The 72,089-nt window shown below is 40.7% G+C and overlaps 4 long non-coding RNA genes across 8 annotated transcripts in view; 2 read left to right on the top strand and 2 right to left on the bottom strand.

Moving 5' to 3' along the window:
• Positions 1-2,164: 2,164 nt before the first annotated feature.
• On the top strand, positions 2,165-7,246 carry LOC130681461 (uncharacterized). Its single transcript, XR_008994632.1, has 3 exons — positions 2,165-2,341; positions 2,643-2,859; positions 5,606-7,246. It is a non-coding gene; the product is annotated as an uncharacterized LOC130681461 (long non-coding RNA).
• A 15,828-nt stretch (positions 7,247-23,074) lies between these two features.
• On the bottom strand, positions 23,075-27,356 carry LOC118908729 (uncharacterized). Its single transcript, XR_008994670.1, has 3 exons — positions 27,117-27,356; positions 26,152-26,248; positions 23,075-23,679 (listed from the first exon to the last, which is right to left on the bottom strand). It is a non-coding gene; the product is annotated as an uncharacterized LOC118908729 (long non-coding RNA).
• Positions 27,357-34,932: 7,576 nt separating this feature from the next.
• On the top strand, positions 34,933-50,959 carry LOC118908803 (uncharacterized). Of its 5 annotated transcripts, none has more exons than XR_008994639.1 (5): positions 34,933-36,760; positions 37,629-37,724; positions 40,894-41,040; positions 50,050-50,143; positions 50,525-50,959. It is a non-coding gene; the product is annotated as an uncharacterized LOC118908803 (long non-coding RNA). The 5 variants fall into 5 exon arrangements; XR_008994636.1 differs by having other exon boundaries at positions 34,935-35,803; positions 36,635-36,760; positions 50,050-50,959; XR_008994637.1 differs by having other exon boundaries at positions 34,935-37,337; positions 50,050-50,959.
• Positions 50,960-71,982: 21,023 nt separating this feature from the next.
• The window catches only part of LOC118908800 (uncharacterized), a 6,441-nt gene continuing 6,334 nt past the window's right edge, over positions 71,983-72,089 (bottom strand). The window contains exon 4 of the long non-coding RNA XR_008994614.1: positions 71,983-72,089. This exon is cut by the window's right edge and continues 1,137 nt beyond it. This is a non-coding gene — a long non-coding RNA (uncharacterized LOC118908800).

Below are 72,089 nucleotides of genomic sequence, written 5' to 3'. Positions count from 1 at the left end.
GGTCATAATTGTAGCTATCTCCCAAGATCACTGTGAGGTTGAAAGAGATGGTGTTTGTAAACCGAAGCACAGTAAGTCCTCGATAAACATTTCCTATTGTTACCCAAACAGGATTTAAGACAAGTCCCCTGGAGCCCTCTTCCCTGTATAATCCTGGCCTAACACCTCTTTGGTTGACACTAGGAGGAATCCATCTCAGGTGATCCTTTGTGTTTGGAGAGTTCTTTCAGTTGACTGGCACTCTCTCTAAGTTGGCACATTCTGTCAGTTTTCCTTAGTAAGTTGACTGAATTCTCATTGCCTGATGGTCAGTGCTGGGAGAAACAGTTCTTAAATCCACTTAAATCAGAAACCATATTTTATAGCAAATAACGGGAGAAACAAGTTTAATTGGAACTTAATACCAAAGACATGAACTAAAAGTTCAACCAAATTATTCATCTAGGTAATAATGACAACCATGTGCAGAATTTCAGATCAAAGCATGACCCAGCTGTCATTTTTGATGGTAGGGATTTGCCAAAATTGTTCCAAAATGATAGAGTGATGTGATTTTTTTTTTAAATCACAGGGTTGACTTTTTTTTTTTTTTTTTTTTTACAACACGCTAGTTCACTTTGTAGACACTTTGGTTTTGTTTACCTTGCATTGTTAGGTATTTACAGCATTGTCACCTTTTAAAATCAGAAAGAGTCAATATTATTTAAAATCAGTCGGTCAGTATTATTCATACTCGGAAGGGTCTCTGCTTGGGGAAACATATAAGTGATCAGTTCATTCATCAGTCTTCCATATTGCAAAGACTTTTACTTCTCTATGCAACTTTGTAACTGGTAGTCCTTGGGTATAAATATTCAGATAGAAGGGTCCTTAGTTTGAGGGTTTTTTTAATACTCAAATTTGCTACTTCTTTTAAAATAACATTGTGTTTCTCAGAAACCTCATCTTAGCCTCCTTCTTCAAAAGAATTCATTTCTATTTTCTGAGGATAGCTCTGAAATTAACCTTGGGAATTGTGTTTCGATTTCCTTATTTTCCAAAAGGAGAAACTGAGGCCTGGAAAGGGGGAGTGACTTTCCTGACATGATCAGAAGCCAGAGTTTCATTTCACAAAGACCGACTCTCTTAATCAGGTCTTTGAAGCCCAAGGTGATCGATGTTTGTGTCTCCCGTGTCTGCAAAATGCCCAGCCCTGAAAGGCATGAAATGTTATCGGAATTAACATCCCTTTTTTTCTTATGCAACTTTGTGAATGTAAAGAGCTGAAAAATAAAATATAATCTTCACGATCCATCCACTTTGTTATGAAGCCCAAGGGGGCTGGCAGGGAGAGGGGGTGGAGGAGAATGGGGATAACCAAGAGCACCTGTACGTGGGGCTGCAACAGAGAAGGGCTGGGTGGGGTCCGAGGCTGGAGAAAGCAGAGCGCCTGCCTGCCAGTCGGTCACTGAGTGGGGCCTAGCCCTCCAGCCCAGACCTAGGGCTGGCTGGAAGGTCCGCGGGACTCCGCTGGCTCCCAAGGCCAACTGCTCTGCTGCCGGGCTCGCCCTCCACACCTGCACCCTATAGGAGGGGCTGAGGAAGCAACGGAAAGGAAAAGGGGTCTCTTTAACCACACAGGGGAATGAATGGTCAACGCTGTCCCCCACAGGGTGCACCTCCAGCCACTGGATGGCCCACGTTGACCACCACATTTCTGAAGGAGCCTTGGGACCCCCAAACCTAGAACCTGAAAAGCAATGTACATCTTCAAACCTCATCTCCAGGCTGTGCCAATTCTGAATCACCAACAGAGTAGAGCCCGAACCTCCCCCTAACTTGTTCCAAGTGCCATGAAAAAGGGGTGCTTTTTTCCCATAGTTTTTTAAAGAAAACTATTACTGCAGGCAAACCAAAGAAGAGAAATCTTCAAAATCATTTCACTTGATGTATGCCAAAGTCTCCCTGGAATTATTATTACCTTGCTGGAGGAGCCTAATTCACCCGGCTTTCCTGGGACACGGTCTGCTAAGAATCCCCATCAAGGAGCATGCAGTAGCCTCTCTAAACAGATGAGAACGTTAACATTTCTTGCGTCAACTTGTCCACAGGATCTTGGCAACTCTCTCCTTCAGTAACTCATCCCCTCTGACAACAATAAAAGGCAGTCATGTTTTCCCTCTGACAACAATAAAAGGCAGTCATGTTTTCCAGGCTTCATCCGTGACAAGGGAGAAGAGGTGGCATCTCCTGGAGAGACCTGCTGAATCAGTGGCTACGGAGATGTGTGGGCTGAATGGACTTGACAAGAAAAGATAAAAGGGATGCCGGCATGCCTTCTGGGAGATGAAAGCAGGAGAAAGTAAGAAAGAACATGAGTACATGACAGTGAAAATCAATCTAGAGCCAAGAGTTGGACAGGTTCTGGCATAGGAAGAGATGATTTAGGAGAACTATTCAGTGTGTTAATGGCCCAAGTATTTGACTTTAGAAACAGCAAGAGTTATTTTTCCGTAGGGCAGTTGTTCACAGCTTTCCCTGTGAGACCAGCTGGTTTGGAGAATCCCAACATAGTTGTAAAGCATAGCAGGGAGGAACTAAGGGCTTCACAGGTAAAGGAGTTCAAAGCTCTTCTAAACAATTTTCTTGAATCTATTCTGCAGCTTGGGACAAAAGGAAGAAGCAAGAAGAACTTCAGGTGGGTACAGAGGTGCCTGACCATCTGTGGACCGTAACAGACAAGATGGAAAGCTGGAGTGTGAGCAGAGGACAAAGGACAAGTGTGCTGTGCAAGACGGCGCTTTTCTTCTGGTCCCATCCAGACGCAAAGATGCCTGCTGAGGGGAGAGGAAAGTCCATAAAGGGTGAAAAGTGTTTTAGGTAATGTGTCCCTTTTGAAGCTTGATATTTTATATGTGGTAACAAGATTAGAACTCAGTTCTGGAAAAACTGACAGGGTTTTTCTGAACATCTGCTGGAACCAGGAGAACCATAGCCTCACCTGGGGCTTCTGGGCATTTGGAAGCTTTTGGGAGTTCAGGTTTGTTGGACTGTTTTGTTCCAAAAGTTAAAGACCTGTTTAGTCCCATCCTGTGTGTCCTTCAGATGAGTGAAGGATACAGGGCACGTGGGGATATTATGTCTTTTCCCAGCATATATATCTTACTAATATTTTTATTCCAAGAGGCAACACATTGTTTTAATTCAGGTTAGCAGGCACAATCTTAAAACAGTAAAACTTTTTAAATTAAAATTTTTACTTTGAAATAATTGTAGTTTCCAATGCAGTTGTATGAAACAATACAGAGACATTCCATGTACCCTTTACCCAGTTTCCCCTATGGTAGCATATTGCAAAGTGATAATACAATATTACTACCAAGATAGGGACACTGATACAACTCAGAGATCTTACTCGGATTCCCCCAGTTTTACTTGAACTACTTTGTATGTGTGTGTATTTAGTTCTATACAGTTTTAACATATGTATAGGTTCAAGCATCCATCACCTCAGACAAGATACGGATGTTTCCAACACCAGAAATATGCCTCAGTTGCCCTGTTGAAGTCACACTCACATCTCTCCTGCCCTCTCCCTTCTCCTTAACCTCTTATAAGCACAACTCTTCCCCATTTCCATAATTTTGTCATTTTGAGGATATTATAGAAATGGAATCATGTAGGATATAAACTTAGGGGGATGGCTTTTCCACACACAATAATTCCCAGATAATCCAAGTTGTTGCTGTATCAGTAGTTCTTTGCTTTTAATTTCTGGGTAATATTCCATATGCCACAGGTACACAGCAGTTCATTTAACGATTCACTCTAAAAGGATACAATTTTTAGGAGTGAAATGCTCTGAATTTAAAAACTCAAATGTGTTTTTGAAATTCCCCTTATACAAAACTTAAAAAAAAATCGAGCATAAAAGAAAATTTTTGCTTTTCAGGGCTGTGTGTGGTGTGTGTGTGTGTGTGCTTTCTCAAATTGCATAGTTTGGAAGAAGTTTTTCTGAATCATGGCAAGAGAGTTACTGTTACTGATCACAACATAAAACTAATACCAATGATCACTTGAGAAAGAGATTTTCTTCATGCCAGATGAGAATTGTGCAGTATTCATGAATACTTAAAATGAGCATTTATTTTTTGCCTTTTCTTTTATTTTATGGATGCTCTGGATTTTTGATGTTTATTTCCTGTCAGTAAATAGAATATCCATCCCCACTCTTTAGTTATCCTGTGCCATGTGTCCAGTCATCCTTCCAATGGAATTTTAAATTATTATGCTTAACAAATATCCTAAAAGAATGTAACTTTTTAAATAAATGAAACACCTCTTTTTTATAGGTGATGTAGATTTTTCAGCTTGCTTGCAGATGGAGTAAATGAGCTATTAAATAATTTATTGTTTTAAGAGGTGTAACACCCACTCTTTTAAAAAAATAATTTTAAATTATCAATAGTCATTTAAATAATACATTGCACCTCAAGTTTTTTCTTTTTTCATTAATTTGAAAGCACGCAATTATCTATTTTGGGCAAATTACAAACATATTCTTTTCCTATAAATAATAGATCTAGAAGAAAGCCACAGAAAACTGGAAATAATATTAAAAATTCCAGGTGGTTTTATATCCTAATATTTATATAACCCTTTGGTAACCTTATTATGCTTATGAGATATTTTAAATTTTTTCATTAAGCTTTCAAATTTAACTCTGAGAATTTTCATAGCATGTAATATACATCCCTGTTGTCTGTCTATCTTCCACAACTGAAATCACTAAGAAGTCGATCACTTCTCTGTTACTAAAGAAGGGCTGACTTCTCTGTCTTTTTAAACGGAAAGTTCAGGGAGTTAAGTTTTTAGAGGCTGTGTCCACTCTTTTCCAGGAGACGATTAGGGCTTCCTGTTGAGAAAAGAAGGGCAATGGCAAACCTTATCCAAAGCAGCCTTTGGGAAACACTGCTTTTCAACACATGTCTGAACTCTCAGGCCGGAAGATCAAGAGCACTAGAGAAAAAGACAAAATCAATGCACAACATAAACACACAACAATCAAACACACAAACAACTGGGGGCTTCCCTCTTATGTTTCTGTGAGGGTTTCATTTGAATTTGCAAATCTAAGCAGCCAGATTTTTTGAGTAGAGTTTGATTAAATATTGGGTTGTGGCTAATTTCTTAATCTATGTGTGAAACATCTGTTCATCTGTCACACAGAATGTAATTCTTCTGTTTTTGGAATACACACCTGGACCTCAGTATGTCTCACCTGCATGGGGTTGGGAGCAATCACACAAACCCGGGTGTCACACTCTGCTTTAAAAAAAACATAAAGCATAGAGCATATAGTCAATAATTCCGTTACATCATTCTATGTTGACAGATAGTAACTATGCTAGTTGGAGTAAACATTTAATAGTGAAGATACCTGTCAAATCACTACATTGTATACTTGAAACCAGTGTATAATATCGTATATCAACTATACTTCAATAAAAAACATAAAACAAAACAAAACAAAAAAAACCTATAAACCTAAGAAAAAGTCCTAAGTGCCAAGACTACATTAAATTCAGTGATAAAAACAAGTGTTTCAATGTCTTTCTTTTTCTAGGAAAAAACAAAAAGGTTGCCTATTCACAGATGTGAAAAGAAATAGTCCAAACTGGGCTACCCATGGGGCACAGGACTGGAGAAAAGGACACTGACTTTCTCATTTTCTGCTCATTTAGATCATTTACACCTTTATACAACAAACAAAGAGGCATATTCTTCTTTTTATAAGAAAATCCTTTTCTTCACTTGCTTATTTTCAATTTCTGTACCTACCTATTTCGGAGAAAACTTCAAGATAAAACATCAAAGCATTAAAACCACAGGACGCAGATAACCCAAAGGAAACAGGAAGAGATGCTCCGTGCTGATTGTAGTCAAAGAAGCGACGACTTTGGCTTGATCCTTGGCAATTCCATGGTAACAGAGAAAAAGCGTTCTTGTCCGGGCTCTGGGGCTACAAAGTGTTGTTGTTTTTAAAGAAGAGAGCTTACAAATGTATCCACTTCTGTCAAAGACTTTCCTAGAACTAAACTCAGTCAGGAATTGATCCTGCAGGTCTTCATAAAAGTTGAAGTAAGTGGCCCAGAGAAGAACAATTTCAAGTATCATTTTATGAGAGAAATTCTGTTCAACTAGATCATTCTCAGAATCACCCTCTCTAGAAATCTTTAAATGGTAAGTGAATAAAGGCGTTTTTGAGATTCTGTTCTCCTTATGATAAGAACACATTAAAAAGGCATTACTCTAAATGAAATCATTCCAAGTTCTTGTTGTTTGACATGGTGGCATTTACGTACTTTAAACCAAGAGTGAGATACTGGTTTGCTTTCCATCATGTATCTAGTACAACAGACCCACAATCAATATTCCAGATGTGATCCATTTTTTTCACGAAGGCATGGAAAAGAGCAAGGGTTGGAGATAACAAAAATTAAAAGAGTGAAAAAACTCCCCATAATTACTATTTGGAAAGAAGAAAGAAGGTGAAAAGAATAAAAAGCCCACAATCCCTGTTATTTGGTGTCTCTTTACCATTGTTTCCCTATATTTATGTTTAAGCCGTTACTTTCATATGGTACACGCAATCTTGTTTTCCTTTTCCCAGTGTACGTCGTATCAGTAGTATGTTTCCGCATTGCTGAAGGATCCTTTTATACATCACAAATGCCTTCTTACATTTCCCATACTATGTAACTGTTGCCTTAAAATCGTAGAATCATGAGCCATTTTAATGGCTTTCAATGCATATTGGTAGATACTGACAAGCTTACTTTCAAAATGGATAATTTTCAAGACTAAGTATACTGATTTCAGATTTCTAAGTGCTTGTTTTGGAATATGCCTCAGTTTGGTTTAAACCGAATTTCTTTGGTTACTAGAGGGTTGAACAAAAATGTAATGTTTAGCAAAACGTTTCTATATTTTCAACTAGAAATATTTATTTTCCTAGTCCTAGAAAATATATAAAAATAAAGTGCTGCTCATTTCAACTGCTGGAGTTTAGTGTTGCTGTTATCTATTTCCCTAAGATCATTATATAATAAAGATACTAATTCTTGCTACACTGGTTGGTCACATGCTACAAATGTTTTCCCCCATTTATTTGTTTGTTTTAAAACATGGCCAAGTTTCGATCTCAAGGCAGCTTCCTCTCATCACAAAACACTCTCTACTTCCCAGCTGGTGAATGCTCAGAAAATGCAAGCCGATTTTTATGTTAGTTTAGGCAGAACATAATTAGGAAGACATATTGCCTCAACCTCTAACATAGCACACAGAAATCACATTCCACTTATAAATCAATGCCGACTCTAAACAGCTTTTGGGTTTCCTAAAGAGATACAGTATAAGGTGACTCAGTCTTGTTTTCTGTAAAATGGGTAAAGTTGTATTATAGTCTCAGGAGAAAATAGCTAATGGGAAAACATTTATAAAATGTTGAAAAATTTCACATGCAATGTAATGACATCAATAATCCTACCCAGACAATAAGCATAAGAATTAAAATAATTAAGGTAATAAATAAAATGGCTTTATCTCTGCCACCTCTTCCCGGCTGGCATGCATACCTGTGGAAACTGAACCCATAGCATCTAAAAGCTAAAGGACTCACAGCCTCCATCTGCCCAATCTCATTATTTTGATTTTATTTTAATATAGCTAGGGCAATAGATAGACACACATAAGGGTGAATTTGATTTTTCCTACAGAATTTCCTCATTTTTCAGATTAAAAATATTAATTGTAGGAATGACATAAAATTTAAATAAGGAAAATAAAAACCAGCCATAGTACTATCACTTAGAAATAACATCTATTAATTTTATTTTGTCCTTCTTTCTTTAGAAGCATATATTAAAATTTATGTCCTAAATATATGGCATGGTAAATCTATGAAATTAGGTTTCGCAAAAAGAAAAATGGCAAAGCCACGCATCTCTGTGTTTGGTGAAGGCTTTTTCTCACTTGTAATAACTTTCTATAGGTGTATAACTTTAAAAGGCATGACTTGCTTGCAAAATATTGTCGAAAAATTGGATGGTCCTTCGGTGGTGTTTAAGTCCTCTTAAAAACAAAACAAAACGAAATAAATAAGATGAAATCACAGAGAGTAAAGGTGAAAAGAAATCCTCTAAGAAGTAAAAAAGAAGAAGCTACCACATCCCAAAATAAGTTTTCTCTCTGCAAGCCCTTTGAGCTGTCGCCTGTGTCTGCACACAGCTGCCCAGGGAGCAGAGCACCTCTGCTGACATGGTCAAAGCTGAGCTTGTGGTGAAGAATCCTCAAGGAGGCAGGACTTTCTTTTGTGAGCATGTTGCACACCTCATCCACGAGAACACATTCACTTCTGGTTACGTAGGCAAGTTTTAGTCGCTCTAATTCCTTCACATGTACTGTCAGCATCAGAGGTTCGGGGTACATCTGGGGCTGCAGAAGGGTCAGATTTGTCTCCTGCCTTTCATGAGATCCCACTTGATCCAGCCACACAGGAAACTGGTAGCGGTCACTTGGGTGAATCCCATAACGCAGTGACATCACCTCCCCTTCTCCCTAGGGCCAGATTCTGTTTACTCTTCAACAGTCACCTTTTGATAGAGTTTATCTGAGAAAAACATATCATGAAAATTATTACAAAGGGACATAGTAAAGAAAAATATTAGTCACATTAGAGGCATTGATTTATAATACATTACTTATTATGTTTACTTTTTTCCTCCATCATAGATGTTTAAAAATCTCGTTTTAGTCTCTTATCAAAGTTGAATATATAATTCAACTTTAGATTTGCATTAAAAATAGCTAACATATTTCTGAGCACTGCCTATATATATACTTTGCGTATATGAACTACCTCATTTAATTATTTTATCTTAAAAAATTTGTGATCTAATTTTTAATTCTTCTAATTAATAATAATTTTAAAAGGTTAAATAACACTGCTTACCATATCCTAGGTTCATACAGTGTGTAGGTAACTGAACTCAGAATTGAACCCTGTTTCTACCATCTGACAGCTGCTCCCAGGTAGGGAGTTGGGTAGAAGAAATTTTTACCAAAGAAAAAAAAGACACTTTTATTTCTTCAAAACCAAGTGAAATAAAAGGAAAAACAAAATCAAGTGACAGAGGTCTTGTTTTGTCATGTAGGAAACAACAGCATGTTTTCATGTTATCATTTTGGACTTAACAGATTTCTCTACCAGCAAAGTAATTACATACCTGTGAAAAAATCATGTTTCCCATTTTGGGCCATATCACTTAGTTGTCATTTTGGCAGCATTTATTGAAGTCAGGAGGGAAAGTTTACTGAATAATCATAGTTAGCTCGGCTGGTCTGTACTTCTTCATGACACCCTGGATTTCATGTAGTAATAAATGATTTTTAAAAAATGGAACCAAGTGTATGGAAACTAACTATTAATTTGGTATGGCATGGTTTAGCTAATGTAACTTCTTATTCCATTAATATTGTGTCATTAGCTGCCAGGGAAAAGTACAAGAATTATGATGGCTGGCTTGTAAATTACTTCTGAAGAAAAAAGAGTAAAAGAATGAGAGAAGAAAGATACAGAGGGAGAAAGAATCCTTTCTAGTTTTCTAGTCTTCCCCTGTTCACGAAAGCCCTTAAGAATACATATATATATATAAAATGGACAGAAAGGAAAAGTCAGTTTATACTTTGCAAATAATAAAGAGATATAACAGTAAGCAATTCGGGTTTTAAAAAATGACAAAAAACATTTTTTCCAATGAAGGTAAAGGATTTCTTTTTAACACACCTCTCCATGACTATAGGCTATTTTAACTCTTTTCGAGCACCTAAATTTAGAAAAATTCCATATAGGCTTGATTTGTCTCTGTTACACAGACTTCGTTGCTATGACAGCCACATGATACAATTATTTATTGCCATGACAATCTGCTGTAGGTTTTAAAAATACGTTATCTATTTTTATTAGTGTTGTCAATTGTGCCGGGAAGGGATGCCGCCACTTCACATAATCGAGAGAGCCCGTAAGACAGGGAACAAGTGGAAATCATTTTGCTAGAGAGGCAGAGCCCAGAACAAGCCAAATTCCTTGGAATCCTCAGTGACACGCACATCCTCCACTAACAACAGCGTCTTGGCTGGCTGGCTACAGCAAGCATTTTGGCTGGGATAGGGGCTCCATTTATGCTTTCCACGTGGCCTCCTCTCTGCCACGCTAGGTCGACATCAGAGAGGACTAGAAGTGCAGACAGCCTTCTAGTATGCATAAGGAATCTGCATCTTTTGTACCTTTTCAGCAGGAGAGAGCTGTGTGTTTAGTGACCAGGCTTATAGGCATCTTCCTGCTCTGAGAAGGTGGCTGGGATGGTTTGTGGGTGGATGAGTGAGGTGGTACCCAGCCCTAACTGTGCCAAAATGGTGCTTAATGGTTCCCAGTTCTTAGCCCATTTCTCCCTTTCCTCGGCTCTCTCTTATTCTCACCCCCCTGCCAGTCTTGTATAAAAATAATACAAATAATACTAATTTTGGTGCTCACTGAGTGTTTTATCCAAGAAAGGAGTGTAGCATTGATTGCATTTGAACCCGTAATTGGATCAGCAGCAGTCAACCAGCTCGTTAAGTCATCCTGGAAAGTGAGTTTGGTTCCTGGTGCTAAAATTTTAAGTTTTTCTTATAAATTGGTAAGAAAAAGTCAATCACTTCTATGCAGTTGGAATATTGATTAAACATTTAATAAGCATTGTGTGTTACACAAAGCCCTTTAGCACCCTTACGTCACTTGTTATTCATAATAATCCACGTGAGAGCCACTCCTATTTTTCCTGCACCACAAATGAGAACAAAATGATTAAACCCTCACTGAGCTGCCTTGAGAGGAAGCTTGTCTCAAGTCATCCTGCTGGTACATGGAGGGGTCGGCCTGAGGCCTCGTGCTCTATGGCAGCTTGAGCAGGAGAGGGCATTCCCACCCCTACTTGAGACCTGGTCACAAGCAGAAAGTGCTCCTGACATAAGTATGGTAACGGACTGGAGCTGTAGCCCTGGAAGTACTCTGGAGTCCTCCCAAGGTCTGTCTGGGAGGAGGTGAGGACACCCCCACTCCGTGCACACCCCCACAATGAAATGCCAGAGGCAGTTACAATGTCTGGGCTGCAGGTTGTCATTGCAAAGTGGTTTGTTTTTGTTTTGAGCTCAGCGAGTGTTGTAACCAAAGACCAACATGGTTATTCCTGCTGTATAACAAATAATCTGTCCATCACCAACCAGCTGGTTCTGTGGTTTTGGAATTTGTCTTTTGCTGCTGTTTGTAAAAACTAGCCTTATTCATACAATTAATGAAAAAAGATAACTCTTTGCCCTAGCAGACATGGAGAGGTAATCCTTCTCCCCAACACAACACACACACACACAGATTACCATAGTTTAAAAATTCAAACTCACTAGCAATCAAAGAGGCAAGTTAAAATAACGGAGTAATTTTGCTTGTCCACAAGTGTGTTGTTCTTAAATTAAACATTGTAAATTGTTTGTAACATTGTAATTAAATTAAATGTTGTAAATTAAACATTGGGGGTTTAAATTATTTGAAGCCTTCTAGAAAGCATTTTTAAGTTATTTATCAAAAGCTTTTAAAAATATGAGTACTTTTTATTCCAGTAATTCTACTTTTAGGATGTCTCCTGAGTGTATGAAAAGATTTGCTCAAAATTGTTTACAAATATCAGCAAGTCCTGAATTAAGTAAGTTGTGGCACAATCAGCAGATTGTCTATATTAAAAATTATGTTTTAAGTGTACTTAATGATATGATAGAAAATACCATTCATGATGCCCATGAGAAAAGTAGGGTGCAAATCAGATTGATGACAACCACGAAATGATAATCATCATATACGCTTAGAAAACAGACTGAAGGAACCTCCACACAAATATTCACAGTAGGCTACTTATAGGAGGTAGAGTTATGGTAATTTTTATGTCATGAGTTGTATTTTTTTCCCTAAATTTTCTTCAATGACCTAATTTACTTTTGTAGACACCAAGCTGACGGTGACAAACCCGTAGGGCAGATTGCAGAGATCACTGGGAATTAGGAAGCACCATCAGCTCTGTCTCTACTTGTCTCATTTCAGATAAAAATACAATAACTGTGAAACATCTGTATTTCGGGAATTACAGGGATGGGAAAAATAGGTGTGGTTGAATGTCTGCCAATGACCCCAGTCCTGGATGAGTTTTATGAGTACAAACGGGAAAACAAAGTCAGAGCTGAACACAAATATCCTGGGTCAAATTATTGTTATTGTATTTATTTTTAATTTGAAAAAAGAGCATTTTCAAAACCCTTTCTGGTTGACGTTGGGTAAGGAGGTTGATCAGGACCTTCCTCGTTTCATGCACTCAGGCATACATTGCACCCCAACTATTATTTACTCTGCATCAGTACTGAAATGTACATTTCCTTTTTGGCATTTTCAACAAAAGGATGCTTTTTCCTCAGGCAAATAATTCTAAGGTCTAGCTCACAAGTTGTCAATAGACAGCTAAAGATGGAATGGGACTGGAAGAGATCAAACCTTCTCCTCATGTACAATTATTCAAGAATAAACTGGCAGTGGATTCAATGAGTTGAAATGAGGATTATAATTTCTGGAAAAGTATTTCCAAGAAATTTCAATTCCAAGTTTTAAGAAACTGAACTAGAGTACAGGCAAAATTGTCATATCTTTGTTCTAGAGAAGAAAAAAATCATTTAAATAAAAATTATAATAATAAATGTACAGAATTATGTTTTTTCCAAGATGTTTCCTGTCTATACCCTGAGCTGAGGCCAGTTACATATATAAAAATGTCAAAACCTGGGTAAAACACTGTATGATGATGGTAATGGTGATGATGATAATGAATGCCTAATATTTGCAATAAACGTCACAGTTGTGAAAGCACTTTCAAGCACAGCATCTCTCTCCTTTCTCCACTGAGCCACAAAAACCCCCTAACAAGTGTCCCTTTCCCCATTTTAGTGTGTGGTCGTTTTATTAACAAACTTCTGGCACTATCCATGCTCCTGAGAACCCCTCAGTTTTCTGAACAAATTCCTCTGATGCATCTAATTTTCATACATGAAGATAATATTCCAGGAATATTTATGGCAAAAATTATGAAAGCATAAAGAGCTAGTACACGAGGAAGAAAATACATATTTTTTGAGAATAAACACATGTACTGTTTCTTTTAAAGTAACAAAGCAGATATGAAATAGTTTTGTGATGAACTATCTTTTGAAAAACGAATGCGTAGAAACAGCTAATACCTAGAAAACATGTCAAGACAATAATTTACCAGCTTCACATTTAGGCCACCTGTTGAAATTGAAAAACTGGTGCATAAATAATCAGAGACTGACTGGTGGAGCAACAGATTACCTAATATTGATAAAGAGGGAGGCATGTTTATACATTCATTCATTCATTCATTCATGGTACAATTTATTGAACATTTACTACATGCCAGGCAGTGTGCCAACCGCAGGGAAACGGGAATATAATTGGGAACATTACCAGAAGTGATCCTGGTCCTCGTGGAACTTACGGTCTGTGGGGAGGTAGATGTCAATCAGATAATGATGAATGCACGAACCACGGGAACTACGAACCACGGTCAGAACTGTCAAGCAAAAGTATGAAGGGCTTTTAGTAACAGGATAATTAATAGGAATTAATAGGATAGCATATAAATATAAATATATATATAAATAATAGGCATTAATAAGATAATTCCATCTAGTCTTGGGGTTCAGATGAGGCATTCCCAGGAGATCCTGATCTTGTAGGGCCTGATAAAAAGTACAAAATTGTAAATGTAAAATTAGGCATAAAAAGAATATTTATTATTAAGAATGAGAAAAGAAATCTTGGCAAATTGTAAATTTTTTTAAGAGCCACGAACACCACAACATAAAATCTCTCCTCCTCAAAAATACCTCCCATATTTGTACTAATTAACTTCCTAACGTACCTCTGTAACATCTTTTGTCTGCGTACCCTTTAGTCACAATTTCACACGGGAACAATTTTGTGATCTATTTTCTACATAGACAATAGAAAGATAACTTAGTTGTTACTCTAGCATTGGTTAATAAACATTTTTTATTATTGAGAGTTCTGAAATTCTTCCTTCAGTTTTACAGCTCATTTTTGAGAATGTTGTGTACAGTGTAAGGAACAGGGTAGGGAAAGATCCATCAAGTTATATGTACGATCTGTCAGATCTGGGAGAATTTTCCACAGACTAGCTTCTAGCGCATTTCAGAACGTCTGTGCATTTCAGAACTTGTTTCTCTTGTACGTCCCACAGACTTTTGGTGCCAGATACTATAGGACACATTAATATCATATATGACCTCTGGTCCTCCTACTTCCAGGCTCTGTCTACCCTGCAGTCAGCAGAGTGCGGGGTTGGAAGTGTCCCTGGAGGCCCTTCCCGTACCAGAACACCCAGCACTAACTCCTCTATGTGTGGAAATGACTGAAAATCAAAGAGACGTGTGTATCTCACTAAATCCAAATTAAATGTCTTTCCTACTCAGCTTCTCTCTGCGCCCATTCCAAAGCTAGCGTGGGGCAAAGAGTGAGGGAGGTGGAGTCAGAGTGGAGAGAGGTGGGGGTCGTAAGCAACTGTGGTGTAGCTCGTTTTGTAAATTTTATGAAAATACATGACCACGTAACTACATCATAGAGCACCCCTCCCCCACTTCCTGGCAAGAAGCCTGTGCAGGTGAATCTAAAGCTTCTGGGTACCTCCTTTGGATTCCCTGAGGAAACGATTTGGGGCCGAGATACATTGGGTAGGGCCTGCCACCGGGATGAATCTTGCCGTCTGGGTTGGAGGCGTGTTGGGGGAGGCAGGACCCCATGTGCTTAAGGCAGATCCTGGAATTCTTCAAGCGCACTCAGCCACATCCCTCCCGGAGATCCCTCAGGGTTTTCAGGCTCTGTCCTCAGTAGTTTGAAGAGATCTGTTTGATAAATCCCCTCTTTGCCGAAGAATATGCCTGAGGAAGTATTCGTAGCCCTTCTCTTCCTCCTCCCTCCTTCCTTAATATTGGTCAATATTCAAATTTCCTGATTATCTTTTTTTCCCCAAGAAGCTTGTTTCCCAAAGAGCTTATACGAACCAGGACCCAAACAATATCGACACATTTCATTAAGCGCATTTGTCCCCTCAGATTCTTTTAATCTGTAAGTTCCTCTTCACCCTGTTGTTTTGAATGGCTATTTATTTATTGAGAAAACAGATTTGTCTGTGGAGTTTCTCATATTCTGGATCTGGCCAACCGCATTCATGTTGTTTTAGCATATTCTTCTGTTTTCTGTTTTTTCGGTAAACCAGAGGTTAGATCTAAAGGCTTAATCAGATTTGAGCTCAATATTTCGGCAAGAACACTGAAGAGGTAGAGCTGTGTATTTCTTGTGTCACTTCGAGAGGATCTTTATGTCCTGTTATGTCTTCTGATATTAAGAAAGAGCAGTGGGGCCAGGTGTTACCGTCCCAATCCATCATTATAAAGTTCACTATAGGATTTCTCCTAGTGGATTTGGTAGCCATCCATTCACTGCCCAGACACATTATTTCATTATGGGATGAAAGCAGTGAAAGTTGCATTGTTCCTTCTGCATTTATTAGGCAGAATACATCTGTAATGATAATTTCTTTAATAGTTGTGAAATAAATTTTATAAAAGACAGTATAAATGCATGATTATTTGCCTTTATTTATCATGTTTTAGAGTCATGAGGTTGGTGTCCAGCAAAATTCAATGTTGATCAATGATTTTTTAAAATATTCTTGTGAATTCATTGATTTTTATCTTACTTGGTGTGTTTCCATTCATTGCAGCTTTATTTTTATAATGGTTCAAGTTTTCCCAACATTAGCCTATGGGAGCTTCTTTAAAATGATTTCTGAGATATTTTAACATGACCCTAGTAGACTTTGATAGCTTCTCTGCTTTCTGGTACAAGTTTCAGGCTCTTCCTGTGCCTTTCCTGCCCCAGACCTGGAATTGGCCAATTCTCCAAAGATTTGTTTCCTATTAGTGGGCCAGGGTAGTTAGAGACCAAAATATGACTGCTGGGTGATACTCATTTTCTTTTTAAGCATTCCTGGCTATTAAAAAAGCAATCCCAGATTCTAAATTTGTCTGATTGTTTTCTGATACTGTCATTGAACTTGTCTCTCTATGCCCTGTGTTTTCTATGATCTGGAAGTTAAGCCTAGAGGCTTGATATATTTAGGCTAGTTTTGTTGTTGTTATTTGGCAAGAATTTCTTATGCATTGGCTTTCTTCAAATTGTATCATACCAGAGGTCAAGTAATACCTGGGTGTTCCACTGTTAGTGAAGTTAAGCTTGATCATTCACTTAAGATGGTCCCCTCCAGAGCTCTCATGATAAAGATATCTTTTTTCCTTTGAAATTAGTAAGTAACCTACAGAATAATGCTTTGACATTATGGAAATATCCCAATCATGTAGGCAATATCATGTAAAAATTTCCCTACAACTGTTTCCCTAATGGCTTTATCAGGCGTTGAAGACCCTTGCCTGAATTAGTTCTTACACTAGGGTTTGCACAATGGTGATTTTCTAATTTTACATCTTTACATATATTAGTTGACATTTTTGTTTAAAGAAGACCTTCCTCTTTTTTTCATATTTATTGGTTTCTATTATTCATTAAATAATATGTATTCATTCAAAATGATATAATCAACTATGGTTGTCATTATTTTGATGCAAAAATTGTCCTAATTTTGGCCAGAAGCTCATTCACATTTCCCTTTGTCATTTTGCTATTAGTCTTTGAGTATTGCAATAATCCTAGATATCAGCCTCTTCTCTTAGGAGCCCAGGTTCCTTTTAGTGAGAAATGGTATTTAGAAACCACAATCTGGGCACTAGGGGTGCTCTTGTTACTTCCTTGTCATTGCTCCCAGGCTTTTTCAGTGGACAAGAGTAGTAAACACAGTTTTTCTCATAAATAGTAGAAGTGTACTTGATTTATTTTCCCCTTTTTTAGTTTTTTGCATTGTCTAAAATCCTAAAATGAAATATGTACTTGATTTCTTATGATAATAAAATATACATCACATGAAACTTACAATTTTACCATTTTATATTTAACTATTCAGTGGCATTAAGTACATTCACATTGTTGTGCAACCATCACCAATATATAGTCAAAATGATGTGCTTTAAAGTCTTTTGAATTTTTATCTTTAGATTATTATGCCACCAATACAATATACAACTATGCAAGTCATTTCCACTCATTTTCAGTTTTGTGAGGCTGATTTTCACCATTTTGGTTTAACTTTGTTTTTTAAAATTATGTAAAATAAACTGCATGACTCCAATGTCATAACTGTATGCCAAGATACATTCACAGTCATACTTCAACCATTTTTACTCCCTTTCTCCGTAGCAAACCATTTTAATTTTTACTTTACCCACCTATTGTTTCTTCTCGAAACTGCATAAAATTAGATATAGTTATCCCTTCACCCCTTTATTACACAGAAGATAATATTCTTTAAACATTTTTCTCTGAATTGCTTTCCTCACTTAATAATATATCCTAAAGATTACCCTATATGTTTATATAGCCATCTCCCTCATTCCTCTTGTCTTATTCAACTAGTTCCCATTGATGGTATCAGTGTTGTTTCTGGAGCAGTTTTAAGTCTGTCTTAAATCTAACAGGACAACCTGGGAGAATAGCATGACACCAATAGTCAGAGCAAGAGGAGAAAATGGGGAAGTGGGAGTCAGCAGGGGAGTAGTTTCCAAAGAATATGCAATGCCTAACCTCTCCAGTAGAGGCTCCCAATGCTGGGGATCTTCAAAGAGCCCATGAAAATGCCTATGAGAGAGTCAGCTTCAAATAACTTCCAGAATCAGAGAACTCAATACTTTGAGCCATTAAGATTTTCTTACCTCCTCACTTTTCCTTCCAACTTCTTTAGCCAATGTTTATGGGCTGGGGGTGGGGGACAGATGGGTAGAGAGGGAGTAGAGGAGGACTATGACCCTTCTTCTCTCTTCCAGCCCTTCCCCTATGGTTGGATATCCAAATTGGGATACTTAATAGGCTTTATTATATTATAAAAATATTTATATTCAAAAACTATTTTGAAATATAATTATCACTTTTAAAATAAAATATGTATCTGTGTACATTAAAGAAAAATATAAAAATTTATATGGATTATGTGAGCATTTAAAACATAGCAGAAAACTTATCTTGGTGCATATTCCTGTGATTATAACAGTTTCTTAGCCTTGTTCGAATAGCATATTTTTTCCAATATGGACTTTTTTTTCATAAAATGTACTAAAGCCATCCTCAAAGATACAATTTATCATTCATTTATTACAAATAATAAATTTGAAATTGACAACATCTTCAATAGTACTTTCTCTGTCAACCATAATAATTTTAGTGATAAAATACCCTCTCTAAAGTACCCTCACTAAAGTAACCTGGTAACCTCAGAGAAAATTCTGTTAAATGGAGTACTCTATTTTTTCAGGATTGAACTGTGCAAAATATTTTCACAAGTATTGTTATTTTGCATTTGTTCAGAGAAACTTTCTTTGACATATATTTGAACAAGATAAAATAATCAAATAAATTATCTCTATTTATGATTCTTTTTAATGTTTTACCAATTTAAGTGCTGTAAAATTTTAGGTCTTTACAATTATATTCCATTCTGTTGCCAAGCATAATACTAAATCTACTAAAAAATAGGAGCCCCTCCGCAAATCATGTAAATCATTTAATTTAATATATTCAGTTGCTCCTTGTTTTTTAAAAATTGAAATGAAATTTATCATTTTAAAATGTACCATTCAATGACCTTTACATTAAAATATGCAACCATCACCTCTATCCAGTTCTAAAACATTTTTATCTCCTTAAAAGGAAACCATGTACCTATTAAGTAGTCATTCCCCTTTCCCACTTTGCCTAGCCCCTGACAACCATTTATCTACTTTCTGTCTCTGTGGATTTACCTGTTATGGATATTTCATATGAATGGAACTATATAATATGTGACCTTTGTTTCTGGCTTCTTTCACTTAGGATAATATCTTCAAGGTTCATTCACCTTACAGCATATATCAGTACTTCATACCTTTCTTATGGCTGAATAATATTCCATTGTATGGATACACTATATTTTTTTAATCCATTCATCTGGGGATGGATATTTGGGTTGTGTCTACCTTTTGGCTATTGTGAATAGTGCTGCTCTGAACATTTCTGTGCAAGTGTTTGAACACCTGTTTTCAATTATTTTGTATATTTACAAAATAGGAATTTTGCAAATGCCTATTTTGGAGTGGAATTTCTAGGTCATCTGGTAATTCTATATTTAATTATTTTGAGGAGTGGCCAAGCTGTTTTCCATAGCCATGGCACCATTTTACCACCAGCAATGTTATTTTCTGATTACTGATATTTTCCATTTATTCATTTATCACTATTACAGTCATCTTAGTGAATGTGAAGTGGCATCTCATTGTTCCTCCTGCTTTTGAAGAGAAAAAAAGGGTAATACCTTCTTGCTTCAAACATTGTTTTCAATCATTGTAATTCACTAAAAAGTTTCAAAAGCTGATTTTTGCTGTTGTTGCTCCATTCCTGGAATACTTGGTTGGGTATTTCCCACTGATTGTTGGAATTATTTGTTTGGAACAAAGTGTAACCAAAATACAATCAACATTTAGATGACTCATCTTTGGGGAAGTTTAATTACATTACAGGATACTTTGGTTGATTATCAAGTATTTGTTTAAAGGCTCTAAAAATTTGTTTATGACTAACTTCAAAAAAAGAAAAAAAAAAGCCTAAATACATATTATCATGAGTGAATATGTTTTGTACTCAAAATCATCATCTCAGTTGCAAAAATTTTGTAGCTCAATTTTCAATAGATAATTAGATAAATAGATAAGTAACCAAGACTTCTATTTTAAAATAAAATGTTTCAGCTTGTTTTGATGCAATTATAAATTATTACCTGTGCACCAAAATCAATTCTAAATACATTTCTGCTCCATAAAGTGCTTAATTTAGGGACAACAATCTGTTAACCACAATTGTATGCTTTACCTAAATTTGTAATCCTATAGTAAATGTAAAAACAAATAATTTTGTTTTCAGTGTTGAAATTCTTATTTACATTTCTCCAAGTATCCATATAATGTCAAATGTTTCACCATTGACAAAGTGAACCTCCAAAAACCGGACTTTGATCCAATAATTGGGAAAAAAATTAAACTATTATTAGAGCTAACTGGTTTTCTTTTTAAAGTATATGATACCACTGACATAAATCAGGCATCACTTGACTATGAAAAAATTCTTCTGCTGCACAGGAGCTGATATGTTAGCAGCCATGGTTTCATTTTTCAAATGTGCCCAAGAAAATGTGGAATCACAAATATGCAAAATTAATTTGCAAGAAACACATTTGATCTAAATGGAAAGTCATGCTCCACAGAGTGATACATAAAATCCTCCCTGCAGTTGCAGTAATTAAATGTAATAGAAGGCGGTGCTTTTTCAGCAGATTGGTGTCTTTAGGTTTTCATGTGGTCAGTAGTATGGCTGTTAGTACACCCAGTACTAACACTTCATTAAACACACACCTGCACTGAGGTCATTGCTGCTGAAAACGTTTAGTACAAGTGAAAAACTTTACCAATCAATAATAGCTGTAGATTTATACCATAAAATAAGTAACACCACCACCATAGCAAAAACTTTCAGATTACTCTCTAAATGTTCTTTAGCAAGATCATAGTTTCTATTTTCTGCGTGTATTTCTTCTCTCAAATATGCCCATACCTATTATTTCCCATATTATGCTGACCCTGCCCAGGAAGCCTGGCAGCTCTGTGACTCACACAGACCGTGGTATCACTGGCTGGGATACCAAGTGACCAGTAGGCCCAGCATCACTGACTATTCTCCCATTACTTTTGAGAATAGAAAAAGAGAGCTGTGCCCAGATGCTTGCGTGTGAGCACACTGTTCTATTAACCACCACCCTGCATGCTATCCCTGAAAGAAAGGGGTTAGTTATGTTGAGTCTGAAAAAGGTTAGGAAAAAAGAGTTTCACTCAACTTTAAATTTTCACATTATTGAAGTGAGACTTCTATTCATGGTGCATGAGGCTTGGATGCTTCTAGTGGAGGCCTTGGGAGAACTGAAAAGTACCAAATGGAGATCTACCAACACCATACCAGCTAATTTAATGCTATTACTAATAATATTTTATTAAAAGCGGGAAATTGGGGACAGGATGCCAGGACAATAGGCATACACTAGGATTGTTCTGGGCAACCCCTGACGTGTGGTCCCTCTGTCCTTAGTGGCCCACAGGGGAGAAGCCCAGGCTTCAAATGACCATGGAATTGTTGACTCATGTCTTGGGGTGGATGCTTCTAATCTGTAATGAAGCATGGTCACAGGTTCATGATCCTAGGTTTGTCTATTGCTTAAGGGTGAGCAGAAAGGTATGGGGCCAACCAATGGGAATGTGAAGAATTCCTGAGAGAAAACCGAGCAGAACGCAAACTCTTTTGCCCCTGTGATGGAATTCCAATATGAGACAAACGAGTCAAAAGGAACTTCCTTCCAAAGAGATTTCTAAAACCAACCACCACCATGGGACACAGGAGAGAACATGGGATCAGAATGAGTATGATTGATTAAATTTAGTTTAAATGGAACCTCTCACACATATGCCCCTTTCCCCATTTTTCATTTTGCCCGTTTGAAGTATGGGCTGATGTCCATTTCATTTCTACATTTTTAAATTGCTTTACTCCTCCTGTGCTCAAACTTTAAGAAATTGTCATTCCTTAAATTGGTGTGGGATTGTAATGATGTAGGACTTATTTTTTAAAGAGTCTTATTTTTTAACAGCATGCAAAGAGCGAGTCATCACATGACTACTGTTCTTTAAAGTAGGGCATTTAAAACCTTGGAAGGCTACACAACTATGCCAGTGATGATGAGAAAAACACAAATAATAATAGCTAACGTGTATGAAGGAATTATCACATGCCAACCTGTGTACTGGGTGCCTTCTTGGATTATTTTATTTAACCCTCACCACAAACCTGAGAGGGAGGTATTACCTTATAGATGAGGAAATGCAGACCTGGAAAGGACATGACAAGTAAACTTTCAAACACATAGATAGTAGGGCTGTGCTAAATTCTTCTTGATGGTTAAGGTACCCAGCTGGGATTCGGAGCCCAGTCTGTTTGGTTTTAAAACCTGGGCTGGTTGCACTGCCCCATCTTGCCTCCCAACCAGGCTCCGCGAGAAAAACAGAGAGATAGGAAACAGAGACCAACACTGAGTAGACTGGGCTAAAATGTTAAACTGAATGCTGAAGGGCCAAAACATAGGGGATAGATAAAGCAACATCAGAATACAGCACATGGCTCCTTGGAAATGTGTGCAGTGGCTGCCCATCCCCGTTGTGGAATATTCTGGCAAGAACCTGGGTTTGTGTTTCATCTCAGAGGTGGCTGCCTGTCTGCGGTTACACCACGGCCCATTGACCTGGGCTCTGAGCAGTCCTTTTTGATTCCAGGATGAAAAGAGCCATTTGAATGGAACTTCCATTCACTCTTGGGTCTGCCTGCCCATCAAGTCTGAGGGCAGATCTGCAGAGTCCTCTGTGCCCAGGGGAGACATCACCAGCAACAGTGCCCTGCATGCAGAACACCTCTGTTCTCCACTGCTGTCTCTCTCTTGTCTTTTTGCAGGGCTATGTTTACACAGCAATTTCCTATCCTCTCACCTAAGGTTGCTTAGAAATACCATAGCTTCTACCAAGTCTTCATACTTTCACCCTTGAATAAAAAATGGTTAACAGGCTCTGTTTAAACATCTCAATATTTATTTGTATTTTTAGCTTTAAAACTACCAAAATGCCTTTTGGTTTTTTTTAAAAATAGAACTTTAACAATTGTTTGTTTCCAGAGGATCAGCATTTCTCTGAGGGGCACAATAAAAGCCTCTTAAAATTATGATGTACATTTAAAATTATACAATGTCTAAATTAGCAAATAAATATAGGATCAAAAACAGTTGGTTGAAGGTAAAATTTGATGACTTGTAAACCAGTCACATAAATTACATTGATTTATTTCTACACAGGAAGTGAATTGCACCCTTCAAAATAGAAACCTTTTTAAGAACAGGAAGGTTTCAAGGAAATGTATTTCCTGACCTGGACAAGAGTGTTGGTGATACAGCAACAAGAAGAAACCTTTGAGCAAGGCACCAGGATAATCCATTTGAATTTAAATAGGTAATGAGCAAATAGAAAATATTAGAACCAGCTGTCACCTTGAGTCCCTGAAAAGGCAAAGGTCCCTGGCATGAGGTCTTGCACGTATGTGCTGCATGCGCAAGTGCGTAAGGACTGGGGTGTGTGCCAGGAGCGGAACTTCTGAAGGACCATCTCAGGCCGATCCTCTCTTGACATGCCTCGCACTTGAGAGAGGTTTACTCCTTGCAAGGACAGCTGGGGTGAGTCAGTTTTAATCTGTTGGGAAAGAGTTGTGTCGATCAATCGTCACCCTGATAGCTGATGTGTTCTGAGTATTTTCTATGCGCATTTCACAATAACATATTTCATAAGCACTATTTCCTCCAGTCCTCACACATTCCTATTAAGAAGAGTGTTGTTATCAACCTCTTTCCTCGGGTAGGAAAACGGGGCTGAGAGACCTTAAGTGACTCAACAAAGTGACACCGATAGAAGAGGACTGAACTGGAAATTTCAAGAAAGATTTTGTGAGACTTAGGCCTCAGCAGTCCTGCTTCTGGGCTCTGGGTTTCAAAGAGTAGTGCTAACAACTCACTGAAACCTCAGCCCAGCCGCATACGGGTTCGATAGTCCTATCAGCCCCACTGAACAGATAAGGTTGTGGAGGCACTGAGAGCATAGAGAACAGGGCCAGCCTGGCACAGCTGCTATGTCTGGGATTGGACCACCATTGCTCTGGTGCCCCAAACCTTGCCCTCACTACTACACCATACTGCTTCCAAGTGACTAACTGCCTTTCCTTTGCACCATCTTGGGCCAGCGTTGGGAACATCAGGGCATAGCATGGTGACACAGACTTCCATTCTTATAAGGGGCACTCTGCCATCAGCAACAGGGTGCCTCAAACTGCTCCCCAGCTGCCTGTGCTGGCCAGGTGAGCTGGGGCAAGGGCGTGCGTGGTGGCCGTCCGGTCTCTCTGCTATAGGACAGATGAGGAGGGCGTGCTAGCACCCGAATTAGGTACACACGTGGCAAATGAAGGACTGAGCCATTACGAAAGAAGGAAAGAAACGGGGAACACAGTGTTTGAGACGCTCATTTGGAGATACAAAATATCTTCCCATTTTACAAAATGTATTTTGCTAAATATATTAAGAACTTGGAGTTTTAAGTGACAGAGACACAACTCAAAATAGGTTAAACATCAAAAGGGACTTTTACTTAACTAAAAGCCCAGGAGTGTCACTGACTCCAAGCTCAGCCTCATCCCAGGGCACAAACGATGACACTGGGGCGTCTGCCTCCCTGCCTCCTTTCTCCTTCCCTGCGCTATTCTCCTTTCTCTTCTCCTGTGGACAGGCTCCCTCCTGCAGTCTGGCAAGATGGCCCAGCTTAACACCTCCGATAGAAGGCGCACCTCCTTTCAAATTCATAGACATCCATTCCACAAAATAACTTTTTGACCCTTCTTTGGGTCATGTGTTCATCCTAGACCAATCACTGTGTCCAGAGGAAGTGGTCCTATGATTGGCCAAGCCTGGGTCATATTCCCACTCCTGACCAATCACTATTCTGCCCTGGGTCACATGCCCATCTTTTTGGACAGAGCAGCGAGTACCATGATCTGCAGAACTGCTGGCCCATATAGACAGGGGAGGATGTTCCTCAAAGAAAGGGTGCTGGGCAGACACTTAGGGATTCCAATTTTAGGAATGTATTAGGGAAATGACTTCCGTTGCAGCTCTCCATGCAGGGGGAAAGTCAGTGCATAAAAGTAGCAAAAACTTCAGGAAGAGTTTGTAAATACTTTCAAGGAGCTCATATGAAAATCTATGCCTAAGCCTTAGACTCTAAGGTTAAGACCTTTCAAGAGTGTTAGGAACTTTAATACAAATCCTAAAGGAGAAATTGTAAAAACTTCTTCTGCTGGTCTTTGCAGGTGAAATGAAGAACAAACTAGAGGGAAACATCAGAAGTCTCCCTCACCGGGTTTACGGCCCTGGGGGCTGTGGGGGGTATTGATCCGCATAGGTGCCTACGTCCTGCCCATTCCGCAGGCTTCTCCCCCAGGTCCCGGCCCCAGAGTGAGCCCCAGGCTCCCAGCCAGGCCCACCTGTGCCTCTGGGGCCCCATTAAGGACTTCGGCTTCCAGGGTTTTCCTCTGCCTCTCACAACACTAAATCCACATCTTTTCATCCCCTTTTTCCAAAAAAGGCAGCAGATTCTCTTCCCCCACAAAGCAAATAGAAAACAGTACATTCTAGGAAGGCCCTCCCTGACCAGTGTTTGTGCCCATGTCATTACTAAGTGTTCCCGCTCCCAACGGCTGCTCCCCTCTCCTTAATGACTGCTCTATTTCAGGGGCCGGCCCTCCATCAGGCCTTCCGGGCGTTCTACTCTAAACAGGCCTCTTCTCACGCGGAGGCCAGCCTCCTTGCCAGCCATGTAAACACTCCCCACTCCCGGGGGAGGCTTTGACGTGCCCAGCCCGGCCTGGGCATTTATGCTCATCGCAGCCAGAGACGGGGGCTGCCTCCTGCCCAGGGCTTAGAGAGGAGTGCCGTCCAAACGGGAAGAGTGCCCCAGGCAGGGCTGTAATGAGGCATTTACGGTGCGGAGACGGGCCCCGGGCAAAACTGGGCAAAAGGTGTGGCCCGAGACATTTCTGAGGCATTAATGTATGTTTCCTTCTCTGTGTTTTCCCTCCTCCACCACACTTCCAAGCAAGCCCATCAAACCTTTTGTTACCTCAGGGACTTTTGCTTCACGAAGAGCTCAAAGCTTGTGCGTCTGAGGGAAGAGGATCCTTTCTTGGAAGCGCTCCCAGCTCACTGGACAGGTTTTGCTGGAGACCAAAGCAAGAGGGGGAGGGAAGGGGGGATGACTGTGAAGGTGAGGAAAGGCTTTGGGGATCTCAGGGAAAGTGGACCTCGTCTGCCAAGGCTTCCAGACTCTGCAGTGGTACTGAGAGGCACCGAGCACGGGGGTCACAGCTTGCACAAGGCCACATTGATAACGATGCTCTCGGGGTGAACAGGAGTGTAGTCCCCTCCTGCTATGCCCCTGGGGCCCTGTGGGCCCCTCTGGTCTTTGTGAGGCAACCGGAAGAAGCTCCAATTCTGAGGTGGGTGAAATGTCCCCTCAGTCCCACCTGTCGGGGGTTCAGAGTTGTCTGTAAGTTTATTTAAAGATGTGGTAGGTAGAATTATGGTACCTCCAAAGACATCCCCATCCTAATCCCCAGTACCTGAACATGCTGCCTTACTTGGCACAAGAGAATTAGGGTTGCAGGTGGAATTAAGGTTGCTAATCAGCTGATGCTGAGAGAGGGAGACCACCCTGGAATATCCCGGTGGGCTCCATGTAACCTCAGTCCCTTAAAAGTGGAAGAGGCAGTGAGAAGGAGAGAATCAAAAGGAGAGCTGAAGATGTTTTGTTATTGGCACTGAAGAAGAAAGGGGCTCCCAGCGAAGGCCTACGGGCAGCCTCAAGGAGATGGAGAAGGCAAAGGGAGGGATTCTCTCCTAGTCTCCAGAAGGAACCCAGCTCTCTCAACACCTTGATCTTTGCCTAGTGAAACCCTGGTTGGATGTCTAACCTATAGAATTGTAGGATAACGCATCTATTGTTTTAAGCCACTAAGTTTACAATAACTTGTCACAGTAGACAAAGAAAACAAATTAAAGACAATAAGAGAAACAGATACTTCTTACACACTGGTGTTTGGACTTGGCCCCCTCCTCTCTGCTCTGTCTCCCCTCATTGCTGTGATTCCTCAGGACTCTCCAGGTTGCTTGTATTCTCTCTCACAGGCCCCACTAAAATTCAGTTCCATGCATTTCAACTCCACAAACATTCTCTGTGTGCCCAGTATGTGCAGAATGCCACAACAGTGCACAAGGGATGGAAACACAAATACAACATGGCCATTGCCCTTAGGAACAGTGAGCTAGGAGAGAGAGACACACATGTGACTGTTCAGGCATGAGACAGGCTGTGGCAAGTGTGGTTCCAGAAGTATGAACCAAATGCTATGAGTGTAGTAGGGAAAATGAGATAAATATCAGCTAGAAGAATCTGAATTACTCATCTTGCCAGAAGAAAAAGCCAAAGGCAGGAACTGAACTGCAGCAGGAATGAGAACTACTTAGTGTCCATACCTTAGTTATCATGGCTTGCCCGTGGCAGACATTATTAATCAATCACTGATTTCTTTTTTCTGCAAAGCTCAAACTTTGCCTCAGAATTTTTCTTCATTTAGTGCTCCTGAAAGGCAGTAGCAATTGAATGGATTTGGCCCTTGTGACAATATTTGCCACATCTATGTCTAGGTATTTATCACAGTGAGATGGTGTCAGGCAAATAATGCAGAAAAGAAATGTTTGAATTTCAGTCACTCTTTCCCTGTGCATTGCTGTCTGAAGATACCCCTCTTGGGTTATCTGTACTCCCTAGTCATCTTTAGGCGTTCGGGATTGTCTAGTATCTAGGATTTCTACCCCCAAAACATCTCTGGCCTGTATTGCAATCCCTCAGGGTGAGACCAAATAGAGAATGTTCCTCCTGAGGCAATAATTAAAGAATTTGATAACCTCTCTCTGGACCTCATGCTCCAAGTTGAGGACAACAGAGACTCATGTGAGGTGTAGGTAGGAATGCTCAGGAACAAAATTTTCAAAAAATGAACTTCCAAAAGTGACTGTCCTCGCTGCCCACATATGCCCTGGGGCAAAGGCAAATAGCCTTGTGCAGCAGCTAGAGGAAAAATGACCCAGCATCCTAAAACTTGCACAAAGATGGAATGGGTGGCAGGCAAGGTCCATGGATGTTAGCATGCCTCTGCCTGGACCACCTACCTCTAATATTATATTGTAAGTTAATAAAGTCTCACATTTTCAAAATCCAAGCAGCAGGAGGGTATACAATTTAAAGTGAAGCTTTCCTTTTCCTCTGGTTTCATTCCAACTCCCCAAAGTGACCTGTCATCTTCCTTAAAAAATTCTGTGCACAGAATGTATGTGAACATATTTGTGGATAAGTGCCTTTCCCCCTGTAAACATAAATGGAGTCATGATTATACTAAGTACACTGTTCTGCAATGTCCTCATCTTCACTTGCTTATCTTTCCATGATGGCACATTATGGGTAGGAGCATTTGGACTCTGAGGAAGGCATCCCAGGATGAATTTCCATCTGGGCACTTACCTCTTGAGTGATTCCTGGTTAAGTTCCTTAACTTCTCTATGCTCCTTGTGTTGCCCTCCAACAAATGGAGAGACATCTCCAGAAATACTATTGAAAACACATTTTCCTTTACAGAATTCTCATTTTGGGTTATATATGGTATGTTTGCTCATATAATAATTTTTAAAATCTACCCAGTATATGTTACTATGTCAATTTGGCCAACATTCAAAAGAGATGTCATCAGGCCCTCTGGTTCTATAGCTCTTCTTGAGTGTCATTCACGTTCCCAGTCCTCTCATCCAGGATTACTGACACCTGCAGCTACCAACTTCAGTGCCCAGGGAAAAATGCCCCCTTTTGGGATACTCAGCAGCTCCTATCATCCCCCAAGACCTAGCTCAAAAAGCTCCCTTCTCTGAAGCATCACTAGCTCTTCCCAGCCAAGAGAGTTGGTTACACCATCAGCTGGTCCATCAACACACCTCTAGTATGTATGTCCCCCATCACCCATATTGTGGCTTTTTCCTATATGTCTTCCACCTCTACTACCCAAGAAGAAAGCAGGGACTCTGGTTTGTTTATCTTTATGACCCCAGGGAGAATGCTTGGTGTTTCCAAAGGAGGGCACATTTGGGCACATTCGAGGAGAGTTGAATGAATGAGTGAGTGTATGAATGAATGATGAGTGAGTGTCTGCATAGATGCCTCAGACTTAACATGTTCAAAACAGAGCTCTCCATCTCCCACTCTCCACACCTGCTCCTTCTGCCCTCCTTGCCACCGCAGGAAACAGCGTCTCCATCCAGCCAGTTGTCCAAGTCAAGAACCTTCGTGTCATGGTTGCTTCCCCACTCTCCTCACTATCCCCCCCACATATCCCACCCATCACTGCAGCCTGGTGCTCTAAGTCCAAAATATGTCCCTAATGCACCCCTTCCCACCACCAGCCTCACCACCACCCAGCTCAGAGCCACAGTTGTCTCTCACCTCCATCATGCAACACTTTCCTGGCCTGTTGCCCTGTCTCCTCTTGAGCCCCACTTCTGGTCCAGCCTGCGCTCATCAGCAGGTGAAATGCTCCTGTAGGGCAAAGGGCATCGTGCTACAGGTCCTCCAGCGGCTTTCCACAGCTCTTAGAACAGAACCCAGGGGCTACAGGTAAGCTGAGCTGCACCCTGCCTGGAAGTCACCCCATTGCACACTACCTGTCCCTTGGTCACACTTCCACTGGCGCCAGGCCTCCTCACAGCTGTGTCGTCTTTTGGGCTCTCTCTCTGGAATTGTCCTTCGGACCTCAGCTGCCCCCTTCTCTTCATTTGGGCTCAGCATAAATTCTATCTCCTCTAAAAGGCCCCATTGATGACCCTTCTAAGACCTGCCAAGTCACTCCCCAACCCATCACCCTGTTTTATTCAGTTACTGCTTTGAAATGATCCTGTTGATTGTCTTTTTCTTGCCCTGCCAGAATGGCAGCCTCAGAAAATAGCTTTCCTATCTTGTTAATTGCGGAAATCCTCTGTATCCTGTGCAGGGCCTGGCACAGAGTAGGTGCTCAAAAAAATACACGAAGGAATACATGGTAACCTCTTTGGGAAACTTTTCCCAGAGAGGTTGTGCATTGATTTCAAGGAGCTGCATTACAGTGCTGCTTGCTAGAAAGAAAGCTGAATTTGAAGAATATTTGATATGATGGGTTTTAAAGCTTGTGGTTTCTGCAGTGCTTAATACCACTTTTCCTATCTTTGCAAGTGACAGAAAGATCGGGGGAGGTTAAAACAGTGGAGAAATCTCTCTGAGGGATGGAAATGTGTTAGAGCCACAGTCCCATCCAAAAGCCACTTTGAATCCTTAATGCTTTGAGACAATTAAGGGAGCAAAAAATGCCTACATAATTCTCATTTCTGAAACAGCAGTCTTAGGCTTCATAGCATTGATGGTGTTAGCAACTAATTAAGAAATCTTGACATTACTCAAGATAGATATAATGGAAATGGAGTCTCAGAGACTTGAGATATTTATAATAAGCTTCAAGTCAAGTTCTGCAAGAAGGTGTTCCCAATGGAACAGTCTTCCTGCAGAACCCCAGGGACATTCAAACCGATGTGTCCTCAAACCATTCGACAGGGTTGCAGTGCCACTAAAAATGAATCATTTGTCTGCTTTTATCTGTGGAATTATTCAGTCAGAAAATATGGGTATAGTTTCCAGGCAGGCTGGAGCACCCCTTGGATTTGTAAATGGCTGAACTGCCCTTGAAAGACTTTTTATCGAAGGAGTGGTGGTCAGTGTTCATAGGTCAGTTCTGCTGAGACCCTCTCTGTGGGAAAACCAGGGAATGGCCCGGAAAGGTGGGATGTTCCAGAAAGGGTGCTTTTGAGCACCATCTCGTCTGATATTTGGGATACTCCAAATCTGAGCTCTATCTAGATAATGTCTGGCTGAAAACAGCAACAGGAAATATTCACTATGCTAGTTATAAAAAACCAACAAGTTCAGAGGTTTCCTACCATTTTCTGCCCTAACTTACTTAAGAACTCCTTTTATTCCTCATTCTAACGGTGGCTCACCATGAGGGAGGTTTGGAGAGGGGGAAGGGAGCGCAACCCTTTGTGGATGGGTGGGACAGATGTGCAGTCTGAGAAAGCCCCCTAGGTGATTCTTGTATACTTTCCTGGAGGATCGTGACCTACCTCTCAGTTCCTCACCAGGGAATCACTACACCCATCATTTTATTGAACTTACACTCTAAAATGTGGATCTAACAGAAAGCAAATCATTGATTCCCTGGAGCTAGAGATGGGAGGGAATTGACTATAAATGCTTACGTATAAATTTCCCAACTTCTGGTACAGTGGAAGTCCTCCAAAACTGAATAATCATTGCACAACTATATAAATTTACTAAAGCTCATCCAACCATACACTTAAAATGGGTGAATTTTATGGTGTGTAAGTTACACCTCAACAAAGCTGCTAAAAAATGGATCAACCCAAATAAGTGTGTAGATATAATGTTTGGGACAATGTGTCCAAACCAAGCTCACCTTCTCCACCCAGATTGTCCAGCATTCCCTGTTTTCTCAGTGAATGGTGTCCTATCTGCCTAACTTCCTGCACGTCTCCCATCTTTGGCCACTTCTCTCTCACCACCTACATCTGACCAGTTCTACATCTCTCATATCTTGGGAATCTGTTCACTTCTCCTCATCCCTGTTGACACTGCCTAGTTTGGGGTGTCATAGTTTCTCCTGAAAAGCTGTCATCACCCCTTGATGCCACTGTCCCCACCTCCCAGTGCATTTTTCCCTCTAACTCAAGGATGAAATTCCTTCAACGGCTCCCCACGGTCCTCGGGATAACAATCCAGCTCCTCAGCAGGCACAGCTTATAAGATCTCCCACGACCTAGGATCTGTTTATTTCTCCAGCCTTATCTCTTGGCAAACCAAACTCTAAGGCAAATTGACCTACTTATCTTTATTCTCTGAAATAAGATAAGCTTTCTTTCTCTCCTTTGCTCCCACAACCTTCTCTCCACCCACCATCCATCACCACTCTGGCAGTGACAGCTATTTGCTTCTCCAAAGTTCCCTTTTCTCCTTATGAAAAGCCCTGACTTTACCAGGGCATATTGCCACACAGCCAAAGACCTCATACCCTAGCTTCCCTTGCTGTTATATGAAACAAGATGATAAATTTTGATCAGTGAAGGATAATATGACATACCAAGAAGCCTCCTTAAAAGGAGAAGGTCTGCCTTCCTTTCCTTCCACCTTTATGCTGGTTGGAATGAAGCTGTCATGGCTGGAGCTCCTGCAGCCATCATGGACCAAGAGATAGTGCGTGGCAGTGCAACTAGATAGACAGAATTTGGGTTGAGAACACCAAAGAGCCTCGATATCACTCCTGGACTTTGGTTATGTGTGAGAGCAATTAACTTCTGTTTCAGGCATTATTTTTTTTTAATCTTCATTATTTGTAGATAAATAAAACCTCAATTTACATAAAGAATGCTTTCAAGCACCATCTTAACTGACTGACCCACTTTTCTGTCCATCAGCCTCTTATTTTTCCTGCAACACTCAACACCGATGTGTCATCTAATCTTGGAAGCCCTCCTGGCCTCCCAAAGACAGGTCAGATACCCGTTCTTAGGCTTTCAGAGTCCCTGTGGCACTGCTTCCCATCATGGATCAAGTCTGTTCACATTTTGCCACCATCACAGATTCCCAGAAGGAGCAGGACATGTTAGGCCCTCATAATGCATGCTGGGTAAGAAAATGTGTTTAACACCTATGTGATTAACCCATGAGAAACAGCCGTGTTGCAACTTTGAAAGGGACCCAGGTGAGTGGTTATTTCAGTTTGATATTAACTCTGCCTCTCTGGATACATCTGTAAATGACAGGTCTGGATATATTACACACATAAGGAATAGCCACAAAAACAATCAAATCTTCACTTGCAATATTAAGAAACACAAGCCATGCTTTTGAATTTGTAAAAGGTTCGATAAATCAAAACCTTGCCATCAAAGTACTAAGGACACACTAAAATACTTACTGACCTAGGAGGAAAATATCAAGATGAAAAGAGAAAATAAGTGTCCGATCTATGGCAATTAACTTGAGAAAAGTCAGAATAAATATTCAGACTAGCACATTCATTTAAAATAGATCCTATCTAGTTACAGATGCCACCTACCTGAAGACATATTAGGCACACAAATCTCCGAATGCCTGACTGGATTTTAAAAGCAGGGCTGTGGTTTCATAATCCAACCGGCTATGGGAACCAAAGTGGAAATTCAAGATCTTAAAGGTCAAGTCGATCTAAGATGGGGGAAAGGGGAATCGGGAAGAACTGAAAAAAGGACAATCATGAAATATAACTGAAGGCTGAATCAGAGTCAGGTTGGAGAGGGGGACACAAGGAACAATGTGGAAAACATGCAAATTCTGACAGCTCAGAACTTGCTCTGTGTATCACTACAACGGTTCAGAGGCCTCGGACGTCCCAGTGACGGCAGGAACAGCCACCTCCTTTGAAAGCGCTTGTGGATACCAAAGCACAGCCCAAACGCGTGGGACAGAAGTTGTCTCCTCACAGCATTTTTGCATCAGCATTAGTGGCTGCCTCACACGTGAGCATACGCTGTGACATTTTAATATGCCCAAACTCCGATGACACCACGGAAGGCGCAGCAGCAGGGGCTTGAACCCCAGGGAGGCAATTAGCAATTTCACATCTCATTTCATGTGGGAATGTGAATGCCATGTACTCACATATCCATGATGGCACTCCATGCCACCTTGAGTTCTGTAGTTCCAATTACCCACCCTGATTATTTGACTACTTTTCTGCTCTCTGCCTCCCAATCCTTTCACTTCTGTGACTTTTGAGCAGCAAGGGGTCTCTCACGGGACTTGCTAAAAGCAGGTGCCAAGGTATAACCAGCAGCCCTGTTTGCTGAAAATACAGGGGAATCCGTTTAGGCACCAAGATCAGCCATTCGGGGGCTCAGAGGGGGCAATATTAAGCTCCAGACTGAAGTTTCAAAGATTCCCTTAGTTCTAGGGATATTTGCCCTGGGGAGAGAGGGGCCACAGAGGTAGAAGAAGGGGTAATTTACCTAACACTTGCCCCTAGTCCTCCACAATTGAAAATGTCAGTTTTAAAAAGCAGAAAAGATTGAATGAGCCAATTCAGGTTTGTATTTCACCAAAGCTCTCAAGTGGCATCTTGATTCCTCTTGGTTCCTGGGCTGTGACTGTCACTTCAGTCAGGCTCATATGCAACCAGAAAGTCCAACACTCTTGTTCTCAGTTTCCTAGTCTGTGAAATGGAACCAAAGTCTATTTTGCTGCCTTATTATGGAAATTACATATAATGTATGAAAGCCACATAATTCAGATTAGGCTTGCATATGTGTCATATTATTGCTATTATTAATAGTGGTCAAGGCCACTGTGCTAATTACCAACACACTTCACTTAATTGGACTAATTAGGAGAAAATGCTTTGGAATCAGAGAAAAGCTTGAGGTATAAGTGCCACAGACATATATTTTTTAAAGAAACATGCCCTACACAGTAGGGCAGTGAAAACATTATTTTAGATTAGAAGTCAGGGGTCTTGAATTTGAGTCCTAGCACATCTGCTAATTAGCACAGTGTCCTAATTATGTGGCTTTCATACATGACATGCAATCTAAACAATAATGCAGAAAATAGACCTTGGTCCCATTTCACAGATTAGGAAACTGAAAAAAAATTAAGATTGGAAACTAAGATTTGAATTTATCCAGATAGTTACACCTGCTTACAGGAATGATGGCTTTCTCAGCTCATTACACAAATCTACCAACCTTGCTGACCTTTGTTTCTTATTTATTAGGTGAGGTTTGGGGCCGGCCAGTCTCTGAAGTCACTTCTTGCTATAAAATGCTTGATTTCCAAATTCCTGGAATGGACCAATCTTGGTTGCTAATTTAAGGTGCTCATGAAAAGTTGTTTCATCTTCTTCACAGGGATGGAACTTAGGCTTTATAATGAGCAGCAATGTTCATTCTTTGTAAATGAGTTCCTCTAAAATGTCAGACAGTCCTTGAGAGAAGGTTGGTCTTGCTGACATCTTGTTCACACTATCAGTTTGTTAGGCAAACCTTCTTTGATGGGGGGGGGGGGGGAGTCTAGATTGCAGCCCCGCCCCTACGTAGTAGTGGTTCAGCAACATAAACATCACATGGAAATTTGGAGAAATGAAAATTCCTGGAGCTCCAGACCCACTGAACAGAACTCCGGGAGTGGGGTGCAGCACTCTTGAGGTTTCACAACGCTCTCCAGGACTTTCTGACACCCACGCAAAAAAGTCTGAGCACCCCTGGTCTAGGAGCACTCATTTGCCACTTGAGTCACCGAGCTGTTCCTCCATGTTGATTTGGAGCCAGGGCTAAGCATGGGTTAGTTTAATAATCAAATACAGTTTAAATTAGTGCATTTCTGGGGGCTATCCCTTACGCAGGGGAGGACTGGAAAGAGGGAAAATCTGGCAGATTTGGGAAGGCAGAAGGGTGGGGCTTGGGCCGCGAGCGGACGGCGGGACGAGGGCGCAGAAGGGGGAATCGAAGGCTGCCGGGCTTCACAATCTGGTTGGAAACGCCGTGCAGTGCCCGGGCCGCAGGAGCCGGAGCCAATTACAAGTTTATGTAATAGAGTAAGTCTCTCTGGCCTCCCTCCTCCGCCCCGCCCCTGCCGGCCCCGGGATCGGGGAGGAATGTCTCTGAAATGCAGGATTGCTCCCGGATGGAGGAGGTCCTTTCTGGGTTTACCCCTCGGGGTCCTTTCCCTGCGCGAGGCACTTCTCGGGTCCGCTTTTGGGTTCTGGAAGCCTCTGGGCCCCGCAGACCCCTCAGGGAAGCCGAGCGGGCCGGGAGCCAGGTCGCCCCAGGTCGGCCCGGAGCTAAGGGAGGAGCCGCCCGGGCGGCGTTCACGCGGCTTCCCCGTGTCACGGTGGGAGCTCGCCGGCCTTTACGTAAGCCCGGCCCTTCGCGGAGGCCCGTGTGATACACGGAGTCACGGGAACGCGAGCGGGAGAGGGCCAGCCGTCCCCGCCCACGTGGCCGTCAGATGACTTGCGCGAAGTTTGCACGGGCTCGATTACCGTAAGGCTGAAGGCTTCTGATCAGCATCCGCTATTAGTCATCCCCGAGGGACATTTGATACAGGCAACCGCTCAGGGCTGGGACGGAGCAGCTAGGATGACGGGATACGGGAGTAAATGCTCCGGCCACCTCTGAGTTCTGTTGGAACCCGAGTGTATGCAGAGTCAAGGAAACCTACTGCGGAAAGTGCCAGGGAAGACAAGTCACTTTCCTGGACAAAGATTCTTAGATTCTTCTGGGCTAGTTGCAGAGAGTCCGGGAGAAACTGTTCAAAGGGAACCTGGCAGGCAACGGACCAGGCTTCAGATTTATGGATTGGTTTTAGAGATTCAGTGCTCCCCACCTGTTAAAAATATACGATTTTCACATCAACTATCTGTCAGTTTCTCTAGCCTAGAGTGAGGCCCAAGGACCAGTCCTGCCTCCACCCAGAATCGGAGTCTGTATGTGAAGGAGCATGTGCATGCAGACAACACAGGTGTCCTAGCTGCTGAGTGTGACAGCCCATGGTAAACACTGCATGGACTCCTACAAACACTCCCATGTGTGGAGGAATGTGCAGTCCTGGTCTTGGACCGTTGGTTAATTCAATCAAGATTTATCCACAGCCTAAATTCTAGAGCCAATCCGGTGGAAACCAACCAGAGCTGAATCAGAAAACTCCTGGCTTCACCTTGAACATGCCTTTGCAATGCAAAGCATACTCCAACATATGTACAATTTGTTTGTGAGAAAGGAAGGAAGGAAAAACATGGAAGGGAGATAAGGTGTTTCTTAACAGTTAAAGGGAGCAGGAGGGAGAAAACAACTGTTGCTTTCACGGGCAGCAGTTAACGCCATAAGCAATTTTCTACTTAAAGGAAGAACAAATATACTGGGGTGGTAGGCTTTTGAAAGGAGGAGCAGAGTTGGGGTGAGTGGAAACCTCACCCTGGCTTTATTTAGCTGTAGGGCCTTGTTAAGACACATTTGCCCTGAGATAAAAGGTTTTCTTTTGGGACAAGCCCAGAATGACTTTGCTTGATTCAATTAAGCAAGGCCTAATGAAAGAGAATTCCAGCTTGGAGATATGCATCATCTCACCAGGTGAGTTGTAAATACATTCTGTCCAGGTTTAAGAGGCAAGCTCTTGAAAATTTAATCTATTTTAAAAATGCATATCCTTGCCACAAATTTTACAAATTGCTTTGAAGAAGATCGCTGTGCTGATTGCATGCTGAGATAATTATTCTGTATCACCACTTAGGGAACAAGATTTTTTGATAAAGACTACAGTGTCACTCTTTGTTAATGACTTGGGAGGGGAAGGAGAGAATCCAGTACAACTGGGGCTGGTTTTATCCTCCTGCATCCTTTTAATGAACTCTTTCCTTTCAGACTCAGGCTGTGGGAAGCTGGTAGAATCTTGGCTTATGAACTTTGAACCTATTGAGTAAGCTTTGCTCACCTATCAAATCCCTCATACCAACGAAGGTGAGAATCGTTGGTCTTTACCCTTTGACTCTGAAATCAGGTTTGTTGACTCTAAGCAGTCCCCTATTGTGCTCCCTAGGTGAAGATGAATAGGCAAATGGGGATACAGAACCCTGGTCTACCTCCTCAAGGACTAGCTCCTATGTACCCTTAAGGACCTAGTTCTCTTATCTCCAGAGAGCACTGAGGAGTCATCAATGAGGGAGCCTGTGATAGTGTGTTGATGGATGCTGAATAGCTAGGAGTCTGTCCCTCTCTTCTGGATAATATGGCAGTTCAGGACCCACAGGTACATCCTGTGTGGGGCAGGCATGGCTAATTTCTCACCATACTCTGTTCCACTGAGCTGGGATGTGACCTCAGAATCCTTCTTAGCACAGCATTACTAATCTTTTCATATGGTCATTTTTTTCAAGAACTTGATAAATACCTACTAGGAACCTATTATATGCCAGTCGCTGATCTGATAAAAGAAAGAAAAAATGGAGACAGCTAGCAAAAGCAAAGGTATATGCTATAAATAAGTGAAACCCGCAAGCGTTCGTGACAGGGAGGGGTCATTTTAGATAAGATAGTCAGGGAGGGCTTTTTTGAACCAGTACATGACATTTATTTCAAGAGCTGGAGGCCAGGGGGAGCCAGACAAAAAAGAACAATGGTTACAAAGGCCCTGAGTCAGGAATGATACACTATGATCCAAAAAGCACCCAGTCCAGGAAATGAACACAATGAATCACCCTGGAAGTGGGTCCTTGGGCATTTGACCTGTTGCCTGCTTGTCAGCTCTAATCCTTGGGGGTTGGGTTAAAGCGTGAGGGTGACTCACCAGGGTTCTGTATCCCCATCTGGCTATTCATATTCACCTAGGGAGCATTTCTGGTGAAGTTACGGTTGGATGGCATGTCATGGGCAACTTTAGTTTAATAGTATGTGTGTGAGGAAGCAATATAGGGTAATGGCTGAGAGAGTGGGCTCTCCAGTTAGAAGATTCTGGTTCAGATCCCAGCTCCTTTTACTGAGGCTCTGACTGCAGACAAATTATTTTCACATTCTCTACATCTCAGTTTCCCATGGAGATAAACAGAGATGACACTATCTATCTTATGGTTAAAGACAGCTCACTGAGTGGCTAAGATAATTTAGCAATTTACCAGAACTTTGCTTTGAAGAATATTTTCCTCAATATTTTAAATGAATGTCAATATCCTTCAAAAATATATATCCATATTATATGTTCAACATACTCTCAAAATATTTAGGATATATTTAAGAACATATGTAACTCATTAATACATCCTTCATGAATATTACTATTTAATAAAGAGGGAGTATTAAAGTAATTCCTTTTTCTAAATAAATTATTTTCAGCAATAATCACAAATTGATACGAATCACAAAAATGGTCAGAAAAGAAATTTAAACACTGAAAGTTTCCTCATGTTGATATTTATGTATGTAACTTACCAGTAAAAAAGAATAAAAATTAAATTGATATTATTATGCAAAAAAGGGAAAAAGCCAAATCTGATTATTCATTAGTTTTTATGTCTAAAATTAAACTTGACCCTTTGGTTACAATCTCATATATTCTTGTTTTCGGTAAATAATTGTTCAGTAACTAATAGGTAAACTTTAAGAAAATCAAAATCTTTGTAAAAGGTACAATTTAGGCAATTACCCTATGGTACCTACCACTGTTGTACAATTTCTTTTCTTGATTTGTTCCTCGGTTTAAAACAAACAACAATTAGAAAAGAATAAATTTCAGTGTCAAATTCTGTAAAATATTTCACATATGAACTGAAATTTTGCACCCACCAAAAATATTACACTTCACACTTCTCATTCTGAATCACTGTTTTAAATTTTAAAACAAATAAAAACTCAAGTTATTTCATGGATTGACACAATTGAAGAACCTCAAGTGCCCTGTCTTTGTAATTAGTGTGCTATCAGTGTTTACTTTGAATCTGCAGTTTAAAGGCAGGTATTTGTAGTAGCACAGGACTAGAAACACCAGCTGAGCCACTTTGAACTGTTACAGTGACAAATTTATCTCCAAAGGAACCCCTGCAGCTGAGTTCATCTGTGGGGTACTGGATGTAATTGAGAATTCTCTGTATTAGCTTCCATGTAAAACACAGTGTTTACTAAAGGACAAGTAATAAGAATGTTAATTTGAAGCTTACACTTATATCACTTAAACTCAACAGTAATTGTTTAGAACTTAGACCAAAAAAATTTTTTGGAGGGGGGGAATGTATTTTATCACTGACATTATGTGGGACTGCCAGGCATGGCATAGTAAGGAAAAGATCAATTTTTAGTTGTTTTTTTGTTGCTTTTAAATTCTCTGCAATGTATGCCTCCCATCACCTTACCCTCAGCACAACACTGTGCTTAACCACCAGTGACACAGTGACTCTTTATAATTGTGATACCTGCCATAACAGGTTTCACAGGGTCCTCTGAGGTAGTGGGTGTCTGACTGTATCCAGGAAGACTTCCTTGAAGAAAGGGGCCTTTTTTTGAAAAAAGTTATTGAATATAATTCACATATCATAAAATTCACTCTTTGAGGTGTCCAGTGCAGTGGTTTTAGTATTTTCACAGAGTTTAGTAACCATCACCTCTAATTTCGGAATATTTTCATCAACCCAACCCAAGAAACCTGGAGGCCATGAGCAGTCGCTCCTCAGCCCCTGGCAACCACTTTGTGTGATCAGTTACTGAGCTGAGCCCTGATGGATGAGTAGAAGTCAGTTTGTCAAGCAATGAGGGAAAGAGCTTATCTGGCAGACAATAGTATGGACAGCATATAGCAGAGGGACCGCGCAGCAAGGAATTAGGGGACCTGTGTGGCCACAGCACAGAATATGAGGGTGAGTGGCACAAGACCAAGTGTGCCATGGAAGTCATGCAGCCAACCAGAAGGCCTTGGCTACTTCTCCCAGTGGCAAGGGACCCTCGGGTCTGACACAGAACCTTCCACCAAGTGCATGCTGGGAAAACATGGAGTGAATGAATGAGTAAATACATCCCTCATACCCTTGTGAAACATCATAAAGGATTGCTTTATTTTAAATATTTACAGCATGAAGTCAAATATACAAGAGACATACATGTGTACTCCCAAAGTCATGGTGTAATCTTACTGTTTGTTTTGTAGAAATCTGGTTTGGGCTTTTACACTAAGCAAATAGCTGAACTTAAACTGGGCAGTCAGCTGTAAGTTATCTTCCTGAGACACAGTAACTTCAAGCTCCTCATTGACATTTGGCAGATTGGAAGATGGAATTCAGACTGAGGATTTGGGGTAGGTAGAGATTCAGAACAAGCTCTTTTCTTTTAATTTCTTCTTATTGACTAAAAACGTGTTTGTTTGTTTTTTTTAAAGAAAACTTTTATTTTCTGCATCGCAAGTCAGTGAATTATTTTTATGACCTAGGTGAACAAATTCAATTTCTTTCAAGAAATATTATATAATTTCAATTAAAGAAAAAGATCAATTTCTCTTTTAGATATATTTTGTCTGCAATGTATTTTCCACAAGGATTATTTCTGTGAGATATAAAACAAAAACCTTGTGGATAAAACCTGAAAAACCTGGTAAGTCTTTTGCTTCTCATAAATAAAAAAATCAAAGCAAGAAGCTGTAAGTCATCATCATTATCTTCATTACAAATACAATTAAACCTAAGACCTTTTCTTTCACCTGATTTTTTTCAGAAGAATTATTTATCCATGGTGTCCCCATAACCATTAGAATAAAAAAACTCTCTAAAAGTTTTCTGGTTCAGTTTCCCTATTTTTTTTTTTGAGAGGACATCTCTCATATTTATTGATCATATGGTTGTTAACAACAATAAAATTCTGTATAGGGGACTCAATGCACAATCATTAATCAACCCCAAGTGTAATTCTCAACAGTCTCCAATCTTCTGAAGCATAACGAACAAGTTTTTACATGGTGAACAAGTTCTTACATAGTGAATAAGTTCTTACATGGTGAACAGTGCAAGGGCAGTCATCACAGAAACTTTCAGTTTTGATCATGCATCATGAACTATTAACAATCAGGTCAATTATGATTATTCGTTTGATTTTTATACTTGATTTATATGTGAATCCCACATTTCTCCCTTATTATTATTATTATTATTTTTTTTTAATAAAATGCTGAAGTGGTAGGTAGATGCAAGATAAAGGTAGAAAACATAGTTTAGTGCTGTAAGAGGGCAAATGTAGATGATCAGGTGTGTGCCTGTAGACTAAGTATTAATCCAAGCTAGACATGGGCAACAAAACATCCATGGATGCAGAAGATTTCTCTCAAAACAGGGGGGGTGAGGTTCTAAGCCTCACCTCTGTTGATCCCCAATTTCTCACCTGATGGCCCCCCTGCGACTGTGCCTGTCTTAGGTTGTTCCTCCCTTGAGGAATCTTACCCGTCTCTGGCTAACCAGTCATCTTCCGGGGCCATACAGGGAAATGTAAAGTTGGTAAGTGAGAGAGAAGCGTTATTGTTTGAAAAGGTTAGCTTTTTATTTCTTTGCATATTTATGCCCTGTAGCTTCTATGCCCAGCATTTGTCTTGAGGTGTCTTTACCACTTGGAAGAATTATGATACTTGGTAATTTCGATATGAGGCACGAATTCTACTTAGGGGTTGTAATTATGAAGGAAGAAGAAAAGCTATAGAAGTAGCAGACAGAAGAAAACATGGGAAGATTGATTATTTCTTTGACATATCTTCTGGTAGAGTAACATAAGCGTGTATAGGTTTTAAATTACTAATTAAATTGCGTGCACACATTAACATAATAGGAATACAGCTACATAACCAAAGCAGACCTACAATTACCAGCCATATCCAGTGAAACCAAGAAAACCAGTTAGGCACCCTAGGCATTTGTGAAAACTTACCAGTGATATGATGGATATTGTCTAACTGAATTTGAATAGTTTGAGAATAATCAAACAAATTAAAACAACACATTCCTGGGAACTGTTCACATCCCATATGTTCTTTTAACAGTAGATAGTCTATAGTTGCAAGATTTTGGAGCGCTGCAACTTGCACTTCTCCTAATTCTTGGTTTAGTTCCGACAGTATAGATCCAGTCAAATTTGTTGTTTTACTGTATGCACAGGCCAGCTTACATATCTCCTTCTTCATTCCAATGGCAAGCCCAGGAACCAGTGGGATGAATGCAGCTACAACTGCAATAGCGCCAGGATCTTTGTTGAAGTTTTTTGATGATCATCTTCTGGAATGACTCTTCCAGAGAATGTTGATGTTGGAAGTTCTTCTTCATATCGTATCTTAATTCGTAAAAACGTGTTTTTTAAACCTGAAATGTAATATATCCATTTGGCTTCCCAGGAAGGTTTTAGATGCCCCTCATTTAGGGGTCACACCCAGACCACGAGTCTCGGTCCTTCTTGCATCTCTGACCAGTCTACTCCAGGTCCCTGTATCAGTTTCATACATAGATGCCCAATGTTGCTTATGCAGATACATGCCAATGTGAATGTGCAATCTTATTTCTCCCTTTCTTTCAGGAACGGTAACATACTGTTCTAAAACATGCTTTCTCCACTTACTATACTAAGGAGAGGTTTCCATATTAGAATATAAAGAGCTCCCATTCATTTTTCTTTAAACAGCTGTATGATATTCCATGGTTTATTTAATCACTTTCCTACTGATAGACACCAGAGATATTTCCAGTTTTTTACCCCTTACAAATGATGTTACAGTGATGAATCTTGTTCAGGCATGATTATGTGATGTGTAACTGTGGACACATTCCCAGAGGTGGGGTTCCTGAACAAAGGTGGTGCATTAGTTATTTTCATGGACTTTTGAATACCAGACTGCCCCCGCAAGAGTTGAACCATTTTTCATTTCCACCAGCTAGGTCTGCCAACAACCTCACCAGTGGAGTGAGTATTTTCTCAAATTTTTGGGTTTTCCCAAACTGATATGTGAAACATGGTATCTCGGTATAGTTTTAATTTGCATATTCTTCATCAAACATCTTTCATTAATTTAAGAGTCATTTGTATGTGTGTTCATATATATATATATAAAACATTTTACTATTGAACTCTATTCAAATCCTTTGCCCATTTTCTATTAGATTATTGGTTTTTCATATTCTCAATTTCTAGGAGCTAGGGAGGTCTGAATTGAAGATTTCCACCCCCCACCCACCCCCGTTTGTTTTTTGTCTTTTGTCTTATTTTTTCCTCTCTAGAAGCTTTCTATTTTTATTCAATACTTTTTTAATGGCTCTGGTTCTTTAAATCATAGGCAGGTCTTTTCTACTCCAAAGTTCCAAAGAAATTTGTCCATGTTTTCTTCTTATGCTTTTGTGATTGCATTTTTCACATCTAAATTTTGATCCATTGATAGCTTCGCCTCATGTACAATGTGAAGTATGGATCCAGTTCTGCCTTCTTTGGATGTTTAATCCATTTGTCCTAACACCATTTACTAAAATGTTAACATTTACCTCCCCTGAAATAAGACACCACTGTTATCAGAAACTATATGTTACCAGTTCCTACGTGTGTCTGGGTCTATTTCTGGATTTTCTAAGCTTCCACTGGCATGTCTGGCTATTTGGCCATTTCCATTCTAGTTGAATTATTGAGGCTTTGCAGCACGGCCATCTGGAGAGCTAGTTCCCTCCTCATTGCAGTACTTTGTCCCAGGTGTCCTGTCCAGTCTTGCTTGTTTTTCCCATATAAACATTAGCATCAGCTTGTCTAATGGCAGCATAATGGAGTAGGTATCTTTTTCAGGCTTATGTCAAATTTCTACTGGTTTTTATTGACTCATTCATCCCTTAGTTGCAGCTCTCTGCACACAGGGGCTCTTCATTTGCTCTGTTGATCCTTTTTTCCTGACCAAATCTTTCCTCGAGCCAGGTCTGCATGAGGTCCCCATGCCTCTCCCCTCACCGTGTTGTCATATTCCAGGATACAAACCTGTGGACATTGACATTGATCCTGCTGTGCTCTGGCATCCCCTCCCTCTGCTCAGCCACTCTGTAGTGTGGATTGGTTACACTGAGCACAGCAGCTGCAGACAGCCTGGGCCGTGTGGTTTAAGGACTTACCCAGCATAGAGACAGCGTTTGCAGGCTGTCAGACTTGAGGTTCTGGGCAGAGAGGAAATAGCAAGATAATCAACAGCATCTGTCCCTCCACAGGCCACTTTCGGAAAAGGGAGGTAAGATAGTAGCCTTGCACTAGGAAGTCATAGGACATTTCCTCTGTCACAGAGTCAGACCCAGGAAAGGAAAATGAGGAAGGGGGTCTCCTGTTTGGCTTCCACCAAGTCACCTACTTCACAAGCTTGCTACTTGCTAGACCCACCCTCTGTACCAATCAGAACAAAGAAGCAAACACGTTCCTGGGAAGCTGCCACTGTGAATCCCAGTGCCCCCATCCACCACCAGGAAGATGTTTCCCCTTTTCTTACCAAGGGCAACAATGATGCATAGTTAGAACGTGATTGGAAAACCTTAAATGGTGAAGTACATGAACAGAGAATTACTATGAGATCCCTGTGATGACAGAACTCTTTTATAGCTGTATTCTTTCAACAGTTATTCTTGTTCTTCTCTTTTGAGACATCCACTTGGATCCCTGGACAAGTCAGCACCCCAGGGATGGAAGCAGCCAAGAATCCAGGCAAGCGGCACCTGACTGCAGACTGCTTTGGTCTTGTTTGTCACGCAGACTCACCGCCTAGACAAGCTGATTTTCCTAAGCCCTGGCAGACAGGTTCTGCTTCCCTTTATCTCTCCACCCCCCAAACGCCAGTGCTCAGGGCTCAAGGAATCATTCCTTTGATCTATCTACAGATGACAACTCATTTGAGGAAGGCATTTTCTTGAATTAGGAGGGATCTCATCATCAATCCCACTTAAGAGAGTCCACGTGTTCGGTTAGTGGCTGACTTAGTTCGGAAACTTCTGCTAGAAATATGTCCCGAGCCCACAGCTATAAATGAGCTCATGCTCTGGCATATTCTCAGACATCCGTGACATCACCTCCACCTGACGGCTCTGCTGTCTCTGTAGAGATCTTGCCACATCTCTCCACCTCCCCTTAAATCCTGTTTTCAGAATCTTATGATGCTTAAGTCCTCCCTGGGAGTGGTTGGCTCAGAGAGCTTAGGCCATCTGCCAAATCCAGATGCAGCGGGATGCACAGGCCCCAGGGACATGGGACAGGTGTTCTCACCCACGGAGACCTGTTGGTCTATGTCAGGGAAAACATCATAATCGGCACTTGTAATTTTAGTTTTCTGGAATTCACCTGGCTTCAAATTTCTAGCAGCTCTGTGCTCACAGGGAGCTCCTCCTGTCCAGGACCGGGGGGTGGGATGCAAGAGGGCGGAGCAGGGTAGCTGCATGGCTTGCTTTTGCCTTTTGCAGGCAAGAGGATGAAACAGCTGACATCTGTTGAGGGCGTGGGAATCCCACTATACTGGAAGCCTCTGATAAAGTAAACCAAAACATTTCATTAAAATTCATTTCCTTTTCTCACATCTTACTGAAAACAAAAATATTTCAACCTTGGCATAGCCACTGAATTATTCATCTGAAAATGAAAAACAAAAATATAACAAAACTTCGATGCAACACAGACTGGATCCCCTCTGCCCTTTGCTCCTGGCCATCCCCTTCCTCTGAAATGAGGTGGGGTTCCTGGTTTCCCGCTGTGCCCAGTGCCAAGGGGGGGCATATTCTCTCTTGTGCTCTCATGAGAATGATGCCTGAATACCCAGTGTGGCTCCTGGGCACCAAGGGCCACGCGATGCCATGATTCCTGGACCTGCAGAGCTCAGGAGGCAGGGAGAGTCCAGGCAGGGCACACAGGGCAGCGCAGGCGGTGGCCTGGGGAGAGCACCTCATCATTCTGCATAACAGGTGCCAGGCCAGGAGGAAAGCCTGGGACCTGCGTGTAGTTCCAGTGCCCACTATGCCCCCGGGCAATCCTCCTGTGCAGGCTTTGCCCTCCATTCCCCCTGGGGGCTGATGCTGAAAGAGAACGCCAGGGCCCTGGGACACTCACGCCTGCACACACTCAGCTGGTAGGGGAGGGGCAGTTAGGGACCGACGGCTGTCCTCTGGATGCCCTCTCTAGGGTCATCCAACTGGACTTCTCTCCCCTTTCAAGGCTGTCTTCCTTTGCTGTTCACTTTAACCAGATGGTACTTGCCTAACAATTTGGGAGAAGAGGTGGGCCCTTTCCCCAGGTGGGCCTTTGGGATCCCTGCCCTCTCCAGACCGGGCACCCCCATCAGGCTGTGCCCTTCTCTCTGATCTCTGCCAGCACTCCTTGGAGCTCCCTACATGAGCCCTGGCTCTATGGAGGCCAACTTCTCTGAACCCCAACTCAAAACACAGAGGTATGAGAATTCTTAGGATGTCCTGGGAAGTGAATCTTTGAAATTGGGGCTGCCTGGGGAAAGCTGGGGCACCTGGTGGTTGCTCCTTAAACAGCTGGGGAACTTTCCAGTAATGGGACTTCTGGATATCATCAAACTAGCTGTATATCTTTTCATTTTGCTTGTTTCTCAAGTTTCTCTCATCAAATTCTTATTTCTGTTACTGAAAAGTACTTTGTAAATAACGACTGAGACTTTTGCACTGAGGCCCAGATACACTGGACGTTCTGAGTTAATTCCCCACCCCGACTCAAAGAAAATGATCTACTTGTTCAGTGTGACTGTCCATGTTAATCAGCTTATCCAGAAGATATTCAAATCTATTTCATTTTGTGGCACAACTAAAGCCTTAGGGGAGGTGAGAGAATCTGGCTTCCCCTAAAGTACTTGCTTGCCCTACCACTTCAAGAGAGGAGGATTTTTAAAGTGAATGTGTTACCTGGATGTGTTGCCAGGGGTGTCGGCAGCAGAGACTAGGGGTTATGGGGAGAGCGACTCGGGGCAGCAGCGGGGAGCAGATGGGCAGATCCGGGGTGAGTGGTGTGGAGGTGGGGAGGCCTGGTCCGGGTGGCTGAAGCAAGGCTTGGCTCAAAACCTGGTGGTAATTGGAAGCAGCGCAGGGGTGTTTGTTTGCTTGGGCTGCCATAACAAAGTACCATGGACTGGGGGGCTTCAACAATGTCAGTTATCGTCTCCCAGTCCTGGAGGCTGGACGTCCAAGGTCAAGCTGTTGGCAGGGTTGGTTCCTTCCAGGGACAATGAGGGAGAACTGTCTCTGGCCCCTCCTCTAGCTGCTGGTGATAGCTGCTCATCTTTGGTGTCCTTAACTTGCAGGTGCAGCACCCCAGCTTCTGCCTTCGTGTGCAGATGGTGCTCTCCCTGCGTTCAAACTTCCTCTTTTTGTAAGGACACTTTTTATAAGTTCTTAGAGCTAATTACATCTGAAATGATCCTATTTCTAAAAAAAATAAAGTAACGTTGATGGAGTACTGGGGTTAGGACTTAACATATAAATTTGAGAACACAATTCACCCTGTAACACCAGGTGCAGAGGGTGAGGTAACCGTGGATGGAACCTGGGCATCAGGCCTGAGTGAGGCCTTGAGGGGAGGGTCCCAGGCAGCAGTAAGGAACTGTGTGCTGGTGGTGCGGGTGGGGGGAGTGTCAGGGGCTGAAGGATCAAGGGAACAGGAGGGAATGGTTGAGGCATGGATGGAGAGAGGGGCCGTCCTAGGTAAATTAGTCTCAGTCCTGGGGGTGGCCTGGTTCCCGTGCACTCCCTGATAGGTGGTATGCATATGGAGGTGGAGAGCTCAGGCCATGGAGGAACAGCACCCAGCATCAGCCACCACAGGGCTGCCCCCAACTGGGCACCCAACCGCCTGTCACTCCACAGTCCTAGCTAAGGACTTTGTCTCAGGTCTCTGTTCTCATAAGCCAGGTAATTCTGTTCACCCTCTGGGAAATTAGCTGCTGTGAAAAATGAGCCTTGTCCAGGCTGCTAGTGAACACGGCAGAGACTATGAGTTGTCCCTCATTACCCATTCTCCTTTTCTTCCCTAGAAATAAAGCCAGGTGTTATGAGTCCCTGAAATAAAAACTACATTTCCCAGTCTTCCTTGCTGCCTTGAAACCATGTGACTAAGTTCTGGCCAATGAGAAATAAGCAAAAACCCCTGAGAAATACACACTTTGAGGAAACTTCTGCTTCAGGGAACCCTCCTTTTCTCTTCTTTTCCTTCTCCCCCTACTTCCCCCTCCTCTTCCCATAGCTCTTTATTATTGAGCATTCATTCTGAGCCAGGCACCCTTCAAGCATTTTACGTGTATTGACTCCTTAGTTTCTCACAACCCTATGAATTTGGTGGTCGTACTAGTTCTGTTTAACAGATGAGGAAACTTAGGGAATACCTAACACATGTCCTTATTTCTCTAGTTTTCTTTGTTTCTCTGTCTGATGGATGCAAAAGTCCGAACTGCTGCAAGAGATTAATTAGTTGGGTGATGACTTGTGTCCAGGATTTAGTTCAGCAGCTCTTCAGCTAGTGAACTTGAATGCAGCTTTGCCAGCTGCCACTTTGGTCCAGGGCCAGACCCTGAGGGTGACGTACCACTGAGCTACGAGGATCCTTGGGCCCCTGTAGCAGAGGTTGTTCACTGGAGCCATTCACCCTTCTTGTTGCGCATACAGCTAGAAGACATTCTTCAAACTCCCTTGTAGCTTAGAAAAATTTCCAGCCAATGGAATGTGAAATGTGGCCCGTTAGAATCCATGCCCTCTCCTCTGTGCTCTTCCTTAAGGATTCCAAGGCTTTAGGGAACAGCAGATCCATAAGTGGGAGGAATCTGTGTACGTGACTCCCTGAATACATTTCTTATATGTGTTTATTTAACAAGTAGTTACTAGAACCTGTAAGATGCTGGACCCACATGGGGGCAACATGTCTGCTTATCAGGAACAGTTATATTAGATGGTTAACTAACCAGGGGAAACAGCTTTTATTGTGCTAAGACATTAATATTTGGGAGCTTGCTTGGCACTGCAGCCAGCATTGACCCTAACTAAGATAGTTCTCAGGATCATGCTGGCCCCAGGGCACTGTTCAAATCTGGGCCTAAAAATCTCATCCTTCCTTTAGCTTCTGAGGAGTGTGGAAAGGACCTTGGTGCTTGGAGCTTGGACTGAGCTCGTCAGCCTCTGAGCCTCAGGCCCCATCTCTAAAGTGAGTGGAGCCCTATAGCTGTGTCTGTACCTTTGGTCCAGTCCATTACCAGAAATAAAACTTACTTCTAATCTAGAGGATGGCACAAGATCCATTTTTGAAGGTTTTTTACTGACCCTTCTTATTGCAGGTGAGAGTGGAACACGTCTCTAGCTCTTTTTCTATCTAAAGCCAGCCTCCCAAGAAACTGATGCAGAGAGGGAACCACCCTGCCTGGGGTTTGGGTAAGCCACTTTCAGAATCTCAAGTAATCTCCATGCCATGTGATCGGATGATCTAAGGCACCCATCTCAATGCCCAGAGCATGGCTGGGGTTCTGCGGCTGTTTGGTTTTCTTCCCACCCCTACCACCCTTGCCTGGAGCCTGTCCACACCCAGCTAACTCCCAGGAAAGACCACTCTGGCATCTGGCTCCAAGCTGTCACAGACAGGTGGCCCTCTTGGTCCACTAGAGTGATGGGATGCCAATCACTAGCTACCTCAAGGAGCTTGTGAGCAGCCCCAGGCTTGGCCTTCCAGAGGAAAGACCCGGCATTGATCCCAGAAGCTCAGGAGGGGACATAACCTCCTTCTACCTTGCTCAGGTTTCTTCTCTGTGCACGCAGGGTCATCACATGGATCTGTATTCACATTTGCATCTGCCACCAGGTATTTTCCCAACATACACAGCACCAGGAGCTGGAATTTCCCACCTCTGTCCCTTGTGGGAGGACCGCCAACTAGTCCTGCAGTAGGAGCTGAGCATTTGGATGGTGCTTGCCGTTACATGCATCCTGTTTTCAAAGACAGAAAAGGGCCAGACCTCCACATTGTTTTTCCAGGGTGCAGATTAAAGTTTTTCCTTCTCATAATCTCAAATAAGCACCTGGAGTCCCACCCTCTTGGGTTTTGTCATTATTGAGAACAACTTCATATCTAATTATAAGAAAAAAACCTGACTTAACTGATAGCTAGCCATCCATCAAATGTCACTGAGGAGACCTGATCCTTTTTATACATACTAGAAGAGCAAAGGAACAAGGAGTTAGGAACAAATGCTAGACACATATCATTAAGTAAAAATGTGACTAGCCTCATTTACAAGTGTTACCCCCTTTTAACAGGCATGCACCCCGCATTTTCATTAACCCCAGGTGGCTGAATAGCAGCATGTCTAACTGAGATGCTGAGAATTTTGTCAGAGCCCACCTTAATGGAAAAGGCAGGGCCACCTACCATGAACTTTTCTCTATGACTTCATTCTTCAGCAGTGCTCAAGTGTAAATAAACTTGTTTACCACGATCAGAATGGTGATGTTAATGAAGTCTTATTTGTATCCCCACAATGACAAGTAAACTGTGCAGAGTTGAACTCAGGAGAGTGGAGGAAATAACCAGAGAAATTGTATTTCTGTTCTAAAGTTTCCATACAGATGCCTTGGGCCAAAGTTAGTACAGTCAATATTCTTCTTTGATTTTGATTGTGCATCCATAGTAGAGAAAAAGCTTATTACTGTGCCTAATGTGGTAAACAAAATTATACTGTATGCAATGAGAACAAAAGTCAAGTAAGAAGCATTGATAAATGCACCAACGGGGTAACCGTAGTGGCCAGTATGTGGTTTTTATGAAATGAATGCATGAATACGAGGGCCCTAATTATTGCTTTCAATTGACAAACCATGGTAAATATAGAGAATGTTGCAGTACAACTCTGGCTGTGTTGCAAAGCAGCTTTAGAAGTAAATATGGAAATTCTTATGTACATGGCATTATATAAAACATTTTTTTAAAAAAGCAAAGCAATTTTTTAATACCTTATTGAGTAGATCTGGTGGATGACTAATTTTGTGTGTTTTTGTTGTTCTAAGGTGTGGATCCACAAACTACAGCCTGTGGGCTGAACCTGGCCCACTGCCTGTTTTTATAAATAAAGTTTTATTGGGAAAAGTTACATTCATTTGTTTACATATTATCTGTGGCTGCTTTCATGATACAACAGTAGAGCTGAGTAGTTATGACAAGACCACACAGCCCACAAAGTCTAAAATATTTGCAATTTGGCTCTTTATAGAAAAAGGTCATTGGCCCCCGTTCTATGGGAAGCAGTTATTTCAGAGAAGGGCCACAGGCTGTTGATAGGGTGATGGCCAGATAGAGTGGGGAAAGAAAATGTCTCATATACCCGGATAATGGGAAGGGAAGAAACAGAAGTGGTGTATATGCAGGGGAAGTCGGGCCTTTGATTAAGAGAGGTGGGTTCTAATATAAACAGGAAGAGAGTTCTGTGGGTTGTGATTCCATTTCTTAACAAGCAGTCTAAATAGAACTGCTTGGGTCCGAAGAGAAATTACTATGTAGGTTTTTATAGTGGTATTGAACATGTTATCAGCTCAGGATCTCTGACTCACAAATCAATCATGTCAAAATCAAAACTACAGCCAAGTGAAACATCTCTTTGGAAGCTGAAATATGGGAGGGAAGAATCTTAACTTCCTCTTGCCAGTAGGTGGGGTGTTTAAAGCAGCTGGGTTCTCTCACTTTGCAGGCTTTTAGGGCTATCACCTCCATGTCTATGGTCATTGTCAGTGGAGAGCAAGGGAACACAGCATTTTTCTCATGCCAGGGGGACATATTGCCCAAGAGGGTTCATTATATGAGGCCAGTGCCTACTTGTTTAATAATTCTGTGTTTGGATTCAGTAGCCCAGTGGGTCATAAAGCAGGTGCTGGCCATGGATTTTACTGGAGATAGGGATCTTTGAATCCCAAAAGTGGAGGTGTGGATCGCTCCGGGTAGGCACTGAACAATGGGACTATTAATACAGTAAGAATGTGTTAGCCTAGATGGCCCAACGTCTGAGCCTTTTTAGAGTAAAGGTAACTTCCAGTTTAAAAAGTCCTAGTAAAACTTTTATTGCTGCTTTCCTTTCCTGCTGTCTTGGTGAGACGCGAGTCTGGCAGTAACAGAACCACGTGCTCAGCAACAGCCACAGAGCCACAGAAATGGTAGCCAGTCCTGGTTCAGGTACCACCTGAGTGCTTCCAGAGACTGACCTACTCCTTTGGTGTACTTGACAACCCTGTGAGGAGGCACTGTGAGCATCCCCACTGTTTAGATGAGGAAACTGAGGCACAGAGAGGACATGTCACTTGCCCACGATCACACAGCTAGAAAGCGGCAGGAGCCAGGCAGCCTGTCTGCAGGATACTTTAAACATAAATGTTTAAAATGGATGTCAGGCACCTAGAATTGGATCACTTACAATCTTGGTATGGCACATGTCTCACGCATGGACCTTCTTTTCCTTACTTACTTAATGAAGTTATAAGTTATTTACACATATGTATATGTAGCCTTAGTTTGGGCTTCCGCCGAAGCAGCCTGAGACAAGGATTTGAGTGCAGGTGGTTGATTCGGAAGGCACAGGCCAATCAGCAGAAGAGTGGGGCGGTGAGGCAGAAGGAAGAAGGCAGAGATAAAGGGTGCGATCTTAGGCAGCACCCACAAAGGCCGCTGGAGCTCACCTGTGGGTGAACTGGGAAACACAGCTCAGAATCACCAACGCACCTCTCAGCGGAGGACCCGAGGCGTTCACATACCAACCCATTAGTCAGTGGCTGACAGACACGGGGGTGGGGGGTGAGGGGAGAGCCACTGAGGACAGACACACACATCTTGGTAGGTGGAAGTCAGCTGGGGCACATGAAAAAGTGGGCCCACAGCAGTGTTTCTCAATCTTTTTTAAAATCATCACCTTAAGGAGCCTTTTATAGCAGTTTTTCCTAAGTGTTCCTACCCCTATGAAATTTTAATACCACATATATCTGTTTATGTACTGTGATCCTTTGTTGGGAGTGGGTCACAAACCATTAATTAGGGTTTCTTCAAAGGAACAGAATCAGTGGGTTTGTGTCTGTGGGCAAGTATGACTTCATTCACATATCTGTCAAAATACAGTCATATATATAAATATATATTATATGATAAAGAATTGGTTTTTGCGACTATAGGGCCTGACAAGTCCCAAGATCTGCAGTCAGCAAGCTGGAGCTCAAGGAGAGTGGATGGGGGAGGTTCCGGTCGGAAGGCCAGCAGGCATGAGGCCCAGCGAGAGCTGATGTCCCAGTTTGAGTGTGAAGGAAGGAAACGACGAAAGCCCCGGCTCAAGGGAGCCAGGCAGGAAGGACCCCCTCTTACTCACAGGGGGGTCAGACTTTTTGTTCATACAGGCCTTCAACTGTTGGGATGTGGCTCACCCACCTCAGGGCAAGCAATCCACTTTTCTTGGTCTACTAGTTCAAATGTTAATCTTTCCCAGAAATGCTCTTACTGACACACCCAGAATAATGCTTGACCAAAAGTCTGGGCACCCTGTGGCCCATCAAGTTGACACATAAAATTAACTGTTATACTGCTCCCAGGACCAATTTTATCCCAGCTGGGGGAGATGGTACTCTTATTGAGCATGTGGTCCAAGTGGCCTGGGCAGGGCTCAGACAGCAACTGAATGTGTATACCTCAGGCCCGCACCATCCAGCACGACTCTCTCTGTCTGTTCTCACCGAGACAGTCGACCACTGGTGCTGGAATGGTGGATCCTCAGGAACAGAGGGAGAGCCCACCCCATTACTTCATTCCTCTGGACAAAGGAGTCCTGGGGAAGACAGCCAGAGATGGGAGAGGGTAGGGCAGATTTGAAGCAAATGAGTAACTTTGATAATCCATCCCAGCAGAAATAAAGCTCTGGTGTTCCTTATTTTCCAGGATCCCTATGCAGTTTCAATGTACCCAAAAGGAGCCCCGGCACCAAGTAGCTCCCTGCTGCTGAAATCAGATCTCAGAGAGGATGTGAACATCCCTCTCTGTGCCTGAGTCCCACCGCAATCTCGCACCAATGTCAAGTTAACTTCACATGTTCCAAAGTCGAAAAGCAGTTGAACAGATGGCGGCTGACACCTTTCTCAGGAATCCTGGAAACCCACCAGTCTACCCACTGAGGCACACACACACACACACACACACACACACACACACACACACACACACACACAAAAGAAGAAGAAGAAGAAAAGAAAAAGAAAAGGGGATCAAAAAAATGTGGTGCAGAGAGAAAAACTGCTGGAATGGGATGAGCCCAAGAGAAGGCCACTGAGCTCGGCGTGGCAGAGGACTCCCCTCCAGCACAAGCCAGGAGCCTAGGAGCAGGGCAGGGCTCCCTCCAAGCGGGACAGGCTGCTGCAGCCAGGACACAAAGCTCAAACGTGCTCACTGGGGACGCTCGTTCCCGCAAAGGTTCTGATGACGGGTTAGAGGAAAGCATTCCAGATTTTTTTGCTTGCCTTGAAATAACAGAATTTCTTCCAGGATCTAAATGGAAGCTTCATTGGTGAAAACTCGATCACAGAAAATGTGAAGAGAAGAAAAGGAAAAGCATTGCAATATGGCACACCTACTTTTTCCTTTTGAGAGCACAACATGCTACAAATTATATCCAGACACTATCCCTGAAGGGCAAGCAAGGAAGTTTTTTTCCACTGTTTCCTCGCTAGGATAAAGAAAAGAAATCTAAGCAAAGATTGTCTTCTGGGGGTGAGAAAGAGGAAAATAGCTTTAACCATGAAGGAATACCTTGGTCAGGTGTATATATATATCTGCTTTTATGCCAAATGATTTAGATTTTATTAAATAAAAGGGGCAATGATTGTTGAATATAAGCCAAGACCTATGCCAAATTCTTTCCACTTTTATTAAATTGGAGACATAATGTCTATATTACATTTGTTTTGGTAGTAAACTCACCTTTCAGCCTCAGTGACAGTTTTGAGGTTGACCCCATACAACTTACTAAAAATTAAACTACTGAAGCCGAGTTGTTCTGGTTCTTTAGTTATTACAAATTTAAGATATTATAGAAACCAACATAGGAACGGGAGAGAATCCTACAATATGGCTCATATCATTGATTTAGGTCTAGAATCTTACAGAACATCAATCCAACTCAATCCCTTCATTTCATAGAAGCAGAAACTGCATCCAGCACGGCGGATGACTTACTGCAGGTTACCAGCTGGCTGGCAGCAGAGAACTGGGGAGAATGCAGAGCAGGCCTGCTTATCCCCCCAACACAAAATGAGAAAACTAGCCACAGGTCCACTGAAAAGCCCACTAAATGGAAACAAATTGGCATTTTAGAAACTTTACGATAAGAAACTCAGCACTGTGACAAGGGGAAGTGGCTTGAAAGATGGCAGTACGTGGGGTGAGCTTTACATTTCTTTGCCTGGTAAAGAAGTGTCCAGGGGAGTCATCAGAAGGATGTTAGGACATCTCCCTGCCAAAACCCTCCCCAAACACAGTCAAATCCCACACACCTGTTCTCAGATGCTTGCAGATCAGGAATACATGTTTTGTTTCATTTCACAACTACAAAGTGGCTTTATATGCACATGGAAGTGACATGGTTATTCCCCAATAATGTAAAATTGTAGAACTATAGACACAGTGAAAAGCAAAGTTCAGTGTGCTGGCCAAGATCTCCTGTAGTGAAGGAAAGAGCTGGAGTTGGGAAGACTGAACATGCCTGACAGCAGAGCTTGTACTGAAATGAATTTTGATAGAATCTTAAGAGACTTGGGTTGGCAGAAACCAAATTCGGAAAGGTTTACATGAGATGATCTTTTGACAGACAGAAAAGAAACATTAGACTTTCTTTGTTTTTTATTTTTAGGTAAAAAACAAAGAATAAATGAATTGTTGTGAGTTGCCAATATGTGACATCACTACTGCTCTCCTTTGGTTAAACACGCCCAGTATGTAAGGTACCAGAATCCTGTGGTGTAAGAGTGAAGTGTCATCCTGATATGTTGCAGTCTAACTGCCATATTAAGTGGCTTCACACGTTACAATACCAATTTTATTAGTAAACTAACAAAAGACAAGTGGAACTTCTGGATGCTAACGAAAAGTTATTTGGACAAAGGCTCCTACTTTCATTTTCACATCTAAAAATGCTGATAAAATTGATTTTTAAAAATCTCAAAATATCAAGGAATTAACAACATAGGAATTACAAGGTAACTGAAAATTGCTGAAATAGTAAGAACCTGAACACCCTTTTTCTTAGGTGGTTTGCTGAGCCAAGTACATGTCAGAGTTAGATTTTACAGTCTCTTGAGTCAAGAGGAACAGAAATCAAACCATAATAGACCCTCCTCCCAAATAAACTTGGACCTTAAAGGGATATAATCTCAATGTATGGATGATCCAGAAGTGGACCAATACTTGCATGGAGATGAAGTTCAAAGTAAAACCATTTGGAAGGACCAAAACCCTGATAGCTGTGAATTTCATTTGAAAGAAGTTCAGACTCTAGTGCTTTGAGGTATTTAGCACAAATGCAGATCTTGTAAGTAATGTTCCTTCCTTCTAGATTTTAAATTATTCATACAATTTTTCATGATAACAAGCAGTACCTGACTAAAAATATAATCAAGCACACAGGAAAATAGGTACCATGAATAAAAACAATCCGTAGCAGCATAAAATAGAGACATCCAAATACTTCGTATATTGGAATTGACAAACATAGATCATAAGACAAGTATGCTTACTATGTCTAAAGATTAAAGACAACGTAAAATACATACAGGGAAAGCCCTAGAGGGTCAGTTTTTAGAGTTCATGACCCTTGCCTTCACCCAGTATTTGGCCCCTCCCAGGTTCAACCACTGTTCTCAGTTGGCTTTCCGTGCTTCCCGTAAATTCCTGTTGGGATTCTGTCTTCTCAGATATATAAAATGTCATTCTGTTCCTTCTTTTTTCTTCTTCCCACACAGACTCCAATATCATGGAGATCTTAGGGTCATTGCTAGTTTGTCTACACTCACTTGTATTTGAACTGGTGAGCATCTTGTCACCCGTTCTGTTGTAATTGTTGCCTGTAATCATGTAGAGATATACATGGTTTCTACCAATGCAGAGTTCAAGGATTGAAATGGTGGGCTCAGTGGCTGCATCAAAAAACAGACAAGACATAGCCAAAGAAAGAATTGAATGAAATGGAAAATATGTTAGAGGACATTTTCCAGAATGCAACACAAAGGGGGAAAAAGAAAATGCAGAATAGAGGTATAACAAGAGATGGAAGACAAACAGAGAAGTTCTAATGCCCATTTAAGCAGAGTCCCCAAAGGAGAGAATAGAGAGACTGACGCAGGGAATGTATTTGAAAAGATAATGGCTGAGAATTCAGAAAACAATGAATTTTTCCATGTGAATTTCAAGTAGTATAAATAAAAGAAACCTATATATATTATAGTGAAACAGCAACACATGAAAAACAAATAAGTAGTTATAAAGGAGCCAGAGTTAAAAGATACACTGCTTTCAAAGGAGTGACAGACTGACAGCTGACTTATCAACTGTAACAATGGAATTCACAACAGCTGAATCATACCTTCAATGGCTGAACAAAACTGATGCCAACCCAGTATGCTAACACTCAGAGACAATATCTTTCAAGGACAAAATAAGTATAGTTTTATAAAATGACACATGCTGTGACTTTATCACTAGTAGACTATCATTAAACTCAAAAGGCAGAAAGAAATTGATCCCAGAAAGAAGATAAAGAAGGAACAAAGAGCCAAGAAAGTGGAAAATATGTGGCTAGTTCTAAACAAATACTGACTGTATAAAATAATAGTGTCTTGTGTGTTAAAAAAAAAAAGAGAGAGATTAGGGAGAAATTGCAGTGGTGTAGCTCTTTTCTTGCTCTTAATCTCTACATGATAACAGACAACACTTACAACAAAACTGGTGACAAGATACTCAGCAGTTCAAATACAAGTGAGTGTAGACAGACTACCAATGACCCTACCACAGACAGAGTCTGTGGGCGAAGAAGAAAAAAGAAGGAACAGAATGACATTTTATGTACCTGAGAAGAGCAGAACCACAATGGAAATTTACTGGAAGCATAGAAAGCCAACTGAGAACAGTGGTTGAAACTGGGAGGGGCCAATATTGGGTGAAGGCAAGGGTCATGAACTCTAAAAACTAACCCTCTAGGACTTTCTCCATGGACATGGCCCCATAGGAAAGTGCTGGGAATGGAAATAAAATTGAGCCAGATAAGGACAATACAAATGAAGAATGGAGAAGGTCCAGACCAAAATAAGAGTGGAGACAAGAGACAGGACATTTCAGAAAATAAGCCATCTAGATGTTTGATACCACCCAGAAATGCCAGAAGAGGGAGCTTTATAATGGTTTGAAAAATTTCCTCATCCAGGGTCTTAGCTTGGGCTGCTCTAAACAAAATATCAGAAATTGGGTGGCTTATAAACAACAGGAATGTACTTCTCACAGTTCTGGAGGCTAGAAATCTGAGATCAGGTGCCAGCATGGTTGAGTGCGGGCCCTCTTCCAGGCTGATGGCTGCTGACACTTCTTCCTGTGTCCTCATTTGATGGAAGGGGTGAGGGAGATCTCTGGGGTTTTTATAAGGCACTATTTCTATTCTTGGGGGCAGAGCCTTCATGACCATCATCTACCAAATTCCCCAGTCCATTGGACATTAGGATTTCAACACATGAATTTGGGGGGGACTAAAACACTCATTCTATAGCATCTTGCTTCATTTTAAAAGTCAGGAAAATGAACTTCCCCTAGAACTCAGCAATAGAAAAACCAATAAAGCTAAGTTCTGTACATTTGAATTTTAAAAATGAAAATAAGGAGCAAAAACATCAAAAACACACAGAAATGGTATGCCTACAAAATAGATAAGACTAATCTCCAATTTCAAAGCAATCTAAAAAAAATTAAGAAAATGATAAAAGATGTGGAAATATATCAGAATTATAAAAACTTAGAAATGAAGGTGACAGAAATTATAAAAATGAAAGGCATTTCAGAACTCAAGACTAAATCAAAAGGAACATCAGAAAGAATCAACAATACATTATGCCTTCAGAGGACCAAGGATGAAAAAAAGAAAAAGCGTTCACATGAAAAAGAAATGAAGAAAGGGATATAAAAAGATTTGGAAGAAAGTGACAAATATTAAAGATAGCAAAGAAGGCTAAACATATGGATAATAGAACACTTGGAGAAGCGAGCCAAGCAAAGCTCAAAACAAATACTGAAGAGTGTAATAAAAAAAACTTGCCTAGAATTAAGGAAAAGAAAGGTCTTGAAATTATACCTCAAAAGAGGACACTGTGTACCTATGACTATCAACCAAAAGCTAGTAACACCTAGAGATATCTACTATAATTACCAGACTTAAAGAAATATTAAAAATATTTTGAGCATCTGAACAAAGAGACTAGAACTTGTGAGACAAGAATACTGAATTATCATCAGACTTCTGACAGCAGTACTTGATGCCAAAAGAAAATGTAGTCATATATTTAAGAAAATGTGCACCCAGGATTTGCAATCCAATAAAATTGAATTTGAAATATAAAAACAAACTGTTATCAACCTACAGGATCTCAGGGAATTGACCCAAAGAGTCTGTTGTGAGATATTTACTAAAGACTAAACTTCAGACCACCCAAATGACCCTCATGGATGTAGGGCAGGTAGTAAGGATTAAATTTATAGTAACCTGTAGAACTAAGACTGAATGATGGCTTAATAGGGGTAAGTAAAGGCTATACTGGTCATATGAGCTGACAATATATAGTACAACTATTAAAAAATGGAGAGAAAGTGGGAAGAGCATGTGCAAAAGGATTTATTTTAATATTTTAAATAATCATATTGGTAGTACATTAGCATTTTGGGTTTTTTTTTTCATTTTTTTTTCATTTTTATTTTTTTTCTTTTGGTATCATTAATATACAATCACATGAGCAACATTGTGGTTACTAGATTCCCGATTATCAAGTCCCTACCACATACTCCATTAAAGTCACTGTCCATCAACATAGTAAGATGCTATAGAGTCACTACTTGGCTTTTCTGTGCTATTCTGCCTTCCCCGTGCCCTGCCCCTACATTATATGTGCTAATCATAATGCCCCTTATTCCCCTTATCGCTCCCTTCCCACCCACTCTCCCCAATCCCTTTCCCTTTGGTAACTGTTAGTCCATTCTTGGGTTCTGTGAGTCTGCTGCTGTTTTGTTCCTTCAGTTTTCTCTTTGTTCTTATGCTCCACAGATGAGTGAAATCATGTGATACTTGTCTTTCTCCACCTGGCTTATTTCACTGAGCATAATGCCCTCTAGCTCCATCCATGCGTATTTTAGTTTTTAAATTTGTATTCATTTTCCAAGTCTATTGTGTGTATAAGATGGGATAAGACAAATTACTTACTATGGGAAATTCTAATTATATCATCCCTTGTATTTTTGAGAACCAGGCTTCATAGTGCAGATGAAAGAGTTGTAGGTGTAATAGAGAAGAAGTTAAATGAAATATTGGTAGTTTTAAAGTAGATCAGAAGTATCAGTATTGACTCATGAGATATTTTATCTTTATATTTGTGTACAAGACATGAATATCATGAAATGAATGATATACATCAGAATTAGAAAAATTTGGAAGTGTCTGTGTATGTGTTTGTGTTTAGCTCCACTAAAAAGAAAACAATGACCGAGAACAATGAATATTCTAGTGCTGAAATTGTGCTCTTGAGGAACTATTTTTAATTAAAAGGAACCAGGACTTCTTGAAGAACTGACTGAATCCACCTTGGTGAGGGGGTTCACAAGGTGACTCTAGAACATCTTGTCACATCAGATAGCAAGGAAGCTGTTAAAAACTGTAGGGTCCTGTTAAATACTCAGAGACCAACCTGAAGATGTTCTCATGGTGACAATTTGAACTGCAGTAAAAATAATGTTTAAATTCATGAATCCATAATAATATTGAGGAAAAAAGAACTGGTCATCCTCAGAGGATGATAGGGAACTAGTTTATTGTCTCGAAAACTGCTATGTAAAGGTAAAGACTCAAGCACTTACCCTGTCTTTACTATTTGAACTGTACCACTGGGTAACCAGAGAGTAGGTGGGGAAGTGTCTTCTTACAACAGTATTACAACTATTAAATAACAAGAACAACAAAAAGATAGAATATCACCACTTTCCAACCTCCAATGAATTAACAGATTTATCCATTAAGCATAAACGACTATTAATACCAGAAAGAGTGACAAGTGGAGATTGTGTACCACCTCTAGTCTTGTCAAATTCTATAGTCTGGCCAAAAGCATCAAACCAGCTTCTGGATCAGCTGCCCAGTTTTCTGGAAATACAGAGAGCAGAGAAATACCTGATACTGTGAGGATGTGACTTTAAAACCCAGGCTGTGGGAAACTAAACTGCTCATCACTACCCAGTTCTTCAAGACGTAAACTATAAGGAGAAGAAAACGATGGAAAAATGAGACTTAAAAGAAATATCAAAAGGTTTTAATGAGCAATGAAGTGCTATGGTCTCTAGGGATGTACATTCAATTGATAAAACTATTTTTTAAGAAATGTGAGAAAATTATAAGTATAGAAATCAAGGTTGTGTTTAATTAAGAGGTGAGGAGGGAGTTATAATTGGAAAGAAGCATACAGAGATACTTCTGGGTTGTTGGCAAAATCTTCTTTCTGACCTGAATGGTATTTATCTTAAAACCTTTCATTAAGCCATATGTTTGATTCATATGCCTGTTGGGTTTTATTTTACAATAAAAAGATTGTTGAGAAAACAAATGGAAACACATAATGATAATGTTATATGAGGTTAGGAGGCAAGTGGAGTTAAAATGGTCTAAGGTCCTTATATTGTCAGGAAGAGGGTAAAGATAGTAAATTTAGACTTCAACTATACACATTGTAATTTCTAGAAAACCAATGGAAAGGATAGAAATAGAATATAGAACTTTCAAGGTGCTAGAAGGAAGTATTGGAATGGTACAAATAATCCAAAAATAGGCAAGAAAGGAGAGTAAAAGAGGCATGGAACAAGGTACTATGGGTTGAACTGCAACCCCCAATAGACAGGTTGAAATCCTAAACCCTGGTACCTGTGAATACAACCTTCTTTGGAAAGAAGGTCTTTGCAGATATAATTAGGTTAAGATGAGGTCCTGCTGAAGTAGGATGGGCCCTAATCCAATAGGCTGCGTCCTTACAGGATACCCAGACACAGAGGGAACAGGCCGTGTGCCATCGGAGGCTGAGATTGGCAGCGGCAAGCCAAGAAATGCCAAGAATCAATGGCTGCCAACACAAGCTAGGGAGCAGCAAGGAAGGCTTGTACCCACGGGTGCAGAGGGAGCACGGCCCTGCGGACACCGTGATCTTAGACTGCTGGCCTCCAGGGCTGTGAGAGAGCACGTCTAAGCCACCTGGGTTGTGGGACTTTGTTATGGCAGCATCATGGTCAACTTTACGTGTCCCCTTGACAAGAGCATGGGGTGCCCGGATTATTTGGTCAAACATTATTCTGAGTGTTTGTATGAGGGTACTTCTGGGTGGGAGTGACATTTGAACTGGCATACTGAGTGGAGCAGACAGCCCTCCCCAGGGTGGGTGGGCCTCGTCCAAGCCACTGAAGGTCTGAAAAGAATAAAATGCTGGATAAGAATCATTTCTCTCTGCTTGTCTTCAAGCTGGGCCTTCATCTTCTGCTCCCTTCACACTTGGAATCAGTGTGGAACTTACACCCCTGGCTCCCTTGGGTCTGCAGCCTACTGAATGCAGGCCTTGGACTTCTCAGCCTCCACACCGGCACGAGCCAGCTCCTTCTAAATATAAATGTGAGTGTGTCCTTTCTGTTCTTTTCCTCTGCAGAACCCACACTAATACAGGCAGCCCTGGGAAACTGATACCCAGTACAACTACTGGAAATCACAAAATATGGTGCCAAATCTAACACAGATATAGCATAAAATATTAATGGTTAAATGTTTTAGTTAACTTACAAAGAGAGACTGATTTTTTAACATTTCACTGTGTGGTGTTTTCACAAAAAACATCTAAAACAAAAGGTCACCAAAATTGAAATTAAAAGGTTGGAGAAATGATGAAAGAAGCTGATGAGGCCACATTAATAGCACATACTATATGCTTTAAGAGGAATAGTCTTACCAGAGATGAGACAATAACTTCACAGTGATAAAAGTCTGTACCAGAAAGATACAATAATTTTAAATGTGTATGCACCTAGTATTATGTCCTCAAAATGTATTAAGAAAAAACGGACAGACTTTACATACAGACAAACTCTCAATTCAAGGTGGAAATTTTTAAACAAATGAATAAGTAACTTAAAAAGATTCCTGGAATATATTAAAAGGTTATACTATATACTATATAGAACATATACTATACTAATGCAAGCATAGCAAACTAAAGAAATTTGCTGAACAGATCCTTCTCCTACCCCTAGTATGAGCTATTAGCCACATTGCAAGATAAAAACAATAAGATAGTGAGAAAGGAAAAGACCTCCAAACAATGTTACAATTTCCAAGAATATTCTTTTGAATAAGGGTTTGTATTCACTGTCCTTAAATGATGAACACCACCCTAAGTATGTATTATTCCTGGAGACACTGCTAATGGTTATGTGAAATCATTGTGATTTGACACTTGAACACTTATATTCACTTTTAAGGAAATGGTGCTAGAACAACTGAATAATATCCACATTGTGGGGAAGGGAAAGAACTCTGTCTCCTACCTCAAAAAATTAATGATAGAGGGATCCTAGACCTAATTGTAAAAGCTAAACCTGGAAAGTATAAAACTATAAAACAGAGGAGAATATCCTCATGACTTAGAAATCAGATTTCTTCAGTAGGACACAAAAGACTGTCCAGGAAATAAAATAATTGATAAATTGGATTTGGTCAAAATTTAAAACTGCCTATCACATCAAAAGACACTGTTAAAGTGAAGAGGAAAACCACAGAGTGGGAGGAAATATTTACAGTACATTGTAACAAAGAACTCAGATCCATAATATACAAAGAACTCCTACAAGTTAATAAGAAAAACACAACTGATTTTTTTAAATGGGCAAAATATGTGAATAAGCACTTCACAAAAAAAAGATACCCAAATGATCTATAAATATGTGTGCCATAATTATTCATTAGGGAATGCCAGTTAAAAACTACAATGTGATATCAATAGACAGCAACCACAGTGGTGAAAATTTAAAAGACTAAGGTCAAGTGTGAGCAGGACTTAGAGCAACTGAAATCTCACCAACTTCTGGTGGGAGTATTAACAGGAAAGCTGATTGGTGGTTTCTCATAAAATTAAACATACATCTACTTTATGAAATTTGTATATAAACATCTGTAGCAAATTTATTTATAATTTCCCCAAACTGGAAACGATCCAAATGTCCACCAGTAGGGAAATGGATAAACAAATAGTGATTCATTTACATACAGACATACCTTGAAGATATTGTAGGTTTGGTTACAGACCACTGCAGCAAGGTGAGTATAACAATAAAGCAAGTCAAATGAACTTTCTGGTTTCCTAGTGCATATAAAGGTCATGTTTGCACTATGCTGTTGTCTATTAAGGGTGCACAGCATTATGTCTAAAAAAAGTGCATACCTTAATTAAAAAATATTTTATCGCTAAAAATTGATAACATCATCTGCCCTTTCAGTGAGTCATAATCACTGATAACAGATCACCATAATAAATACAATAACAATGAAAACGTTGGAAATATCAAAACATTTGCCAAAATATGACAGACACGAAGCAAGCAAAAGCAATTGGAAAAATGGCACTGATAGACTTACTTGACATGGTTGCTACAAACCAATTTGTAAAAAACACAGTATCTATGAAACACAATAAAGTGGAATGCAGTAAAACGAGGTATGCCTATATTTGTACATTGGAATAAACTACACAACAATGACCAAGAATGAAGTATTGATACATGCAACAAACTGGATTTATCTCAAAAACATTGAGCAAAATAAGGTAAATACAGAGTATGTATGATTCCATTTATATAGGGTTCAGGAACAGGCAAAACCAGCCCATAGTGGCAGAGGTCAGAATAGTGGGAAAGGGGTTCAAGACAGTGGTGTAGAAAGATCCCTCCCTCCCTCCCTCTCAAAAAGACCTGACCACTGGATGAATGGAGCCCCCACAGCAAAGGAGAGGAGGGCAGCACTGAACTGGGTAGGAGAAGCAGAGACATAATGTCACCAAGACAAACAAACAAACAAACAAAGCCTCCCCCAAGGTGCAACAATCCACGATCAGGAGGAATCCCTAAACTACAGAACTTTTCTCTGAGAAGTAAGGGGTCTCTGCTCCACATCAGCACCCCAACCCCTAGATCCTACACAGGAGAGATGAGCCCTCCAAACACCAGGTTAAAAAAAACAGAGGGGATAACATTCAGGAAAATGGTAGAACTGTAAGGAGTGGAGAAGCTACCCTTAAAGGGCTTTGTGCACAGACTCACCCCAGGACCCAGCACAAAGGCACCAACTTGAAAAGTGCCTAGACCTTGTGAAGGAGACCCGCTGACTAATCTTAAAGCATCTGCTGGAGAGGCAAGAGCTCGTTGAGATTTCTGCCAGGTATGGTGAGACTGGCAGACACCACTTTCGTGATCTCATTCTAACTTGCTAATGCCAGAGCTGGCAGGCACCACTGTGGATTCTCCCTTTAACCTTTTAGCACTGGAGGGTGTGCCCCTCTGAAGGCCCCACAGCTGGGTTGGGCAACCCCCCAACCCAGCCGTCCATGCCATGGCTGTGCACCGCAACCAGACTACGCAAGAGGCCTACCCACCCTTGTGCCACAGCAGGTGGGCCCATGCAGCTCAGGGGACACCCCTTGAGCACCTGGGACTGGTGGCCAGGGTGGATAGTGTTTCTGAGCCCTTTGGGACATCTCCTGTGCAAGGCGATTCCTTCAAGGCTAGGAGAGATAGCTGATTGGTCTAATACATAGAAACCCAGAGAGTCAGGCAAAATTAGGAGACAGATGAATATGTTCCAAATGAAAGAACAAGACAAAACCTCAGAATAAAAAAACCTTATTGAACTGGAAGCAATCAATCTACCTGAAAAAGATTTCAAAGCAATGGTTATAAAGATGCTTACTGAACTCAGAAGAAAGGATGGACACAGTGAGAACTTCAACAAGGAGATAGAAGACATAAGAAAGTATCAAACAGAAGTCACAGAGCTGAAGAATACAATAGCTGAACTGAAAAATACAATAACTGAACTAAAGATTATAGTTACTGTATTCTTACAAATATCTTTTTTTGTTTATAGTAAACAGGCCTGTCTCAAGAAACAAGAGTTCTCAAATAAACAATCTATTTTACATCTGAAGAAACTAGAAAAAGAAGAACAAATAAAGTCTAAAGTTAGTAGAAGGTAGGAAATAATAAAAATCAGGGCAGAAATAAATGAAATAAAGGCTAACAAGAAAATAGAAAAGATCAATGAAACTAAGAGCTGGTTCTCTGAAAAGATACAGATTCACCAAGGAAAGAAAAAAAAAAGAGCTTAAATAAATAAAATGAGAAAAGAAAAAGAAGTTACAATGGATACCACAGAAATACAAAGGATTATATGAAACTACTATTAACATGATTGTATCAACAAATTGAATTAACAACCTGAAAGAAATGGATACATTCCTAGAAACATACAGTCTTCCAAGACTGAATCACAGTGGAATAGAAAATCTGAGTAGACAGATGTGTAGTAAGGAGATTGAATCAATAATCAAAAACCTCCCAACAATCAAAAGCCCAGGACTAGAGTTTCATTGGTGAATTTTATCAAACACTCAATTTACCAAACATCCCCAAATATACACCTATTATTCTCAAAGTCTTTCCCTCAAGAAAGAGGAGGGAATGCTTCCAACGTCATTTTATGAGGTCAGCACTACCCTGATACCATCAAAACAAAAAGCCCTGCACCGTGAAGGAAACCATAATCAAAACACAAAGGCAACATACTAATGAAAGATGATATTTGTAAATCATATATTCAATATGGGGTTATTATACAAAAAATATAAGGAGCTCAGATAACTCAATAATAAAAAAACACCCTGATTTTTTTTTAATGAGAGAGCATCTGAGCAGAGATTTTTCTAAAGAAAATGAATACATACAAAAAGGATACATGCAGATGGCCGACAGGCATATAAAAAACGTTCATCACTAATTATCAGAGAAGTGCAAATTAAAACCACAATGAGATATCACCTCATACCTGTTAGAATGACCATTATCTAAAATACAAGAAATAGCAAGTGTTGGAGAGGATGCAGAGAGAAGGTAACCATGTATACTGTTGGTGGGAATGTAAATTAGTGCAGTCACTATGGAACACAGCGTGGAGAATCCTCAAAAATTTAAGAATAGACCTACCATATGGTTCAGCTATTCCACTTCTACGTATTTACCTGAAGAACATGAAAACTCTAATTTGCAAAGATATATGAACCCATATGTTCATTGCAGCATTATTTACTATTGTAAATAGTAAATAAGTAAATAAGATATTTATTTATCAAGAAATTGTAAATAGTAAATAAGATATGGAAATAACCTAAGCATCCATGGATGGATAAATAGATAAAGAAGATGTGAAAGTAACTAAATAAATAACGGAATACTACTCAACCATAAAGAAAGAATGAAATCTTGCCATCTGTGATAACATGGATGGATGATCAGGGCATTACGCCAAGTGAAATAAGTTAGAGAAAGACAAATACTGTATGGTATGATTCATATGTGGAATTTAAAAACAAAACAACAAAACAAACAAATAAAACAATACAAAAACAGAGAACAAATTAATGGTTACTAGAAGGAAAGCGGTTGGGAGAAGGAGAAATGGGTGAAGAGGGTCAATTGTTTGATGATGGATGGTAACTAGACTTTTGGTGGTTATGACTTTGCATTGCATACAGACATTGAATTACTGTTGTAGACCCAAAATTTATTTTAGGAAAAGAATAATGGTGACTCCTGCAGGTTTTTGACTGGAAAGGGAACTAATGGAGCTTTCTCAAGCTCAGGAAATATTTCGTATCTTGATTTGGTCATGGTTATACAGGTGGATACATAGGTAAAAATTCATAGTGCTGTATTCCTAGGAATTGTGTGCTTTAGTGAATGTTAAAACAAAACAAATATCTAAAACACACGGAAAAACTTTTACGATTTTCCAGCAATCTTTGATGAATATTTAATCCAAACTTGAAAATACTTCATTAGATGTAATGATGTTTAGAAGCCTCTTCTAAGGTTTTTGGTGCAAAACACCAAAACTCACATACCAGATATGAATATTTGTTTTCCTTTTCAAATAAAAATAGTGGAAATAATACATAGAAAAATAAAGGCTAACTAAAATGCATTCATTTGTCAGCAAATACTGCTAAGAGACACAGAACATATTGCTGAAGATGTTCAAATACAAGTATTTGAAAAATAAGCAATATGGGACATTTGCTGTGCAGTTGGATGAAAGTACAGCATGTATTTTTTTAACATGTATCAGTGTATGGTATTTGCTAAATTTTGTTTCAGTGATGACAACATGAAGAATTTAGTTGTTTGAAAACTATTAAAGGAGAGATGTAGAAGAGAAAACATTCTCAATAACATATGACTTTATTAAAGATGATGTTTTATGGGAAAAGGGTATACAGATGTAACCACAGTAGGGATGGCTACGTTGATCTCAATTTTTAATAAAAGTTCCAGGGTCAGGTTTTAGAGTAAGCACTGCAAGAGGAGCCCATGCACTGGATCATTTACAGGCAAAACAGTAGCATGAGAGAATTAAAAGGCAAAATGTACACAAAGTGATACAAGGTGTCATCAGTGTGATTAATATCATGAAGGAAAGAGTTAAAATACAGTCAAGTCTTTATACAGTGTTATACTACCAGGTGGTAACCTTAAGAAACAGATGTTGTCCTGTTTGAAAAAAAAAAAGGTTTTCTGACCTTTTCTGGGATGACATGGAGCTTTCAATATTATAGGTATATAGCAAGCAAACTGAAGAAAGAACCAGATTTCATCTGGAATGTCAAGTCAAGGTGCTGCTTGGAACAATGAATTAGAAATTAAATTCTTTCTGAAAGAAACATGCTACAGAGAGATCATTTTGAAACAGATATATCTAAATGCTTCCAATGTGTTGTTATTTTGATTTAGTTACAAAAATGATACATGTGGTCACCATAAATATATCTAGGTACACGTTTTAACATTTAGAAACAAAATGGCCATTTTTCAAATGAAATATTTAATTGGGCTGTGTGTCTAATTATTACACACATGAAACCCATTGTTTAATGGATACACAGTTTCAGGTTTGCAATGAAAAAGTTCTCAAGATTGGTTACAAAACAATGTGAATGTAATTAACACTAGTGAACTGTGCACTTAAAAATGGTTAAGATGGTGAATTTTCTGTGTATTTTATCACCATTAGAACAACATAAAACTGCAAACCCTTCTAATTCAGTCTCAAGAACAACTAATTAATATCAAAGGAGATAGAGAATGACTAACCACATTTCATGAATGTGTGTTTTTGATCAGTTGATGGGTGGGACTGAAAAATGGAGTCATGATTCACTATGGCCAATGATGCCTGTCTGACATTTGGAACCAGACATCTTTTAAAATTATTGCATACAGCTCAACAGTAACATAAACCAAGTATTCAGGTAAACTGAATTTAGAACTAGGCTGTCACATTTCAATATGACAGAGTGGTAAACCAATAAAACAAATAATGAAGTATTTGCAATCAAATCACTCCAAAAAATATTTATAATTAATGTTTTTGTGATAACAAGATTTTTAGTAGTATTAATAAAATAAAAATTAAAGCAAATGTATTCATCTATTGTTTAGCATTTTAGAAGTCGATTTTGTCAAATTTTATTGTAGGCATAGTTATTGTAATATGTGACCGAACAAACACACAGGTATATGGATACTAGGGATATATCTTCAAAATATTTTTCTCATGGGAGGTCTCAGATCAAACACCCCAATCCCTTTCCCTGGTTCGATCACCTACAGAGCTTAGCCTTCTCCCTCTGCATCCCTCCAAGTGCTTGGCCAGTTGGTGCCTAAATGAGTCAAGAGCCAGGCAATGGCTTCATCACAGAGGCCAGGGGATCTTGGAAAGGGTTGAAAATTTCTGTCTTACACCAAATCAAAACCTGCCATCTGGAGCTTCTGCTCATTGGCCCTAGCCCCTGCCCTTACAACTCAGCACACGCTGGCTCTTGTATAGCTGGAATATCCCTCAACAGGCTCGTTGACCGTGCCTACCCCTCAGACTTGTCTTAGAGTGGATTCTCACTCGTTTTTGGTTGTCCAACGTGCCACCCCAGGACTTCGGCTCTTGAGCAAGGGACACAAAGATGTAGGATTGTTGGAGTGCCTATCTTTCCTTAGGGGTCCTTCTAAATGTCAAGTGTGTCTCAGCATGACACAACACATACAAACACATCTCTCAACTCCCCAGCCATCCCCATATCAGTAAGTAGCATCTCCTTGGGCCAAAAACCTAGCAGTTAGTTTTGACTCCTGTCTTTCCCTTCAGACTTTATCTAATCCATTCATACTCTCAGCTCCACCTCCAAAGAATATCTTGTGTCTTGCTACTTTCTTAGTACTCTAACAGTTAGTACTCCAACTGGGCTTCGTCCTTGGCCTCTACAATCCACTCCCTGCACAGAAGTCAGAGTGATCCTGTCAGCAGGTACCAGATGGCGTGAGCCCTGCTCAAATCCTTCCAGGCGCTTGCTATTTCACTCGAAATCCATAATCCTAACCACAGCCTTCTCCATTGGCAATGACCACCCAGCCTCCACCTCTTTCCCCAGATTTACACGGCTCCTCAGTGTTTTCAGTCAGAGTTCTTCTCTGATGACTTCACTGGAAAGGACAACCCTGTTCCCCCAGGTGAAGCAGAACCCCCACACTCTATACCTGCCCTGCCCCCTCCCCCACTCTTCTTCATGAGCTCTCCCCACCACTTGTCATTTTCACTGCTTGCCCTCACCCCCTCCCCCATAAGAATGTAAGGCCCATGAGAGGAAGGACAGGGCTTGGCTCACTCTATCCACAGCACTTGGACCGACCATGCTTGGCACAGAGCAGGCGCTCAGTAGTCTGGGGAAT

Source organism: Manis pentadactyla, chromosome 18 (genome assembly GCF_030020395.1).
Source record: "Manis pentadactyla isolate mManPen7 chromosome 18, mManPen7.hap1, whole genome shotgun sequence".
Lineage (NCBI taxonomy): Eukaryota > Metazoa > Chordata > Mammalia > Pholidota > Manidae > Manis > Manis pentadactyla.
This window is presented reverse-complemented; position numbering and strand designations above follow the sequence as displayed.